Genomic DNA, 72,089 nt, shown 5'->3' on the forward strand with positions numbered 1-72,089 from the left:
TCTGGCAACTGGAGCTAGAATATGTTTATGGTCTCTGTTAACGTCTACAGCTCACTGGAAGGACTGATGCTGAAGCTCCAATACTTCGGCCACCTGATCTGAAGGGCTGACTCATTGGAAAAGACCCTGATGCTGGGATTGAGGGCAAGAGGAGAAGGGGGCGACAGAGGATGAGATGTTTGGATGGCATCACCGACTCGGAGGACATAAATTTGAGGAAACTCTGGGAGATGGTGGAGGATAGAGGAGGCTGGGGTGCTGTAGTCCATGGGGTCATAACGAGTCAGACATGACTTAAAAAGACTTAACAACAGCTCTAATAACAATAGCTAATATTTTCAACGTTCCTTTTTGAGGTAAATTTACTTACAGTGAAACGTAAGTACATAAAGGTAGCATTTCATGGGTTTTGACAAATGCATACACCCTCCTAAAGTGAAAGTTGCTCAGTCATGTCGGATTCTTAGGGACTCCATGGACTGTAGCCCACCAGGCTTCTCTGTCCATGGGGATTCTCCAGGCCAGAATACTGGAGTAGGTGGCCCTTCTTTTCTCCAGGGTATCTTCCTGACCCAGGAATCTAACCGGGGTTGCCTGCATTGCAGTTGGATTCTTTACCAGCTGAGCTACCAGAGAAGCCTCCTAACCCAAATCCTAAGTAAGATACAGAACTTTTCCATCACAGAAAAATTCTCTCTTCAAGCAAACTACACCCTCTCCTCCAGGCTCCCACCCTTCTGGCTCTGCTCACCATGGATCAAAATGCTAATACTTAAAAATTATGTTTAAATCCCAGCATTTTAGGATGGTTCATTAGTATCAAAGTTTTTATTTCTCACAAGTCCTGTGAAGCAGCTGTTACCTCCATTTTGCAGACGAAAACGTTGAGCATCAAGGCGATTCACCTGCCCCTGTGAATTGGGTTTTAGAAGTTGTTGCTCTTAACTTTACTGCATCTGAGGCGGGTTACGACCAGTCCACACCGATTGCTGCTGGTGCTAAGTCGCTCAGTTGTGTCCGACTCTGTGCGACCCCATAGATAGCAGCCCACCAGGCTCCTCTGTCCCTGTAATTCTTCAGGCAAGAATACTGGAGTGGGTTGCCATTTCCTTCTCCAAAGCATGCATGCATGCTAAGTCGCTTCAGTCGTGTCCAACTTTGTGCGACCCCGTGGACAGCAGCCCACCAGGCTCCCCTGTCCACGGGACTCCCCAGGCAAGAATACTGGAGTGGGTTGCCATTTCCTTCTCCCCCACACCGATTATTCAAGGGTTATTAGAGATCAGCTGTCAATTGAAATCAAAGCCACTTAAAATTCTCAAGCCTTCTGAATAATTGTAAAGGCCGTGTGCATTATATTTTACTAAATGATTCGTTTTATTCCACTCAGAAAATGGCAGAAAGGAGGTGTGAAAGGTTGCAGATTTGGTTTTTACTTGTGAAGAAGCCCCAAAGAGGTGGCTTTTAGGTTTCAAACACGCCAGACGGCCGGGCCAGAGGAGGCTGCCTGGATGGGCGGCGGGGGAGGGGCTGGACCGGCGACCTTTCCAGAGCCGGCGCCGCTCCTTCCTCTGACGCCACCCGCATCTCTCTCAGGAGAGAGCGGACTCCCGTCCTGGCACGGGGGTTGGACGCTGCAGCGCAGGACTCGTCGGCGGCCCCGGAGCTCAGCTTGTCAGCCGTCCTTCTCAGTGTCACCGTCTCCCTCCGCTCTACGGCGCACCCTCGTGCCTCCCTGTCCCCGCAGCCCCTGCCGCTGCCCAGGTTCCTCCCCGAGCCGACTCCGAACCCTCGCGCTCCCCCTCAGCCCCACCGCGCGGCCCACGGCTGTCATGGCAACCGGCCGCCGCCGCCGCCTCTTCACGCTCGTCGCGAACTAACGGACTCCGTGGCGGCGGCGGCGGCTTGTGCCCCACCCCCACCCCTCCTGGACCGCGGCAAAAACGGTCGGCCGACCTGCGGCACCTAGGTAATGAATCCGAGAGGGACGGGGGCCAGCGAGAGAGCCGGTGGTGGGGTGCTTGGGTGGACAGCCACACCCCAGCTCCCGCTGCCGGAGACGCTGGCGCCAGGCGCGGCGGGGGACACTGCGTGCTGCGCGAGAAGGGGTGAGAGAGAGAGCGCGAGCGGTGGGCGCGCGGGGCATTATGGGGATTGTAGTTCAGCGGCTCTTCGGGCCTGCGGCCTTGGTGGCTCGGCTCGGACGGGCGAACTACAAAGCCCGGCGGCCCCGACAGCTGGGAAAGACCGATAAACTTTGAGCCGGCCGGGGGAGACAGGGAGAGTCTGTCTGTGGTGAGGGGATTCTGGGGTGGTCGCTGAATGGGGTTCTGAGAGCTAAAGGGGAAGTGGAGGTGAGACTCGGGCGTTCCGCCCTGTCATTTGTCCCGCCCCGGCTGCAGCGCTGTCTCCACCCCGGCCCGGCCACCGCCCCGCGTAGAGTCGGGGAGGAGTCGCCTCCGGGGCTGCGGGGCCTCGGGCCTTCGGCGCCTCTCACCCTCCCTAGTTGCTGCCTCTTGGTGCAGAACCGTATGTATGGCACACTTTTGATGGGCGACCCAAAAAATTATATTTTAACCGATTTTTCTCCTTTCCCTGATTCGCTCCTTTATTGCTAGGTACTTGATCAGATTTATTCTGAAGTAGTTCAGAGGTGTTTACATTAATTAAACCCATTGGTTAATAATTCCTCAAAGGGCATTAATGTTTAAAGGTTAAGTGTGGAAGTAGATAAAAGGTACCATGCTGTTGTATAGTAGTATCTGATATTTTTTCCGTTTTGCATTTTATTTATTGAGGGTCAAGATTACAAAGTGAGCGCTCCTTCACCTCAGCCTACTAGCCTGAACATTACCTACACATATTTTGATGCCATTTTAAAGATTATTTCTACTTTAAATTACTAATTTTTTTAAAGTATAGGATTGTCTTTTTAAACAAAATTTTTAGCAGTGGTGGTAATAATTATTTTCTTCTATTATTACAACTTTTTTTCAAAATTTCTTAGGACCATTTTTCAGAATGAAAAGCGCCCTGTTCTTTCTTTTTTTTAATGCAAGTTTGCCCAGGCCCTGGAGGTAAGGAAGCTGATACAGATTTAGAAAACCTGCCTAGTCCACCATTTGAAAATTTTTCAATAGATAGATAACCATCCTAGAAATCTGGTATTTTACAATGATGTGTTGAAAAATTATTGGTGCAGTATGGGCTTATTTTGTGTGTGTATGTTTCTAAACAAGAAGACAACTTAAGGTCACTGTAAAATTAATTTTCTCACTATAAGATTCATATTCTCTTTGGTCACTGTAAACTTTATTTAAAGAAGCAGTTTTGTAGGAGAAGATAAAAAGTAAGTTTAATAAGGTCGCTGGGGGAAAAAATCAAGGCCTTATGTTATACATAAGGAATTTGAAATATTTATTCATTTAGGATTTATTTATTCATTCATTCAGGATTTGTTAAGGATCTGTTATGCACAAGGCAATATGCCAGGTGGTGAGAATTAAGAGCTGATAGAAGAAAATCTGTGTCCTGCATGGGCACACAGTCATGTCATCACAATAGTGTGGAGAGACAGGTGCAAGTTGCTGTGAGCCCAGAGTGGGAATACGTTATAGTGATATTATATCACAATTTCATAATAACATGTATTGAATACTTACTCTATGGGAGGCATATTTTGCATGCAGCTGCTTATTTTATCCTCACAACAATCCTATGAAGTAGCTCCTATTAGAGATGAGGAAACAGCCTCAGAGACCTTGCCTATAGCTGAATAAGGTCATAGCTGAGTAAGGTGTGAACCTGGAATTTCAACCCAAGTGGGTCTAACTCATCTAAATGGTGATCTCAACCACTGATGGCATCCTTTGTACCCTTGGGGAGGATTGTGACTCTGTCTAAGGAAATTAAGAGAAATCTCCAGAATGATGTGACATTGGACTTGGGCTAGGAAAGTTTATTATGCTTTTATTGGAGTGAGGCTGAGGAAGACTGTTCTAGGCAAATGGCATAGCAAAAGCGAAGGAGAGATTTTGAATTTGGGGAATCCTTGACTATTCTGATGACTGAAACCCAGAATACTTGCAGTTTAGTGGAGAGACCAGATCTCAAAAGTACTTGGTACCATGATAAAGAATTTAGAATTTTTCTTCAACATGGGGTCACTATTGAAGAATTTCCAGTGGAGTAGTGGCCCCATTGGACTTCCCAGGTAGCTCAGTGGTTAAGAACCCGCCTGCAGTGCAGGAGACTCAAGTTAAATCCCTGGGTCAGGAAGATCCCCTGGAGGAGGAAAATGGCAACCCACTGCTACATTCTGGCCTGGGAAATCCCATGGACAGAGGAGCCTGGCAGGCTACAGTCCATGGGGTTGCAAAAGAGTCTAACATGACTTAGCTACTGAGCACACATGTAGTGGCCTTAACAGGTTTGTATTTTAGAAAGATAAAAATAGTTTAAAGCAGAACTTTTTTCTTAAACTTCACATGTAAATATTATAACTGAATTAGATAAGAGTCCCTAGTAGCTCAGATGGTAAAGAATCAGTTCACAACGTAGGAGACCCTGGTTTGACTCCTAGGTGGGGAAGATCCACTGGAAAAGGGATAGGCTACCCACTCCAGTATTCTTGGGCTTCCCTGGTGTCTCAGCTGGTAAAGAATCCACCTACAGTGCAGGAGACCTGGTTTGGAAGATCTCCTGGAGAAGGGAATGGCTACCCAGTCCAGTATTCTGGCCTTGAGAATTCTATCGACTGTATAGCCTGTGGGGTTGCAAAGAGTTGGACATGACTGAACAGCTTTCACTCACATTAAAAATTAGTTTGAAAATATTTGCTTTCATACTTAAAAACTATTACTGTGGAGACAAAAGAATTAACTTAAAAATTAATGTAAAAATTATAGTGACATCCGAAGCAATTTTGGGTTCTGAGAATAAGCTGGTTATTCAGTTCAGTTCAGTCGCTCAGTCTTGTCCAACTCTTTGTAACCCCATGGACTGCAGCACACCAGGCCTCCCTGTCCATCACCAACTCCCGGGGTTCACTCAGACTCATGTCCATTGAGTTGGTGATGCCATCCAACCATCTCATCCTCTGTTGTCCCCTTCTCCTCCTGCCTTCAATCTTGCCCAGCATCAGGATCTTTTCAATTTAGTCAGCTGTTCTCATAAGGTGTCCAAAGTGTTGGAGTTTCAGCTTCAGCATCAGTCCTTCCAGTGAACACCCAGGACTGATCTCCTTTAGGATGGACTGGTTGGATCTCCTTGCAGTCCAAGGGACTCTCAAGAGTCTTCTCCAACACCACGGTTAAAAAGCATCAATTCTTCGGTGCTTAGCCTTCTTCATAGTCCAACTCTCACATCTATACATGACCACAGGAAAAACCATAGCAGTAATTAAAATTGTGGTACAGCTTCTAGAAATTATAATGAAAACTGGGTTAGTTGAAAGTAGCAGCTTCAAACTTATGCATTAATGTTGAGTGTGGAGTGAAAATAATAGCTTACATTGATTCAGTGTTATGTGCTTGGAATGATGCTCATGTATTTCACATTTAATTTTTGCAATAACCTTGTGATGATAAATATTATTTTCCATATTTTATAGATGTAGAACTGAGGCTGAGAGAAGTTACATGATTTGCTTGAGATCACAACTAAAAGTTTGTGGTGCCTGGATTCATACCCAGGTTTTTCTGCCTGAAATTTTAATATTGCCTTCACACTTGAATAGTTTAGCTTGGTATACCAGTCTAGATTGGCAGCCTCCAACTAGTAGCACATGAGAGATATTATTCTGCTGCCTCCAATATTCCTTTTGAAAAGTTAGCTGTCAATATATTATTTTTCCTTTGTTGACAATATATCATTTCTCTCTATTGCTTTTAGGTTTTGCAGTTTTACTAAGTTGTCCTAGATGTGGACTTGTTTTTATTTATTTTGAAACAGAGTTACTGTCTTGTATAGATTTTGAAAAAGTTTTAGCCATTATGTATTGAATATTGCTCTCCCCTTTTTTCCTCTTAGAATTCGTAGTAGACATATATTGGGCCATGTCTTTGTACTCTCTGCATTTCTTTTCTTTGCTTACTTACTCTGTGTTTCTGTGCTGCGTTCTGGGCAAGTTCTGTAGCCCTATATTCTCGGTTCTTGATCCTCCTTTCATCTGTGCCTGATCTGCTGTTTCCTTAGTGCAGTGAGTTTTTCATTTCAGTGAACATTTCATTTTAATGCTAGAAGTTGTTCTTGATTCTTTTTCAAACCTGTCTATTCATTTTTAAATGGCTTGCTCCTGTGTTTTTAGGTATACTTATTTAGTAGTGACTATTAGATAATCAAATGCTTTTGATAATAGCAATAATTCTGCTATATGTTGTAGCATTTGTCTCACTCTTATAATGGATTGTATTTTTTGTACTTTGAAATTTTAGATATAACCTCAGTGCCAATCCTGTGAAGTCTTGGTCAAGTATTGTGTACTTTTCGTTGTTTCTGTGAAGTGCATTATGGAGAACTGGTGAATGAATAAATGCATTTTAGTATATTCATATAATGAGGTGCTACTCAGCAATCAAATTACCGATACCTACAACAATATGGTTGAGTCTCAAAAGCGTTATTTTAAATGAAAGAAGTCAAACACCAGAATATATGCAATAAGATTGTATTTATGTCACAGTCCAGAAAAGACAAATCTGTGGTGATTAAGGAATGGAAGAATGCATGCAGTTGTACACATTTTTCAAAAGAAATAAAATTTTTCTCTTAAAATGAGTGAATTTCATGGTATAATAGTAGTTGCCCTGGAGGGCAAGTACTAATTGTGAGGAGACATGGCTTCAGTGGGGTGTGAAAATGTTCCATATCTTGATGTGGGTGTTACCTGGGTGTAATCTGTTTTAAAATTCACTGAAGATGTGTTTACTCTGTGTTATATACTTCAATAATAAAGAGCAAAAGGAGAAACATACTTTATAGAGAGGAGCTAGAATACAAAGTTGAGAAAATCTAGAAGAAAGTTAAGCAAAAGAGCAAAGAGAGAAGATAAGAAAATTAGAGGGCTAACCTATAAAGTCCAATAGCTAAATAAAAGGTGTTCAGAAGAGAGAAAAATGGAAAGAAATCATCAATGAACTAATTCAGAAGTTTTCCTAAAATTGAAAGACACTAGTTTCTAGTTTGAAGGAATCCCATGTAGATTCCCATGTCAAAGCATATCAACAACACTTTTAGGAAACTTGTGTCAAAGAGAAGATCCTATAAGTTTGCAGAAAGGGAAAAAGACATGATATATAAGCAATTAGGAATTTGAATGACTTTAGTTGCCTTAACTTAATCTTGAAACTTAGAAGGTGATAGAGCAATGCTTTTACATTTTTAAAAGAAATTATTTGCAAATGAAAATTCAGTAATCAGCCAGACTATCACTGAAGTATGAAGATAGTTTAATAAAGGTGTTTTAAGACATGCGTAGTCTCAAAATTTTATTTTTCTCCCCATTTACAGAAAATGTATTCTGTAAAGGAGACACTTGCTCTTTGGAAGGAAAGCTATGATAAACCTAGACAGCCTATGAAAAAGTAGAGACATCACTTTGTTGACAAAGGTTCATATAGTCAAATCTATGATTTTTCCAGTGGTCATGTACAGATGTGAGAGCTGGACCATAAAGAAGCCCGAGTGCTGAAGAATTGATGCTTTTGAATTGTGTTGCTGGAGAAGACTCTTGAGAGTACCTTGGACAGTGAGGAGATCAAACCAGTCAATCCTCAAGGAAACTGACCGTGATTATTCATTGGAATAACTAATGCTAAAGCTCCAATACTTTAGCCACCTGATGCAAAGAGCCGACTCACATTGGAAAAGACTGTGATGCTGAGGAAGATTGAAGGCAAAAGAAGGAGGGAGCAGAGGATGAGTTGGTTAGGTAGCATCACTGACTCAGTGGACATGAGTTTGAGCAAACTCCGTGAGATGGTGAAGGACAAGGGAGGCTGGTGTGCTGCAGTCTATGGGGGTTGCAAAAAGTCAGATACAACAACTGAACCAGAGAGTAAACCAAGAAAGGAAGAAAGACATGTGAAAGACAAAAAAAAAAAAAAAAAATTCAATATAGAAAAGACAAAGACTACCCCGGATAATTGAAATACCAAATTGAACAGACTTAGCAGGTAGATATAGTGTCCAGAGGAAAGGTTAGGCTTGCTTACAGCCTTGAAAGAAAGATAGTATCTTCATCTGGAACAAAGGGTAGGCATGCATGGTGTTCAGTATGATAGATTTGGGTTCCCTGAATTTAGGATTCTTTGGTAATGCAGTCTGCTGCATTTGCTGTTACCGAGTGGCCCATTACACGTTGCTTTGTAGAAAATGGGGTTTGGGGACCAATACAAAACACCCCCACAATCTTAGGTTGCAAGTTTTGTAGTTTTAACTCTTATACTTGAGTCATTCATTTTGAGTTAAATTTTGTATATGTTGTGGGGTAAGACTTGAGATTCAGAATTTTTATTATTCCTAATATGGATATCTAGCTGTTTCAACAGCTTTTTTGGAGAAAAAATATATTTTTTTGTTGATTTGCCTTGACAACTTTGTCAAAAATTAATTGGCCATATATATATCGATCTTTCTGGACTCTTTGATTTGTTCCATTGGTCTGTGTCTATGCCAATTCTGTGCTGTCTTGATTCCTATTAATTTTATAATAAATCTTGGAATCAGTATAAGTTGTCCTACTTTACTATATGAAACTGTTTTGGCCGTTCTGTGTCCTTTGTATTTCCATGTTGAATCAGCTTGTCAGTTTTTATAAGAAAGGCTGCTGGGATCTTGATTGGAATTTCATTGAGTCTGTGGATCACTTTCAAGAGAATTGACATTGAGGGTTTCAATTCATAAATGGATGTGCACATACACACATGTATGTATATCTATTAACTTAGGTCATCCTTAATTTCTCAGTGCCCAGATCTTACATATATTTTGTTCTGTTTATCCCTGGGGTATTTAGTATTTTTGAATGATTTTACTGTTTTGACTTTAGTTTTCAATTTTTTATTGTTAATATGTAGAAATACGATTGATTTTTGAATATTAATCTTGTATCCTGCAACTTTATAAAACTCACTTATTAATTCTAGAAATTATTATAGATTCCCTAGGATTTTCTCCATTAACAGTTAACGTTGTATGTGGATAAGAGCAATTTTCCTTCCACTTTTCTAATATGTGTCCCTTTTATTTTTTTCTTGGCTAGTTGCACTGGTTAGAACCTATAGTTCTCATGTTGAATAGAACCGTTGAGAGGAGATTCACTGGCCTTGCTTGTTCTTTCTTGATTTTGGGAGAGAGTATTCAGTTTTTTCTGGAGAAGGCAATGGCAACCCACTCCAGTACTCTTGCTGGGAAAATCCCATGGACGGAGTAGCCTGGTAGGCTGCAGTCCATGGGTGGACACGACTGAGCCGCTTCACTTTCACTTTTCACTTTCATGCATTAGAGAAGGAAATGGCAACCCACTCCAGTGTTCTTGCCTGGAGAATCCCAGAGATAGGGGAGCCTGGTGGGCTGCTGCACAGATTCTGACATGGCCGAGGTGGCTTAGCAGCAGCAGCATCAGCAGCATTCAGTTTTTTCACAGTCAATCTGATGATAGCTGCTCTTTACTAGATTGAGGAATTTCTATTCTCAGTTTGCTAAGAGTTCTTATCATGAATGGTATTGAGTTTTGTCCACTATTTTTTTCTGCATCTGTTCAGATGATCATGTTTTATTTCTAGTCTCTTAAAATTGGTTGGTTTTTAAAGTAGATACCACCTTGAATTTTTTATATAAACTCCACTTGGTCATAATGCATTATCCTCTTTATATACTGGACTTGATTAGCTAAAACTTAAATATTTTTGTATCTATGTTCCTGAGGGATACTGGTAGGTAAGTTTCTTTTCTTACAATGTGTGGTTTTGGTATCAGGCTAACACTGGTCTTAAAATATGAGTTGGAAGTTTTTCCACCTGTTTCTTTTTCTGAGAGTTTGTTTGGAAATTGTTTTATTTTTTTCCCTTAAATATTTGGAAGAATTCACTTATGAAGTCTTTTGGATTTGGAGTGTTGGTTTTGTTTTTTGTTTTTTGTTTGTTTTTCTTTGGTGGAAAGATTTTAAACTACAAATTGAATTTCATTGATTGACACAGGACTATTCAGATTAATTATTTCTTCTTCAGAAATAGCTTTGGTATGTTGTGACTTTTATCTCCACAGTTTGTAGTGATGGCCCCTCCTTCATTCCTGATTTTGGTAATTTGTGTTTTCTTTCTCCCTTTCTTGATTAGTATAACTAGAGGTTTAATCATTTTTAGTGATCTCTTCAAAGAACCAACTTTTTACTACATAGAAAATTTTTTTCTTGTTTCTATTTTATTGATTTTTGCTTTCAGCTGTGTTATATTCTTCCTTCTACCTCTTTTGGATTTAATGTGCCTTTATTTTCCTAGATTCTTAAGACAGAAGCTGAAAGCAGGAGTTTGCAAACTACAGTCTGGGGACCAAATCTAGTCTGCAACATGTTTTTGAACAGCTGATGGCTCAGATGGTAAAGAATCTGCCTGCAGTCAGGAGATGTGGGTTTGATCCCTGGGTCAGGAAGATCCACTGGAGAAGGGAATGGCTACTCACTTCAGTATTCTTGCCTGGAGAATTCCATGGACAGAGGAGCCTGGTGGGCTATGGTCCATGGGGTCCCAAAGAGTTGGACCATACTGAGAGACTAACACACATACACACAAACTAAGAATGTTTTTTCATCTTTTTTTTTTTTTAACAGTTAAAGAAGTCAAAAGAGGAATAATGTTTCGTGACATGTGAAAATAAATGGAATTCAGTTAACAGTGTCTGTAAATAAAGTTTTATTGGGACATAACCACACTCATTTGTTTTCATATTGTCTGTGGATGCTTTTGTTCAAAGTTGAGTAGTGCCAGTAGCGCCTTGATGGTGTCTCAGCACTTTCAGCTGCCGCTTGCTGTGCACTGCTGTCACAGTGTCTGAGGTGCCCTCCATGTCCCTGTACTCTGACGTTTTACGTTATTATCAGCGGATTCCTGTCACGTTAAAAACAGAAAAGATGAGAAAAATGGACTTGATGTATTTATACTTTTAAAGCACAGTGAAGTGAGGAATACTGAACAGGATGACAAAGCATTGTGATTATTGTGCGATGACTACAGCTGTGCTGAAGAAATACAGTTTACAGTGATATTACCAGACGAATCACTCATCGTGGTATTCCCAATTCATAGGAAAGCAGTGGCTAGAAAACTGAAAAAGGAGTATCTTTTCAAGCAGAATTTCTTCACAAAATTAAAAAAAAAAAAATCAGGCTGCACCCGGAGTAAGTTTCTTGGGTGTCTCATTAGTTGGCCAAACAAGAAAGTCATTTGCCGATGGTGACTTAAGTAAATCTTATTGACTGTAGCAGCCAAAGAAACGTGTCTGGAGAAAATAAACTTGTTTAATACTTAGCCTTTTGGTGAGAACAATTGCTAGAATAGTTGAGGACATCAGTCAATTAAAAAAACAAGGCAAATGATTTTGAGTGGTTTTCCTCGGTTCTTGATGAATTGACAGATGTTACCAAAACAGCTCAAGTGTTTATTTGCAAAGTCAGTGGTGACTCTGAAGTTACTGAAGAAATACATTTAATGAATAGTGTTCATGGAATAGCTACAGACAGGAATATTTATTAAAAAGTTGAGAATACACTTCTGTACAACCTGAAGTGGAATCTGTTGTGTTGGAGCTAGTGGTGGTAAAAAAAAAAAAATGTGTAGAAGAGAAAAAGGCTTACGTGAACAAATTTACAAAGCTGGGAAAACAGGGTGGTGAAAGTTGATGGTTCTTTACTTTTTTATAATCAGCAGGTATTTTGCAGAGAATATTTGAATCTATCATGTGGTAAGAAACCGTTAGTGTCTTAAGACGCAGGAGTGTTGCTCTTGAGGACTTAACCATTGTCAGTTCCTTGAATTTTTGTCAGCAGCAGTATATCCTGACATTTCCCTACCACACAGCAGTTCTGTGGCTTATAGTGGCGAAGTTCTATTGCAGTCTTGGGTTACGGGCTAATTTGAAATTTTTCTGAATGAGAGGAACTGTTCTCATCCACTGTTATTGAACACTGAATAGCTTTGGAAAGCAGTTTTGCTGCAGACTTGATAATGTTTCTTAATAAATTCAATGGAAAATTTCAGGATCAGACTGCTTACATGCAAAACTAAAGTTATGTTGATGCCAGCTAATGTTTGAATCACAAGTAGTACTGAGCTATTTTATAATATATAGCTAGCTACACTGTCAAAGAAGTGAGATCTCTGTTCCCACCCAGATTTTCAGTGTATCTGAGCTCAAACTACTTTGATGCAAGTGCAAAGGAAATTTCCATATTACAAAATCCATTTAACTGTGTAATGGAGATACTTCCACTTAACCTTCATTTGGAATTGATTAATATGCAGTGTAATGACTTATCAAGAGAAGAATAAAACCTTCAAATACTTTTCAAACAGCGAATATGCTGGATTGAAATTATATGCTTGTGATTTGATACCAGCATGTGACAATACCTCTCTTAGTAAACAGACACTTTTAAACATGAAATGCGTAAATCTTATTAAAAAGCAGTGTTGACACATGAACATTTGCAGTTGATCTTGATGATAGGAAACACTAACTCTGAATCCCAACTACATGAAATCATATCCTCTGTTCTGCAAAAAGTTGTACTCAATGATTACTACTATAATAGTTTGAATTTTGTTGATGAAAATTGTGAACATTTTTTGCCTCTCATATAACTACTTACATAATACCCTCAATTTTTCCTGTTGCCCCTCAAAGCTAAAAATATTTACACAGGAAAAGTTTGCTGACCCTGCTTTACATGGACATATTTCCATTGTGCATCTTTGCGTGCCTACATATAGTAGCAGAATTAGTGCTTTTGTCTAAGGACTCATTTGAAGAATTGTAATTTGAAGAGAGGCTTTCCTTGGTTGTCCTACATTCTGTGGGTAGATCTACTGAATGTTGAAATTTCTTACTATGTAAGAGTAGTGTACTATTTGCTGCAGTGTGACTCTCAAGTAACGTAAATGCTGCCTTCAAGGAACCTATGCTGGGAGAAGGGGTAACTAAAATGGAAGAACACATAAAAAGAAACTACTTTAATCTTTTCAAGAATGTACTGGAGTCAGCTAAAACGACTAGAAGTCGTTGTAGTTAGTTTTGAGGAAGAGGTTCTGAGCCCCTTAAGAACAGATAAGAGGTAGAGAGGAAGAGCCAGGCTACTCCCATCAAAATTTAATCCCCTCAGGAAAGCATGGGACAAAATGATTTTTCTCTGCTAAGTGTATTTCTTGGTTTACTGTTCCAGGAAGTAAGAGTAGGTCACTTTGGACTCCTTCCCAAGATGTCATTCTCCTGGATCTCTGGACAGTTTTCAGTGGAAAGTATGTTTGCTTAGACGCCTTGGATGATCTTGGGAGACTGTTGAGAAGCCTGGAAAAAAAGCCAGAATTACTGAGCTGGAGGGCTTTGATAGAAATCAGAGGTTCAGATGGTATTTTTCCTAGTTTCTTGTAGAAGGGGAAGATTAATGATAGTGATTTGCACAGGCACAAAGCTCTAGAGAATGGCAGGATCATAGAAGATTACCAGATCGGGAGCATCAGACAGTTAAATTCACAGGTTTTTGCTTAGATTTAAGTTGTATGAAGCGCTTAAATGTATGTAAATGATGCATGGACAACTATAGGCTGTAGTTTTAAAATGTGTTCCTTAAGTCAAAAAGTTCCTTCCCTTTTTGTTCTTGGGGCCAGATAGTTTTAGTGAAAAATAATTTTTGCAGTTTTAATTGATGTCAGTGGAAAATATGAGCTATTTATATGTTTTGCTTTACATTGTCAAGAATAAACCGACTAAAATGAAGCAAGTTGATCTTTACTGTTATTGCATCTTGTGGTGATTATAAATGAGCAAGGAGAACTGGTGTCCACTTTATGTAGCTATAACATAAATTGATAGTGCAGAGCTGTGTCATTTCTCTAGTTATCTTCTTAGGTGTTCTTTTGTAATCTGTGCATTTCCAAAATTGGGAACTTTGTTCAGTATCATCATAAGATGCATTCAGATAACCTCAAAGAATGAGAGAAACATTTTGACTTTCAAAGTAGTATTAAGCAGATCTTTTAAAGTGTAATAAGAAATGCTTTAAAGTCAGTACTGAAAACTTAATAAAAAGCCATTGTATTTTATGTTTAGATCTCTGAAGGATGAATTTGGCTGAGATTTGTGACAATGCAAAGAAAGGAAGAGAATATGCACTACTTGGAAATTATGACTCATCCATGGTATATTACCAGGGGGTGATACAGCAGATTCAGAGACATTGCCAGTCAATCAGAGACCCAGCGGTCAAAGGCAGATGGCAGCAGGTAAGAGCCCATGGAAGTGTTCAGGGGGTGGGGACAGCGGTCTGCTAAACTGGAGAGAGGTGAGCTGGAAAATCACTTTGAGATTTTGCGAATAGTTCTCTTTTGTCTGACTGCTGAAATATATTTAAAATATACTCTGGATAGTTTTCTGTCTTTCCTAGTTAACATGTATATGTTTTTCATAATATATTGATTTGGCCAAAAAGTTTGCTCAGTTAGTGAACACATTGTTCAATAAAGGCCTTGGTGAAAATGAAAAATATGTCTTTTAGGTTTACTTAAAACAGAACAAACTTTTTAGTCAACTCAATATTTTTGAGACGTATTTCAAAGCCATTTAATTCAAATTGATTCTAATTGTTTTTTCCTCTTCAGTTGACTAATTGTGTATGATTACGAGTTGTAGAAATGAGGTATTTCTACTTGCCCTTTCCCCTTTCATTTTTACATGTAATTTTGACCCATTTCACAAAACTTTTCCTTTAAGAAAGTTTCCTCTTTTGAAAGACTCTTTACAAATACAAAGGAGTCAGTAATCTAATAAAAAACACTAATATATTTACTGTCTTGACTATACAATTTGATTTTATAATATTAGTTAATAAAAACTTGAATTACAATTTCCCCATTTAGTCTTAAAACTTAAAATCCTTTTAAAATTAAAAGTACAAAGTCAAGCATTTCTTTGAAGTTTCATTTATGTGCTAATGCCTTTCAAGTGTTTCCTTTAAGTTTTCCATTGGTCAGAAATTGATTGATGTTTTACTAAGTTTTCAGGGTGAATTTGGCTTATTTTCCAACTTAAGTGTTACCAAATTATGTTGAGTGAGAACAATATATTGGTTTTAACTCAAATTGAAATTTTTGAGTTCTTCTGTCTGGTGTCCTAGCCACAGACAAGAGTTGTTTACTAATCCAGCATGGAAAGATTTTTGACATGTTCTTAATTGTGTTAAATAGTGACCATTTCTATTCTAGTACTTTTATTATGTTTACTTCCATTAGGTTCTGAAATTTCATTTCTCTCAGTATAGCATATAATTGCATATATTAGGTGAATTTAAATTTTTCTTTGGTTCTGTGACTTGTTCATATGTTTTTATGTGTTACTTGAGATAAAGTTAAAGGAAAGCTTCTTATGCTCTGCTTTGAAGTGTGCTTTCTGGTTAAAAAATAAGAATTATTGAAATTAGCTTATAAATGTAATTTTCAATCTGTTATCTGTTTGCCTTTGAAAATTAGTTTGGGCTCAAAATTTGAAAACATAAGAATTTCCACATAGCGCTCAATAAAAATTTTTAAATATGGGAAAAATCTTGCCTTTGAGCTTAAAATAAACTTTAGCCAGGACTTGAAAGATTTTAAACAAGGCCAAAAGAATTCAGACTTTGATGAAGCAGAACTTAAACTGGAAATGGGTAATTCTTAGTATTATATCACTCAGGGCTTTTAGATGCCCGTGAGAGGCATGTCATATCTTGTGATAATGGGGTTAGGAAATGCTGATGAAAATTTTGGCTGACAAGTTTTGAGGGTGTTATTTACAAATATATTAAAAGAATTTAGCATAACATTCGGAGAAGACAATGGCACCCCACTCCAGTACTCTTGCCTGGAAAATCCCGTGGACGGAGGAGCCTGGTGAGCTGCAGTCCATGGGGTTGTGAAGAGTTGGACACGACTGAGCGACTTCACTTTCACTTTTCACTTTCATGCACTGGAGAAGGAAATGGCAATCCACTCCAGTGTTCTTGCCTAGAGAATCCCAGGGACGGGGGAGCCTGGTGGGCTGCCGTCCATGGGGTCGCAAGAGTCGGACATGACTGAAGCGACTTAGCAGCAGCAGCATAACATTATAGATTTCTGGGAATGGTTACTGGTTAATAACTTAGTTGCTTGTTTGAATTGTCTTAATGGTCATCACATTCTTGTGGTAGAAAGAATTTCTTTATGAAAGATAAATAACTACTTGCTTTAAGAAAAGGTATATGTCTTTTTCCAAACCAATTCCTGCCCTCCTATCTATATTACTTTAAATAGTTCTTTGGTGTTTTGACTGTGTTTTAATGACTCATTTTGCCTACTTTGAACGGCATTAAGAAAACTAACATTCTAAAGCAGTTTGTTGTTTGCAATTTACATAAAAAGTTTGTAGCATAAGGGCTATTTTTTTTTTAAAGGTTCGGCAGGAATTATTGGAAGAATATGAACAAGTTAAAAGTATTGTCAGTACTTTGGAAAGTTTTAAAATCGACAGGCCCCCAGATTTCCCTGTGTCCTGTCAAGATGAACCGTTTAGAGATCCTGCCGTGTGGCCGCCCCCCGTACCTGCAGAACACAGGTAAGTGGAACTTCATGTTTGTTCTCCTTAGGTACTTCTTGAGTTAATTGATGTTCAGAGTGAAGAGAGTAAAGCTTTATTTGAACCAAGTATGAAAAACTCTTTGGGGCGGCATGTAAATTTAGTAGCTGTTTATAATTTTCACACATGTGTGTCTACAGGGTTTGTAGTTGATAAAGAACAGAACTATGTCATTTGTCATGTATCTTGCTTTTGAAATATTTTACTACTGTAATCATAACAGTAGAAATCCACTGCTGGTCCTAAAGTTTAGTTTAACTGATAAATTTATCAATTAAGCAAGTTCTTTTTAGATTTCATAATGTCAACATCAAAGCTTTTTTGCTTTAAAAGACTAACAACTTCAGATGAAATGGTGGACAAATTGGATCCATCTGGTTGGACCTACAGCTGGTTTCCAGAATCTTAGTGTAGAAGGAACCTTACCTTTCCTTTAAGGTGGAAGGGTGAATCAGTAGTGTGGCAGTAAGGCTTGAAGTTTAGCTCCTTGATGCTCAGCCTGTGCACCATCTATATTAAACCTCTCTCTTCTTGTTCTTTGCTACTTTCCTGTCTTTGCAGTCTGTTCTTCCTTAAGGAACAGGCATAATCTCCATCTAAGCAATTCATATTCATTCTTCAAGTCTCAGTTAAACTGTTTTTCCTCTTTGCAGCCTTTTCTGGTTTTCCCAGGCATGACAGTGTGTTCATCCCAGTTATGCTGTATTTCTTTGTCTCTTGACAAGGGTAGGAGTTTTGCAAGGGCAAGGACCATGGCTTTATTTACTCAACACAAATAACAAATAGCAAACTCCCCTGCTCACGCAGCATTTGGCACATATTAGGCATTCTGCCAACACTGAGTAACTTCATTAATTCTACAAGTAAGGACACTGAGGCCTGGGAGACCTTGACCTGTAAGTTAGGCTAGACCAGGAGCTGAGTTTAGTTCTTTGTGGCTTTCAGTCCCTTTTTTTTTGTGAAGTCATATTGTGGTCCGAGTGTTGCATCACAGAAAATAAAATTTCCTTTTGATTAGTAGCTGTGATCATGTGTTTAGCTTGTTGATCTCTTAAAATTTTCGAAAAGCATTTAAAGAACTGTGAAAAGTAGTTAATTCATTTCTTCAGGATTTTTTCCACTGAGTTAGATAATTTTATGATTCCCATTATAAAAACACAAGATGATTCTTTTCAAGTATTTTATTGTTTTTGATGCCAGTGTGAATGGGATAATTTTATTTTTTTCAGATGTTTTGTTGTTAATATATTGAGGCACAACTGATTTTTTTATGTTGATCATATATCCTACTGAATTCATTGATTAGTTTTCAATAGTTTTCTGGTGAGCCTTTAAGGTTTCCTGTATTTAAGATCTTACCAGTTACAAATAATGATGATTTTTGCTTATTCTGTTCCAGTTTGGATGCCTATTTCTTTGTCTTGCCTAATTACTCTAGCTACAACTTTCAGTATTATGTTGAATAAGAGTGATGAGAGTGAGGGCATCCTTGTCTTGTTCCTGATCTAAGAGGAGAAACTTGCAGTTTTTCACTGTTGAGTATAATTTAGCTGTTGTCGTACATGGCCTTTATCATGTTGAGGTATGTTCCTTCAGCTTGTTGAGGGTTTTTCTTATGAAAGGATCTTGTATTTTGTCAAGTGCTTTTCTTCATCTGTTGAGATGATCATATGATTTTTATCTTTTATTCTGTTGATGTGAGAGATCATGCTTATTGATTTGTATGTGTTGAACCTCGCATCCCAAGGATAAATCCTACTTGGTCATGGTCTATAATCATTTTAATGTGTTGTTGAATTTGCTTTGCTAATATTCTGTTGAGAAATTTTGCCTCTGTATTCATTGAGGATATTGATTTATAGTTTTCTTGTCATGTCCTAATCTAGCTTTGGTTTCAGGGTAATGCTGGCTTCATAAAATAAGTTTGAAGTGTTCCCTCTTCTTCAGTTTTCTGGAAGAGTTTTAGATGGATTGGCATTAATTATGTTTAAATGTTTGGTAGAATTTTCCAGTGAAGCCATCTTGTTCTAGGAGTAACTTTCAGTGTAGGAAGTACCTGTTCTTAATTGCTAGAGCACCATGATATACTGCAGAAAGCAGTGGCCACAGATAGCAACTCTAATATCTGTGGCTCAAACTGAATAAAAAGTGTGGCTGGCTTTTTCCCATTGATGAACACTTTTCTGAAAACTTCTCATTAGAGAAACACCAACCCAGTTATTTCTTTTCTTTGACCTTCCTTAACTGCCTTGTAGCACAGATCTGATTTATTTTTATACTTATGTTTTAAGGCTTATTCTTAATGAAAGTGAATGGACCAGAATATGTTTCTCCAAACCTCCTTCCTCCATACTAAATTTAAAAACCTTTCCCTTGTGTGTAGCCATTGTGTATATACATATTTTCTCTGTGGTCAGAAATCCTTAATAAAAGCAAATCTAAGACTGTATATTGCCTGGCAAAAAAAAAATTTCCATTTCCATATGTATCATCAACAGTGATGGAAAATCACCCAACAACACAGCAAGCTTCTATCAGTGAAGGAATGCTATTTAATACCATGAGTAATATCATGGAATTAGGAGTTTTAAACTTTAAAATCTTTATATCAGCAAATCCACAGATCCTTTACCAAGTAATTATCAGTATAGTGATATCTAAGTATGGCAGAATGAAGTAAACTTCATTGTAGCACAGAATGTGTGCATGTGCTGATAGAATTAGGGTTAAAAGTTATGGGAGATTGAATTTGTATAATTTTTTTCCTTTTACAATTTCATTTCTTCTACAGATCATATAAAACAAACGTAGTAAAATACCACCTAGAGCTAGTGAAAGTGAATATAGCCCTTAGATATTCTTGGTGTGGTGGGAAGACACTTGAGTCCATGAGATCTGAGTTTGAATTCTACTTCTGACACCTCCTTGATTTGTGACCTTGTACAAGTTATTTAACCTCTAAACATTAAGCTTCACTCTCTGTAAAATGGGGTGTTTACCTCATGAAATTAAGAAATTCTAATGTTTAAGACAGTAACTGGCATGTAATAATTAAAATGAATCATCAACTCTGAAATAAAGTGCTACAGTGTTCTTTCATGTAAATAGTAAGAGCTAACAGAATTTTAAAAATGATACTGCCTCATTCATAAAATCCCTCAAGGAATTTTATTTCTTTCTAGTACATTCTACATAAATCCTTAGTTTTCTGAAACATTTTGAATAACTCTGGCAGAGAGGATGTGGTTTTTTTAGATGTCCAAGCCTCATGAAGTGGGTAATCGTCTTCAGGAAAAGGATGAGATAACTAGCTATCGGTCTCTTTGTGCTTTGCAGGCATTCTCTTATTTAAACCTCCAGTGATCCTATGAAATAGCTACTTGTATTGTGTACCCATATTACTGTCGCTCATTTATTGTTATGAACTCCATCTAGAGCTAAGTAAATTGAAGCTTATAGAGTTCATTTTCCCAAAGTCATCTGAACAAGAAAGTGGCAGAGCCAGGATTTGAACCCAGATCTCTTCAACTTTAGGAGTCTTGTTTATATCCACTCTGCCATGTTACTTTCCTACACATACTTGGTGATATTTGTGGGTATATTTTGACAAGTGTCTATATATCCTAATACATAATATATAATTCTGTGAAGCACTTGATTAAATTCTTACTAGAGGGGGTGGGAGAAAAGGAAAATGAAGAATACTTAATGAAGTACTTAAAGATGCTTAAAGAAACTGAAAATGCTTAGTGAAATAAATAACGTAATTAGAAAAATTTCTCTCTGGTAATACCACACTGAAATTGCAGTGTGGGCCAGTCAGAAAATATAATTTACCTTGTTCTGTACAAAGTGTTTCCAGGATGCATCTGATGTTTGCCGTTAGCCACTAATTCGGAAGCCTTGCTTGTGGGTCTTTTTCACACAGAGCTGCTTCTGTTACCACTGGTGGTCCCTGGTGGTAGTTTGCCGTATTGTTCCAGGTAATACCTTATATGTTGTGTGTCCTCTGAGTTTAATCATGATCCTATTGTAGATCACTAGCAGCTGCTTGGATAAATCAAAGCAGCCTTTTAAAATGAATTAGATTTATTGCCTTTGAATGTGGGGGAAACTGAGCTACAAAAGTAGAATTATAATGGGAAGTACTGGCAATATTAGAATTAAACTCCAAAGAGATGGAGCTTCCAGATTATTCTTAGTGTCCCAAGTTAAAAGATATCTTTAATTACATTATTTTATAATATTTGCCATGTAAGTTTATCAAGCATAGTTTCTTTAATGAGGCTATTTAGAAATGATCTTTCCCAGTGAGACCTAAGGCCATGAAATTAAGATTTTTCTGTATAGGAGCAGTATGTGACATAGATTATATTCAACGAAGTATTTTTTTATTCAACTTCAAAAATAATTGTGTTAGGTCTTTTAAAGTGACATGTTTTGGGAGAGATGGCGGTAGCAATAGGATACCCCAGCCTGAAAAGCGTCATCTGACTTCTTCCATTCAGGTTTAAAAAGATAACTCTAACAGGCCCTCTAATGCTGTTTCACCTGGAACCAAGGGAAATGGCATAATGTGTTTCTGCATACAGATAGGTGGGAAGACTGATTTTTATCAACTTTGTGCTCTTCTGTAGAGTTTCAGCCAAGAGGAAATTCTTGTTGACTTGGTATTAAAATCGTTGCTTTATGTTTCTGTGGATACCCTAATAGGTGAAGTAACTGCTCGCATATTAAAATCCCAATTTGCACTGGAAAAAGCTCAGTCATGGCCAAGGTCGGGTACTGATACAGAGTACCCTACCTTCTCATCCTTACAGTGTCTCACCAAGGCTCTGGGAAACTTTCCCGGGGTTGGGAGGTGGGAGAGCAAGTTTCTGTATCAGTGCCACCACTAATGGAGTGGTCCTCCAAGTTAATTTCACTTCTACTGGCCTCAGTTTTCACCTCTTTAAAAATGTATATCATGATGGGATTGTTTTGTAAAATTGCTTTGAAGTCTTAGGAAGAAAAAAACACTACTATTGATGTATCCAACATCTATGTTAGGGGCTTCCCAGGTGGCTCAGGTGGCAAAGAATCTGCCTGCAGTGTAGGCCAGGTCCAAATCCCTGAAGTGGAGCTAGTATGAGAAATAATCCAGACGCTGTGAAAGCCTTGCCTAGGGTGCTGGCCCCTGTCGTATGCCAGGTGCTCTGCTGGGTGTCATTCCTTCTGTAGGGGTGTGGCGGGGTGCAGCCTTCCTGAGGTTGCAGTCTTGTAAAGTGGCGTGAGAGCCGTTAGTGAGCTAGGATTGGCTGGATATGGTGATTAATGAGCTTTAGAGAATGAGAGAAAAATTAGATAATTAAACATCTAGACAAAGCTGTTGAATAGGAATTGAAAGTGAGAGCCAGAGTTTAAGAGTGATTGGGATTAGTAGTTAGTTACTTGGGAATCATCAGCAAGTAAGGCATTTTAAGAAAGAAATTTTAAGGTCATTCTTCATATGGTAGAATAGGTTATTGCCTAATATGATGGGCAGGTTGAGATTATACTCATTTCTAAACATTCTGGAGTGTTAGTCTCTTCCAGAATTCTGTTTCTGGAGTATGGAGTATACAGACTGTGGTAGAATGTAGCTAGCAGTGCTGATTAATTGTGATAACTGACATTTATTGAGTTTTTAACTGTGAACCAGATACTGTGCTGATAAACTCTCTACATGGTTTATTTCTTAATCTTCAACATCCACCCTCTAAAATAGATACTATTAATATCATCCCCCCCCTTTTTTTTTTAGAAGAAATTGAAGTTTGAAGATTCTAAGCAACTTTCATCAAATGCTGCATGTAGGTTAAGTAAGATAAGGATTGAGAATTGGATTGGATTTAGCAGCGTGGAGCTCATTGGTGACCCTGATGAGTGATTTTGGTGGAATGGAGGGTGGGTTCAGAGAATGGAAGAGAGGAGTAGGAATCAATGAGTACTTGAAGTTCTTTCAACAAGTGTTGAGCACAGAAATTGAGTAGTAGTTGGGGAAGACATGGAATCAGAATTTGTTGTTTAGAGATGTTTGTGTGCTGATGCGAGTGCCGCAACAGGAAGGGGCAGAGTGATGGTGCAGGGGAGAAAGGGTACCGTGCTGGAGCAGTGCCCCCACGTAGGCCAGAGGAGACGGGGTCCCGTGTGCGGGATCAGCTGATCAGAGTAGCTGCAGGGAAGACAGACAGTTACGAAGAGAAGCAGCAAGATTGTCCGAGAGCGAGTGCAGGGGTGCAGGTGTTTTCCAGGGTCTAAATTCTCAGCTGAAGGGTCCCAAGAGTGGGACTTCCATTCCAACTGGCTACTCTATTTCTTTTATGTGAGCTTTCTAGGGAGCATATGTCTAATTTTGTAGGACTCAGTGGTCACTCATTTGAAATTTTATTTTGGTATTCGAGGTGTTTATTACAATTAGTGCCTAAAAACATGGTATTTCTATCTTTTTTTTTATGTTACAGAAAGGACAACTGAAAGATAGAAATTTTAATTCATTAGCGATATTCTAAGGAGTGGGAACAAGATAGTGGTGAGTCAGACTGAAATCATAACGTGTTCATTTTGTTTCTTCTTTCTTGAAACAAGTCTTCGCCCTGCTGCATCTAATTACCTGTCTTCTTCCCTCTTGGTTCCTTTGGCAACTGCTGTGATGCATACACTGCCTCTGTTGCCTTTCACTGCTTGTTCTTACGAAGTAGGGATCCTGGGTCTCTGTTCATTGCAGGATTGGGACTGAATTCTTAAAAGACAGCTTCCAAATTTAAAATGGAATGCCGAGTTCTCAAGAGTTACGGTGTTTAACAGGTGATTGTGTTCACCAGCTCTCTTCTCGGGAGTGCTCCTCTGCTGTGGGCTTCTCTGACACTGCTCTCTTCCCTTTCCCTTCTTGTCCCCCTCTCCCCAGCCCCCGGGACTGTGGCCTTTTCTCCTCTTACGTCCTGCTCTTGTCGTTCCCTGCTGCTGTCCTGTGCTCTTCCTGTGTTCACTTCAGCTCCAGGCTGTTCTCACCCTGCTTTGCAGATGAGATTTTAGTGGTGGCGGGATTTTTGTCTGCTGGCTTGCATGAGCAGTCTAACTGTTGTTTGTACTGATAAAGATACCTTCTGTTTTCTCTCTCATTGTTTTTATGATTTTATTTTTTGTCTTGGTGTTAAGTAGTCTCACTACAGATTATCTAAGTGTGGATTTATTTTTATTTAACACGACTTAAGACTTAAATGCTTCTTTTGTTTCAGATTCTTTTTTATGCTTTTAGCCATTTTATAGTTCATAACTAATAGTTCTGTTGTTAGAAGTTATTTGGCGCCTTATCTTTTTTGTTATTTCTGATGGCCCTTGTTGGTGGTCAAGTTGAGAGTGTCCCTTCGAAATTTGAGCCCTTCTGAGGAGTGGCTTATTTAGAGGAATGTCGCTTCTTGGAGGGTCTGTATTGGCCCCAGCCAGCTGCCTTGGGGATGTCACCTGCCTGGACCACTTTTAGGTAAATTTCTTGGCTTACGTGAGTGTGGAGCTAAATCACAAATCACATGTGTGCAGACCCCTGGTCACTGTTTCTAGGGGAGACTTGCGCTTACTCCGCACATAGAGAGCATAAGCTGGGACGGACAGACGTACTTCTTTCTTCCACGTGCATGTCTAACTGTGCCCTGTGAGAGTCCTGGCTTCACGCGCTGGTCTCCGGTCATCTTCGACAGTGTGGCCTCAGGCCTCACTATGTGCTCGTTAAAACCTCAAGCCCTGAGCTGGCAGAGACCTGGGACCTTCAAGAACCACAATGCCATTAGCTATATTTTATTTATCTTTTGGCTGTTTTCTATTTCTCTTTATCTTCTGGTAAGATCACCTATGCATAAAGAGGGTATTTGTTACATTTTATTCAGAATTGCTATCTTTTTTTTTAATGTTACAGGAAAAAACAACTAAAAGAAAATTCAAGTCATTAGAAATAAACTATATCTATATACTTATCTTAAGTTCTTGAGGGCCTTACCCTCCAGTTTATTGTTTTTGAGGACTCTTATTTATAGTTTAGTTGGGAACTCTTCTTCAGCAAGGCTTTAGTTGTAGGATTTTTATGTGGCTAGAAAAGGGATGTCCAATACAATACATAAAATATGTATATATTTTTAGCTAAACTATAAGCTTCTTGAGTGCAGTGATTATTCATATTTTTTTGTATTCCCATATTTTGCAAATCAGTAGAATAATTTTAGAACTTGACTATAAGGTAGACAAAGAACTGTGAGACATTTAAAATTCAACTGATAATATTTTAATATAATCTGTAAAAGTTGTGTAGATTCCTGTGGTCTGTTTCTATACACTGGTTTATATTCTGAAACAGTGCTGTTGTCATCCAGTTTTAAGGTCTTTAGAGTTAGGCAGAAGAAAGGTATTTTAAGTATTTTAAGTTCAAAGTTCTTTAGAGTTAAATAGAAAAGGCAAGGGCTAATCTTTAGACCCAAAGAAAAGCAAAGTAAAATTAATAAATTATCACCCTGCCTGGGAGTGGTGGCATCCTACCATTAGACTAAATAATCAGTGATGTTATCATCCCCTTTCCCACGCTATCTTAGAAGTGATAGAATGACTGGCTTAGCAACTTTTTGAATGAGGCTTAGTGCGTCCCATCAGAGTCTTTGACAAGAATTTAGTCACTGTCCTTGCTGAAATTCCTAGTTGTGGGTGACATCAAAATGCTAAGAAGACAGCCCCTATGATAGTTAAATGGGATTGTATAATATTTGGTGTGAGAAATGTGTCTGCAGCCCCAGATTGCATACATTTTAAGTTTCTGGCTAAATGTCATCTGAGTTAACTCGGACGGTAATTATCTTCTGTATCGGGTAAGTATCTTTAAATTCCAGTGCCATTAGAATGAAGAAAAAAAATGTCTTAAGAGAATCAAAATTGTAATAGTAGTATTTTTTTGGTTAAGAGATATGTACATATTTATTATTTTTATGTACTTGTAATATAAGAAAATACGGCTATTGAGAGTGATAAGCATGCAAATCCAATCAGGTGTATTATGGAATAATTTAGATCTGTAATTTTTACATAAAAATTTGTGTTAAGTACTTTGGGGGAATGTTTAGGAGAATTTGAGGCTTACCTCATTTCATTTGTAAGTTTAAGTTACTAAGTTTATGAAACTGTATATATAAGCTACGCTTTGTTGAGAAACATAATTGAAGAACTAAGAAGATTGTGAAATATATTTATAATCGTAGGTTAAAATATTTAGTGGCATTTAATTAGCTAGGTTTTAAATGGCATCAAGTATTATTCAGAAGCCTCTTAAAAGTGACTTCTAAAATCTGCTGCTTTTATGCATAGAAAAAAATTTGTAAACAAATCCACAAACTTTAAGGACTAACTGAATTTTTTATATTTTTAACTTTAATAAGGTGAATATTAAAAAAAATCAAAGTAGACCTCTGAAGAGATTTTCCTCCTTGAGGACACAGAACTGCTCATATCAGCATGGCTGGCAGTTCTCCTTGAGTTCTGAATGGGATTGATTTGCTCATTAGATAATGAGGAAAAACTTAACCCAATATACAAAAGCCTTTTATATTATGTAGTGTAGTGTCTTGCATTCATCAAAAGTTCAGGTATTTGTTTTTATCTCCAAACAGTATCTGGCTTTTCTTGGAATCCTACTGTCTGTGTTCTTGTGCTTACTTTTTCACCCAGCATTATGGTCCTGAGATTGATCTATTGTTACTGCACATGGCTGTGATTTATGTTCACGTATATATAGTATCCCATTATTGTGTATAATGATTCATGCATCTGTTCTGATTCTGGACCTTTGGGTTATTTCATGGTGTTTACCAATCAGCAGTGCCACCACTCCCAGACAGGCACATTTACATACAACATTGATGATTAATTTTGCTTAGAAAGGAAGAATTGACTTTTGAAGGAAATCAGGGTTGTTTGCACATGATAGAATAAGGCACTCTTCTGCCCATTCCTACAAGGGGATATCCTCCCACGGGAGAGCTGAGCTCCGCGTAGACGAGCTGCTTGTTTCTCTGCAGATTGCCAATGCTTCTCTGATTTGAAATGCTGTAAGCTAGGAGGGTGTCAGCTTAGGTTAGACTGTTGGGGCAGAGGTTGATGACGCTCTGGCAGGTGGGGGTTGAGTCGCTCAGTCGTGCCTGTCTGACTGTGACCTCACGGACTGTAGCCTACCAGGCTTCTCTGTCCTTTGGATTCTCCAGGCAAGAATACTGGAATGGGTTGTCATTTCCTTCTCCAGGGGATCTTCCCAACCCAGGGATCAAACCCGTGTCTCCTGTATCTTCTGCACTGGCAAGTGTTCATTACCACTGAGCCACCAGGGAAGCTCTGATGATGCAGTGCAGCCCTACTAGGAATAAAGTCTTTTTTAAAAAAGAGACTGGTGAAACCAGCCTTGAGACTTACTGTTTAAGCCTGGAAGCTGTCGCTGAGTCCTTAAATTGAAGCATGACATTGTGCAGTGATGCACTAGTGGAGGAATAAGTACAGACAGAGTCAAGGATGTCCTTTGGGAAGCTGACAGAGTCTGTTTCAGATGTAACACCAAACTGCAGTGAGACGGACCTGAAGACCTGCAGAGCACAGGCAGGCTTTCTGTGCCACTCTGGACTGGCCACCAGTGGCGGGTCTAGCCTCTGAGCAGTTTCATGCAGGCCGGAGATGGGCTCGTCAGAGTATTGAGCGGCGGGACAGGGTCGGCAGTAGCACTCTTGGAGTGCCGCCTGTGTATGAGCTTGGAAATAATTCCTCTCGCAGCACAGCTTTACTGACCTGGATGTGTGTGCAAAATGGACTACAGCAGGACTCCTCCAAGACTGCTAAATAGCCGGCCGAGGTGGGAAGGCACAAGCTGAGGAGGCAGAAGAGCTGTTTGAGGATTCACTGCAGTTCTCCTCTCCTCACGGAGGCCTAGCAGGGCCAGCCCAGCAGCCGCGCAGCAGCCCGTTGCGCAGCTGTAAAGGACGGGCTTGCTGTTTGCCAGCGAAAGCCTCAGGCCGGCTGTGCCTCGGAAGAGCAGGACCACAAACAATGACAGACGACTTAAATAGCAGGCGCAGCTGCTGACAGAAGGCAAACACACGTCAAGTGTGTTCTGCATAAGGAGGTTGTTGGTTGCATTTGATTGTCTTTGGCCACGAATCTGATGCAGGAGAGATATTTATATACATGCAGATATGCATTTACTGTTATGTATATATGTATTTACCATTATATATATATTTACTGTTTTTTATATATATGTAGAGTAATAATGTTTTGCTCCCCTACTTGATACCTCTTCATCAAAAAGGAAGTTCAGTCAAAAAACAATGGTTGCCATGAAATACTAGGAACAGAGCAGTGTAGCATTTTTCTTTTTTTTATTCTTTGCCAGTCTCATCACATTTTCTTTTATCTTACTGGCAGTCAGAATACTTAAAAGACTAATAATGTGCTAGAACCAAAAACATAATAATGCCTTTAAATTTGAAAATGTTGTATAACCATTTCACTATACATGTTTTTGAGTTCCTTTCCTGTGGATTTTTTTCCCCACAAGATTGCTCTTTCATCTTTGTCTCCTCTGAGGGCCTAGCACAGTAGAGGCTATCTGCCTCCTAATGGGTGTCTGGGTGTTCAGTACATAATTGTTTAATTGGATTGAATTCCAAGGACTCCAGTGTCAGTGTGTGGTAACCCAGTAGGTAGACACACATTTTCCACCAGGCTCTCTCATCCGTAACAGTTCTCATGCAGTGATCTGATTCCAGTGGTTTGAAGATGCTACAGTATGTTACCCATTTTTCACCTTGAGTTTGCAGCCTTCCTGGCTTGTCATCCATTTTCCTGGGTTTATTGAGTTGTACACATGTGAGCCTTCCCTGATATCAGAGAGAAACTTCCATGATGAGTTAGATGAATTAAAAGCAAGAAGCTGGAAAAGAGATACTGATAGATTTGGCATGTGGGTGGAAAAAGGGATATACATACGGAATGTGAAGGGCTACAAATACAGGTGGAACTGTAGAGAGAGTAAAGGTAGAAAACAGAGGCAGAGACAGCTCAGGAAATTAGACACAAAGTGACGGCGTCTGGGCCAGCACCCAAAGAGAGGCAAGTAGGTACTGTGCTGAGGAGCCCTCCGACTTTACTATTTGAAGAAGACACATTTCACATGACGTGAGACAAAGTGTGCTACTTTGTCAGCATAGTTATATGTTTATAAAAATTCTTTTTTAAAATTGCCGTGTAATTGACATACTATGTTAGTTTCAAGTGTACAGCGTCATGATTCAATATCTGTGTGTATTGTGAAATGGTCTCCACTATAAATAGAATTAACATCTTTTGCCGCATGTAGTTATCAGAATTCTTGGTTCACGTTTGGGGGCCTGTATAATTTGAATGATTCTTGATTTTTGACACCTTCAAAGCATGAATTTTAGATACACCTAAATTAAGATTTCATTAAGCCTTGCTATTTGTAATTTGATGAATAAAATGCTGGTTTTTCCAATACAGAAGCAGAGAAAATAATTTCGGTTGTAAAGGATAAACTGGTAAGCTATGCAGATAGACATATTTTCAATTCTTGTCTTTTCAGCTCTTAATACTTTTTTTTAGAAGTTACTTGTTTGGCTTAGGACAGGAATGAATAAGGAACTGATACTCTGTTACACTATTAAGATTATAAGATGGGAGTAGTCTGTATTGCCCTCTGTTGGTGATTAATTGTTACTCTGACAAAGTAATTGCTGTTATATGTATCATTTATATCTATTTGATATTTGTATCAACCAGGATTTTTTACAGAAAAGTACTTTCAAAAAGTGACCTAATAGTTGTGACCATGAATTGGCAAAAGGGGAAAAACTGACTTTGTGGGCTAATTGATTTAATAGTTTTATTAACTGAGGTAGTATTGAAGTACTTTGCCTTTTTTTTTGGTTAGAGCTCCACCTCAGATAAGGCGTCCCAATCGAGAAGTAAGACCTCTGAGGAAAGAGATGCCAGGAGGCGGCGCCCGGGGACCCGTAGGCCGAGCACATCCCATATCTAAGAGCGAGAAGCCCTCCACCAGCAGGGACAAGGACTGCAGAGCCAGAGGGAGAGATGACAAGGCAAGCCTCCCTCTTCCTGACTCATTCACTTTAAGCCCATGACCTTTGGTGCATATTGTAATTTTTGTAGGCTTGGTTTTAACATGGAAGAGATATAAAAAAGAACTCTGAATCAAAAACTTATGCAGTCTTTGCATTTTGAAGGCCATTCTGCAATGCCAGTAAACTCAGAGATGTATTAAATAAACACACACACAAATTTATCTGTACAAATCTTAAGTAAAATGGAGCTTTTGTAGAAATATTCGAAATAAAGTTTTAAAACTTAAAAAAATATTTTAGCTAGTATTCTGAAGTAAAATGAACAATAAATGAAATAACTGTAGGGGAAAGATTTATAAGGAAATAGATGTATATGTAGTCTTCACAGAATAAGACAGTGTTTACAGTTTATTACTGATACAGATTTTTAAAACTTATATTTATCTCTGTAAATTTTTGAGTAGATTTTTTTTCTTTCATGAGAAAATTTCCTTCAGTATATATGTTTATCTGGGAAATTGGTTGGTGAATAAACATAATACTGGGTAGAGATTCTGTGCTGTGCTTCAGTTTAGTCGCTCAGTCGTGTCCAACTCTGTGACCTCATGGACTGCAGCACACCAGGCTTCCCTGTCCATCACCAACTCCTGGAGCTTGTTCAAACTCATGTCCATTGAGTCAGTGATGCCATCCAGCCATCTCATCCGCTGTCATCCTGTTCACCTCCTGCCTTCAGTCTTTCTCAGCATCAGGGTCTTTTCCAGTGAGTCAGTTCTTCACATCAGGTAGCCAAAGTATTGGAGCTTCAGTTTCAGCATCAGTCCTTCCAATGAATATTCAGGACTCATTTCCTTTAGGATGGACTGGTTTTATATCCTTGCAGTCTAAGGGACTTTCAAGAGTCTTTTCCAATACCAAAGTTCAAAAACATCAATTCTTTGGTGCTCAGCTTTCTTTATGATCCAACTATCACATCCATACATGACTGTTGGAAAAACCATAGCTTTGACTAGACCGACCCTTTTTGGTAAAGTAATGTCTTTGATTTTTAATATGCTGCCTATGTTTGTCATAGCTTTTCTTCCAAGGAGCAAACGTCTTTTAATTTCATGGCTGCAGTCATCATCTGCAGTGATTTTGGAGCCCAAGAAAATAAAGTCCGTCACTGTTTCCATTGTTTGCCCCATCTATTTGCCATGAAGTGATGGGACTGAATGCCATGATCTTAGTTTTTTGAATGTTGAGTTTTAAGCCACCTTTGCACTCCCCTCTTTCACTTTCATCAAGAGGCTCTTGAATTGCTCTTTGCTCTCTGCTATAAGGGTGATGTCAACTGCGTAGCTGAGGTTACTGGTATTTCTGCTGGCAATCTTGATTCCAGCTTGTGCTTCATCCAGCCTGGCATTTTGCATGATGTACTCTGCATATTAGTTAAATAAGCAGGATGACAGTATATAGCCTTGACATATTCCTTTCCCAATTTGGAACCGATCTGTTGTTCCATGTCTGGTTCTAGTGGTTGCTTCTTGACCTGCATACAGATTTCTCATGAGGCAGATAATGTGGTCTGATATTCCTGTCTCTTCAAGAATTTTCCACAATTTGTCATGGTCCACACAGACAAAGGTTTTACCATAGTCAATAAAGCAGAAGTAGATGTTTTTCTGGAACTCTCTTGCTTTTTCTGTGATCCAGTGGATGTTGGCAATTTGATCTCTGGTTCCTCTGCCTTTTCTAAATCCAACTTGAACATCTGGAAGTTCTCAGTTCATGTACTGTTGAAGCCTAGCTTGGAGAATTTTCATTACTTTGCTAGTGTGTGATGAGTAGAATTGTGTGGTAGTTTGAACATTCTTTAGCATTGCCTTTCTTTGGGATTGGAATGAAAACTGACCTTTTCCAGTCCTGTGGCCACTTCTGAGTTTTCCAAATTTGCTGGCATGTTGAGTGCAGCACTTTCACAGCATCATCTTTTAGGATTTGAAATAGCTCCATTGGAATTCCATCACCTCCACTAGCTTTGTTCATAGTGATGCTTCCTAAGGCCCCCTTGACTTGACACTCCAGGATGTCTGACTCTAGGTGAGTGATCACACCATCGTGGTTATATGGTAATTGATTTAAGTAATTGATTGAATTACTTAGTAGTAAATGGCCATTTTTTGAATATTTTCATTCTCATGCTTAAGTCTAGGAATGTCTGATATAGAGAGATATAAACTGGATTGAAGTATTCTTTTGAGAAATGTGGATCAGTAGTTATACAAATAAACAATGACCTAAAAAAAATCTCTTTATTGAAGAAAAGTATATTATACTATAATATACTATATTATACTAAACTATACCATACTATACTATTATACTATATTATACTATATTATAGTATATTATAAGGGTAATATTTGATGAATGATGATCATCTAACTAGTAATGTACTGGTAAATGTCTAATAACTAGATTTTTTGAAAAAAAAGTTGTATGTATTCAAGTATGCATACATATTCACACAAATTATAAGTCTCATAATGAAGGATGTACAACATATAATTTACAAATAATAAAATATGTAAGACTTTATTGTAAACTTTTATAGGGCCCATGGAACCCCATGAAATGCCTTTGCTGCTTTTTGCTTAACTCTTGCACCTGTAGGTACCTATGGTTGTAGTTGACAGATGATTAGGAATGGAATTCTGACAGGATTTGGTTGATACTTTGTTTTTATTACTGAGTCAGTTGACAATGAAACGACAGAAACATATGTCAGAACTTCTCTCCTCTATCAATCATGTGAACAACTTTGATGAATCATATCATGGTTTTCAAATACTGAAAACTTATTGCCTTAATTGTTTGTGCTATTTACATTGTAAGAACTATAGAAATGACACACGCTTTAGTTTAATATTTCCCCCATTAGTTTAAGACTAGACAGTTAACAGAACAAGAAATCAGGTCCCCATTTTATAATAATTGCTGGTTTCTCTGGTATAAACACTTCCACTATGACTGGATCCAGGCTGCCAACACGAGATCACTGAACTCAGAGTTGACATGAGTAGCAGCCTACCATTCTGCAGTGTAGACGCAGTACAGTACATAGGTGATAGTTCAGTAGTTGGCGGTGAGGAATTTGGAGTAATTACTTCTTCTGTTTTTAATATAATTTATTTTAAGTTTGTATGATTTTTACCAATGGCTATTTTTCACAGTTGGCTTGAAAAATTCCTGAAAATTTAATAACTGGCTCTTACAAACCAGTAAGAGTCAGCTTAGACTGATTGCATGCAACCTCTGTAACTACCGTGTAATCCATTTAACTATTGCTCAGAGGTCAAAAATAGAGCATTGAGCTCCTCAGAAGCCATACTCATGATCCCTTCTGATCTCTGCCACTTACTGCTTTCCCAAAGAGAACCACTCTTCTGGTTGCAGTTAATCTAGCAGGTTAACCGAAACCACAGCTATTCACTCATATTTGATATTTCCTATTTTAATTGATCTGTTTGTTAAGAAGGATAGTTGTCACCCATTTTGTTGGTCTCCCAGTATCACCCAAATAAATTATTAGTTTTAGTTTCCTAGTTTTGCTTTTTAGTCACCTCACCATTTGGAGTTGAAAAAGATCTAGAATCTTCTTTGGAGTACTTACTTTGTATTCAGGTCTCATGTGTACTGTTGAGAAACTTTGGGTGGGAGGGCAAGTGGTTTGACTGACTTTCTACCCACGTATCTTCTTCTGTGAATTGAGAGCCTTGACTTTGCTGCTACAGGCTTTTATTTCCCTGTTTCTCCTTCTTTCTCCAGCCCACCATTTTTCCCACATAGCAACTACAAGGGTCATTTTAACATGAAATCAGATTCTGTCATTGCCCTTCTTCAGTCAGTCAGTCAGTCAGTTCAGTCGCTCAGTCGTGTCCGACTCTTTGCGACCCCATGAATCGCAGCACGCCAGGCCTCCCTGTCCATCACCAACTCCCGGAGTTCACTCAAACTCACGTCCATCGAGTCGGGGATGCCATCCAGCAATCTCATCCTCTGTCCTCCCTTTCTCCTCCTGCCCCCAATCCCTCCCAGCCCTTGTTAGCAAGTTTCAAAAATTTCCCCATTTACTTAGAATAATAAAACCTAAACACCTCCCCATGGTCTAGAGGGCCCAGTGTGCTGACTTCTGACCATCTTTCCAACCTATTCTTATTTTTTAAAAATACTTTATTTTTATTTTTTTGGCGACACTGCACAGCATTCAGGATCTTAGTTCCCCAACCAAGGATCAAACCTGTGCCCCCTTCAGTGGAATCTAGGAGTCTTAACTAGTGGACTGCCAGGGGAGTCCCCCTCCAGCCTGTTCTTTTTGCTCAGTACCTTTTAACTATACTGACCACTCATTTTTTTCATAGCACTTCACAGTTTATGTGTGTTTGGCATTTACTTGTTAACTTTCTGCCAGTAATCTATCAGATAATCTTATTTTCATGCACTGAACTTACACTGAAGGCACAGTAGAATGTCTTGGACATAGATAGTCATATATTTATTTTTCTTAAAATCCTGTGCTTCCTGTTGCTTCCAGACAAGTGTACACCTTTTACTTTCCCTTGATAGTGTTTATTAAATCCTCCCCACCACTTGGATATTCATATTAAAATGACTCTCTGCCTATATTTTTTAATATTTTTTTGGTAAGTCTTAAATTACAATGTCATATCAAAGCTTGTTAAATCCCAGATATATCAGTTTCTGTTTTTCACTCTCTGGTTGATTTATTTTTAGAAGAGTTTTAAAAACGATTACAGAGTGTTCGCAGTGATATGTTTGAGTGTGACTAGCCTTGGCCCATCTTTATTATAAAATATGTTCTAGGCTGAGCTAATTTTAAATTTGTTGACATTATCTTTGTTGTGTAAGCATGCCAGAAATTTACTCCTTTTAAGTGTCAATATTGGGATCCATCATCTGAAGTATAAGAATCTTCCTAAAAATTCAGTTTCATATCATGCTAACCAGAGACAGTAAATTATTCATTTTGGAGTCCAGTTACCAGAGTACTGTTTGGTCATTTACCCAGCGACTTAAAGAACTGGAGAGTCTGCCCACAGGGAGCCATTTATTTCTCTCTGCACTTAGAATTTCTAGTTTATGGTCTATCTCAGATGGAGTGTGGTAGGCGAGGTTCATCCTGTTCTCTCTCTTCAGATTGAAGCTCAGGAAATTGATTAGTGTTTGGACCATTTTTCCTTCATTTTTGCCTTAACAGTAACTGTGGGGCTGAAGCTCCAGGGAGGTGCTTGGCTCTGTCTGCTAAAGTAGTTCTAGTGGTTGAACTGTCTCTGGGAGCTGAGCACATCTCATTTAAAGCTCTTCAGAGCTGAGTAAATGTTGGCAGAACCCCATAGAAACCATAGCATGTAATTCTTTTTTTTTTTTTCAAGCTAATGTGTTATTAAATAAAGAATTTGGGGTAAAATATATTGCTTTAATGACCCTAATGATACTATTTTAAAAGGTCCTTTTATCTTTGTCATTATAGTGACTTTATGATGTGGTCCAAGGACCTTACTAGGAAGAAACCCTGAACCCTGAGTGGGTACTTACACTGAGTGGGAAAAAGTTTTGTAAGCTGCAGTTCAGCATCTCGTCTCTCCTCATCTGCAGCCTCTTAGATGCTTAGGAGAATGTAATAGTTCTACCATATGTAACCTATTCTCTTTTTTTTTTAAATGACATATATTTGATATATAATGTTGTGTTTCCGGTGTATGGAGCAGTGATTCAGGTATAGATATTTATTTATATATATATATTTTTCAGATTCTTTTTCCTTATAGGTTACTATAAAATACTGAGTATTGTTCTCTGTGCTAGTAGGTCCTTGTTGGTTACCTATTTTATATATAGTAGTGTGTATATGTTAACCACATCTTCCTAATTTATCCCTTCCTGCCCCTTTAACCTGCTTTTAAGCTTTAAAATGACCCTGGCAGGCATGAGGTGGTCTGATGTTGTGAAAAAGCATGAGTTTGGGGAGTCAGGAAAATCTGAGTTAAAATCTATACTCAGACGTTTAGTAATTGTGAACTTAATTAACTTTCTGAGCCCCAGTTCCTTATCTGTAAAAACAGGGTAATAATACAACCTTACCTTTAGGGTTGTTGTATTAAACAAGATAATATATTTGAGATTTCTTGCTGTGCTGTAGGTTTTCAGTAAGTTGGTTTTTTCTTCCTCTGTATTAATGCTTGAAATATTTTCTAGTAGTGGCAGAAATCCCTAGCAACCCCAAGTTTAGAGATATCAAGCTTGTTTAGTCTTAATGTGAACCTGTCCCCTCAAGGATGTAAATTTGAAGTATCTTCTAAGGTTGGCCAGTTCATCTATTGCTGATGAATTAAAACGGGGAGGATGGCCTTGGGGGTAATTGGAAAACACTATTTTAAAAAAAGCCATTTAAAATAGTTCCACTGGAGTATTTTGAAAGTTTAATCATGTTAATTAAAACTATCTTGTTATTGATGTTTTTTTTATATCTGTCCCCAGGGAAGGAAAAATATGCAAGATGGTACAAGTGATGGTGAAATTCCAAAATTTGATGGTGTCGCGTATGATAAGGACCTGGTAGAAGCCCTTGAGAGAGACATCGTCTCCAGGAACCCAAGTGTTCACTGGTGAGTCTGTTATGTTCTTGAATCACAGCTGCGGAGAAGGCTGTAGGTTGGCTTGGTGTGTCTTGTCTTGCTATCCATTCACCTCCTGATTATGACTTCACCCATAATGTGAGTGTGCAGACTTGGCAGAACAATTGTTCTTTCAGAATACAGCCAAGACATTTTCATGTTAATTCGATGTTGACGTAACCAACAAAGGTTGTTAATTGAATAATGTCCTGATTTATAACTGTAGTATGTTTTCACTGATGATTTTATACAGTAAAAATTAGAATACTGTTCTTCCTATAAGAATAATTTCCTAAGTGAAAAACGATTCAAAGAGCTGCTTTTGACCATAAATCAAAGGTGACCCCGAATAAGCATTAAACGTGGCTGTTCTTCCAAAGGGATGACATAGCAGATCTGGAAGAAGCTAAGAAGTTGCTGAGGGAAGCTGTCGTCCTTCCCATGTGGATGCCTGACTTTTTCAAAGGGATTAGAAGGCCGTGGAAGGTGAGAATTTATTAAAATAATATAGGCATAAAACTGCAGCTTGCATGATAAAGAAAGCCAGCGTTGTAGTTTCCTTATGGATTTATTAACATGGTCTGTAAAGGTTGAGGGAGGCTGGTGTGTACCTCAGGCACCTGGATAAGGATTTGTGGTTGAGATGCTGCCTCTGCCTGGCAGAAGAGGGGTCGGGAGTGTTGATGCTGTCATCTTTAAAGTCACTTTCCTCAGGGCCGCTGAGCTGGAGACGAGTTTTGAGAATTTTCCAGGTGTCTCTTTCTGTAATGGAAAGTTAGCAAGCAAATTAAATAGTAATAGTACCTAGTCATAGAATAAGTGTTTCATCAAATAAATATCTTTTTAAAAGCTGATCTGTTTCTCAGTAATTAATTATTTTGATCACTTCTTCTAGGCCAGGTATAAATTCGGAGAGGTAATGAGGATGTTTAGATCTTTCTAGCTTGCCCTGTGCTTTATAGTCTAAAGCCTGCCCAGGACTCGTGCCTCCTAAGTTCAGTGCTTTCATTCCAGTGTTTTAAAAAAGCCCTTACAACAGCTGCTGCCGGAACTGTTTTTGGTCTTAGCCATAGGCAGAGTCTTGCTTTGCTCTGACTGGCAGAATGAAATAAAAGCGTGATCTTACTTTGCCCCTTCTAGATTAGCTGGAAGGTCTTTTATGTTCTCAATACCTCCTCCTTGTTTGTGCCCAAAAGGAGAAAGGAGGAGAAATTGTGTGTTTATATCATGGTATTTTGATTGCCTCTCACAACTTAAAAGCTTCTATAGACTGTTTGTTTTCAGTTTAGTTCAGTTGCTCAGTCGTGTCCGACTCTTTGCAACTCCATGGATTGCAGCACACCAGGGCTCCCTCTCCATTGCCAGCTCCCAGAGTTTACTCAAACTCATGTCTATTGAGTCGGTGATGCCATCCAACCATCTTATCCTCTGTCGTCCCCTTCTCCTCCTGCCTTTAGTCTTTCCCAGCATCAGGGTCTTTTCCAGTGAGTCAGCTTTTTGCATCAGGTGGCCAAAGTATTGGAGTTTCAGCTTCAACATCAGTCCTTCCAATGAATATTCAGGACTGATCTCCTTTAGGATGGACTGGTTGGATCTCCTTGCAGTCCAAGGGACTTTCAAGAGTCTTCTCCAACACCACAGTTCAAAAGCATCAATTCTTCGGCGCTCAGCTTTCTTTATAGTTCAACTCTCACATCCATACTACTGGAAATCCCAGAGCTTTGACTAGACAGACCTTTGTTGGCGAAGTAATGTCTCTGTTTTTAATATGCTGTCTAGCTTGGTCATAACTCCTTCTAAGGAGTAAAGCGTCTTTTAATTTCATGGCTGCAATCACCATCTGCAGTGATTTTGGAGCTCAAAAAAATAAAGTCAGCCACTGTTTCCCCATCTGTTTGCCATGAAGTGATGGAACCAGATGCCATGATCTTAGTTTTCTGAATGTTGAGCTTTAAGCCAACTTTTTCACTCTCCTCTTTCACTCTCCTCAAGAGGCTGTTTAGTTCTTTTTCACTTTCTGCCATAGGGTGGTGTCATCTGCATATCCAAGGTTATTGATATTTCCCCTGGCAATCTTGATTCCAGCTTGTGCTTGTAATATCTATTTGTTATAGATACCTATCTATTTGTTTTAGATATAGATATCTATTTGTTACAGATATTACTAATTTAGGGAACATAGTACCATAAATTTCCCCCTTTATAATAACTTTAAAAATAATGTTTAAAAGAAATAAGGCCTTCATAAAATAGGTATTTAAAGGGGTTTTAAAACACCTGGAATGGTAGGTGTATCCTCCCTAGCATGACAAGTCCTGTGTCCTAGAACCAGCCTGGGGAGGAATAGTTTCAGGGAGAAGGGAGTGAATGGGTATTGGCATCAAAGGTCAGAGGGAGAAGAGAAGCTGTGAGTTAAAAAGTGGCCATTGGGTTAGTCAGATAGGTATCTTTAGTGAAGCAGTGGAGGCAGAAGTCAGATTGTAGCTCATGAAGAAACAGTAAGCGTAAAACATTACTTTAAGAAGCTTGGCCAGGAAGGGAAAGGGAGAGGCAGATGGTCATTAGAGGATCTGTAGGGTCAAGTGAAGGCTTTCATTTTTCAAATAAATAGGAGAGGAGATACAGGAAAGAGAGGAGGCAGTTGACCGAGTAGCGTCACGAGGAGGTGACGTGTTTGAATGCTGTCCTGTATCTGTGAGCTGTGTTTGTGCACAGATGCTGCCACTGGAGATCATCTGGTTGTGGCCGTGTTAGTGACATTATGAGAACTGAGAGGGCATTAAGAGGACAGCGGAAAGAGAAACGGCCTTTTTTGTAGCTGTGCCTGTACCATTAGTTGTCTTTACAGGTTTTGAAATATTAGTCTCACATATAGTTAAAGGTTTCTTGCAAAGCAAAAAAAAATTTTTATAAAACTAGTGTTTTCAATCCTACTGATCCCTTGTTGTCCTGGGTATCAAAATTCCATAGCTAGAAGCAGGTTTGGACAGTTTCTGAATTTAGAGTTTATGAAACTTTGCTATGCACATAGTTTTCAAAGTTTAACTCCTCCAAAGCTTATTGACAAATGGCTCAGAATTCATCTTAAGATCACCAACTATTATGCCAAAAAAATGTAGTGTTAAGTATATATCTGAACTCTCATTGAAAGTGTTAGAAGAAAATGGTAAGTATTTAAAAATCTTCCAGTCTTCAGGACTGGAAGATTAGTGTTCTTGGATAACTTGTATTCCTTGATTTATTTTTATAGAATATTTCTGTTTAATTGCCCTCAAAGGTGAGAAATAACTAATATTTAGATTTTAGTCTATGTTATATTGGCTTTTTCATTACTAACAGTGTTTTATGTAAACTATTAACTGTCCAGCACAGTTAAAATGCTGGCTAATTTGATTGTTTAAATCACCACTAGATTTTAGGTACCTTATAAGCTGATAAATGGATCTTTATTTCTGACTGAAAGTATATATTGTGTGTTGTGGAAGATCGGTTTTGTGCGTAAGGAGGGCAGAGGATATATACTTCTGCTCCATGTGGTAGAAAATGTCATCTGTTTTCATTGCTTAAACAGAGCAGTTAGTCCTAAGCTGTGCCCAAGACCATCCATGTTTGTCTTCTGCCAGGGCCTCTCCAGATGTCCCAGGCAATTCCTTGTTGTCTGAGCCCATTGTTAGCCCAGCTCTGAGTACCTCTGATACCTTTGAGACATTCTGTAAAGTGATTCATCATTTCAGTTTTTTCTGTCTATAAAATGAAACATGTCAAATGCACCATGATTTTACAGTGACAGTTGAACTTCTCTTTTGATGGGAAGAGTTTCATGTACATTATTAGCTGATGATATTTTATAAGAAAGTATTTCAATCTGATAACTCACAGTACATCCTTTGGAATTCCAGGGAGTGCTGATGGTTGGGCCCCCGGGCACTGGTAAGACCATGCTGGCTAAAGCCGTGGCCACTGAGTGTGGCACGACCTTCTTCAACGTCTCCTCCTCCACGCTGACGTCGAAATATAGAGGCGAGTCTGAGAAGCTGGTTCGTCTGTTGTTTGAAATGGTGAGTGATGATGTGTTTGGATTTCAGGGTCCTATTTGTATAGGCACATGGTATCCCTGTTACCTAGATCCATTCACCTAGGTGTCTTTTTAAAAAAGGTCAGGTGTCGTTGTTTCAGAGTTCTCGACACGGGTAAGACATGGGGTGGTGAGTTTTGTGGAGTGGCTCATGTGTCTTCAGCTTGCATTCCTCCCTGAGGTTGAAGCTCTGCGGCATCCCATCCAGGCAGGGTAGAAGAGACTTGGGAAATGTATGTAGTTTGCAGGATATTTCTGGCTCTCTAATGAGCTGATTAAGCAGAAGTATATTTTAATATATATTTTGAAAACCAATTAGGAATTGATCTGTCATTAAAGTTTGTTCCTTTTTCATAAACATTTGCAATAGTTACTTAGAAATGTATATTTGAGGATACATTGATGATTTATCTTTAGGAGCGTTTTGTATTATGGAAATTTTCAAACACAGAAGTAGAGAGATAGGACCATGAATCCTCGTGTATCTGTCACCTGACTTTACCAACCGTATAACTTATCTTTTATTTTTAGGATTTTCCTTTTTTTGATATGATTAACATATCAGTAACCAAAGAGTGGCATTAAAGCAGTGAGAAATTTCTGCTCTTTTTTACTGTTGTTTTAGGTGGAGGAAAATGGCATTTTAGAAATTCAGTTTATTTTATGAGATCATTAAATGATCTTTCAAATATTTTCACAAAGGCTAGGTTTTATGCCCCAACCACGATCTTCATCGATGAGATAGATTCTATCTGCAGTCGAAGAGGAACCTCTGATGAACATGAGGCAAGTCGCAGAGTCAAGTCTGAGCTGCTCATTCAGATGGATGGTAATTGATACTTAATTAATGCCTCAAAACTATTCTAGTTCCTTTTTGAATTTTGTATAGGTTGATTTTTTGGAAATTCTCAGTGAATGGACCAGAAGACCACTGGAGTTTATTTGTTCATCCACCCAATTGTTTGTTTCTTCATGCACTCAGGAGGCATCTGCTGCATACTTGTACTGTTTCAGGTTCTGAGGTTACAAAGAAAAGGAATGTCCTGGCCTTCAAGGGGCTTACTGTTCAGAGATGTGGTCCAGGGTCCCAGAGGTCTTTAAAACTCCTAAAAGGTGTGCAAATGCTGAACTATTTTCATAGTAATATCAAGATGTTACTTACTTTTTTCACTCTCATTCTTTTGTAAGTTAAACAGTGGAGACTTTCAGAGGGTATAAGACATGTAGAATATCACAGTAGGTGAAAGGCTGAAGCAGATATGAGAATCCACCTCTTCTCTGTTGAGTCATACATTAGAGATTTGCAGAAATGCAAAAAAAAAAAAAACCAGCCTTCTTACTAATTTTTTTTGGTTTTAAAAAAGTTATTTTTCATAAAATGTGTTAATTATGTTAATAAATAATGTATTTTTATTGTTAAAATGAACTAATATTTTTTAAGTCTCAGTATTAGTTTTTAATAATAAGTGTTGAATATTGATATACTCCACGCACACAAAAACTCTTTGAAGCTCAGTAATCTTCAAAGGTGTAAAAAGGATTCTGGGGCCAAAAAGTTTGAGAACCACTGTTATAGCTGAGAAGCAGGCACTTCATAGACAATTATAATATATCGCTAGTTCTGTAGTAGAACTAAACTCTGAGTGTAGTGAAAACACAGTAGGAGGGGTACCACCCGGACGAAGGGAGTCACAGAAGGGAATGGCCAAGGGGCTTTGAAGTATTGGCAGAAGTTATTCAGATTAAGAAGGAAAGGCTTTGGGGAGCAATTGGAGGAAGAGAGTAATGGGCCCAGAGCTACTCTTTAGAGATGTGACTCTCATTGCCAGGCACTGTAAGAGGTATAAAATAATTCAGTACTAGGAGGCCCTTCCCTCAGTGAGTTTACCATTTTTGTGTCTGTTCAAGTATAAAAGAAAGGAATGTCTGTGTTGTATTTTTTTGCAAGGAGGGATATGGAGCAAAACACACAAAACATTTAAAAACATCACCAAATACAAATTTAGTAGCTGAATTTTATTGCTGAGTATTTGTGACCATTAGTTGGACAGCTTAACTCTTTATAATAATGATTGAAATAAGAGTTTAGTAATTTATTAAGGAAATACCATTAAATTAAGTTGTTTTAATCTACTACTTTGTTATATCAGACTCAAAATTCATATCAATAAAGTTTGTGAGTTTTTGATAATTTTTTTTGTTTATTGTTTATTTTCCAGAGTTTCCATTCTGTAAACCTGGTTTTTTGTTCTAAAATTTTAATTCTGAGAAGATAGACCCTGTGTACATATATTTGGTTTTGTGTAAAAAGAAATGGTTATTTTCAGTAACAATTGATTATTACATTCATTCTTAAATTTCTTATTTTTTCTCAGTCACTTATATATTAGAAGGCCAAAATTATTGCAGTATAATGTCTCTCAAAATTATGATTGTATGCTAGTATTAAATAAATGTGAACCCTATTCTGTTCTCCTTTTTGAGAAAAACAGTAATAACTAAAAAATTCATGATTTAAAAAAAAATAAAGTGGTAAAACAGCATAATCTCCCTTGCCTCCTCTTTGCAGAGGAAAAACACACAAAAAAGATTACAGAAAAAAATTAGGTTTTCTTATCAGATTAGACTTCTGCAATAGACTATGGGAATTCTTCTACCTCTTTGTCTTCTCTGTGGATCTGTCTGGTTTTCTGATACCACACAGGTGAGAAGGACCACATCATGTTTGTCACTGAGCCTCCCACCAAGCCTATAGCTGATGCTTAGAAGTACTGGTTGAATGAAAGAATAAGGGACTGTAAGAAAAATGCTCTTCTTTACCCTTGTTGTCCATAGGAGTTGGAGGGGCTTTGGAGAATGATGATCCTTCCAAAATGGTCATGGTATTGGCTGCCACTAATTTCCCATGGGACATTGATGAAGCATTGCGGAGGAGATTAGAAAAAAGGATATATATACCTCTGCCAACAGGTATGATGCCTTCCTTTTCTTCTATTTTGATCTTTCTTTTACTCCATGTTACCTTTCTCTGTTTCTCTAAGTCCTCATTCTTTTGGCATTCTGCTTATAGAAGTTTATAAATAACCAATTTGCTATTTTGGAGACAGAGGCTACAGTGAAGTTTCTTACATTCAGGGTGGTGGTGTTTTTTTCCCCCATGGAACATGCTTTATTTTATGGAACACTAATACAACCCTGTTAGGTAGGGAGTGTTGATCCCGCTTCACAGCTGACCAGTGTTCGCGAGGTCCCAGACCCAGATGTAATAGCTGATATTTGTGAGCTTATACTGTGCTCTCTGCTGTCTTAGCTCCTCGATGTACTTACCCAGTACTCCTGTGTGAGAGAAAATATATAGTTAGAAAGATAATTGATGACAGAAATTTTATAAACTGCTGAGGAAAGCTTAGCTTGTGGGGAAAGATACGAGTTGATGGTACAAAGGCATAGATTCAGCTTTCTTTGAAATATTGGAGAACATAGAGCTGGTTGACTATTGAGATATTTTTTTCCTAAACTTATTTTCCTGTATGAAAAGGTTATGTCCATCGTGGGTAATGGCTTGTAGGTGCTTCTCTTTGCTCACTACTAGTCTGAACATGTGTACCTCGTGACTATAGGACTGGAGAAATTGCTTTCTCCTCAAGGGCTCCCAAACGAAGACTCGTAATCAGAACTCCACTATTTCTGACTTCTTCCATCCGTGTTAATTAATTTCACAGGTGTTTGTTTAGCTCTTTGCTATTTGAAGGACATTTATTATTAGGGATTACTAGGTATCGTGTCGGTATAAAGATGTGTGACCCTTGTCCTCAGAGTGTTCCTGTATGGTTGGAAGGGAGCCATACACCTACCCAGTTTAACTGCAGTGAAACCAGGGAGTGCGCGATACTGGGGTTGCGCAGTCTTTTGGGGTGGAAATGAAGAATAGTAAATTCTGACCGAGGTGCTGAGGGGAGAGGAAGTTGCATTTTTCACTGAATTTCCATAGAGAAGGATGGAAACAGAGGCATGGCTGCTTGAAAATGAGTAGACAGCTATTGTGGGATAATCTGGTGGGATAGAAGGGTGTGGAATCTGCTGGGCAAAGGGCATGGAAGAGACAGAACCACAAAGAAATGTGGGAAGACAACAGGCCTGAAAGATTGGTTTAGAAATCTAGAGTAAAAGGAATGGAAAGAAAAGTAGATTTAGAAAGTTAAAAAAATTGAAGGACATTTTATGAACAAAATCTATGACATGAAAAGACGTTTTTAGTTGGAAAAGGCAAGAAGTACAGGAATGAAAATAGATAAAACAAGAAAAGCCACCCAAAAAGGCATATTGTAAGTTATGTAATTTACATAAAGAAATATGTAGATTTCTTTAAGATTGAGAGGCAATTAGAACTTGATGGCAAGGAAAGGCAGTGGATGGGTTACTCTTGCCATTGCAAACAGTCTTGTTTTGCTCACAGTGTGTGGCTCAGGAATTTGGATAGGGCACCGCAGGGATGCTGTGTGTGTGTCCCCTCATGTCTGGGGTCACAGCTGGAAGGTCAGCAGAGGAGGTGACTCCATGCTGGAGCCTGACTTATCTGGAATGTCTCCACCTGGGGCGGAGGCCTGGGGCCTCAGGTGGAGCACCTCTGTGTGTTACTCGGGGTTATTCCACGTGGCCCGGGCTTGTTCAGGCATGGCGGCCTCAGCTGATCACGTTTCATACAGGGTAGCTCAGGGCCCCAGGTGTGATTGTTCCACTGGAAAAGGTCGACAGTGCAGTTTTTTTGAGCTGGCCGTGAAGGTCAGGTAGTGTCACCTCTTGGTACCCTGGGTAGAAGCGTTTACAAGCCCACCCATTTTCAAGTGGAGGGGAATGAGACCACCAGTGGGTGGGGATGGACACCACGTTGTAGAAGTGCATGTGGGTGAGAGGCTGTCACACCATCTTGGTGACTACAGTCTGGCGTGGCCAACAGAAGGAGGAAGTCAGGTCACAGGCTTGGGTGGAGCTTGGCCACTCACTGAATACTTGATGCATTTGAATGACGGCAGCAACTCCTGTCGGCCTGACAACCGCCTTTCTCCAGCACCTTCATTTAGTTATGCTTTGCTTTTAGACTCAACACCCTAAACCACCAGGGCATCACAGAGTCTCTTAGACTCCAAATGATTCTTATTTCCTATCACATCAGGGTTAGAGCACTTCTTTTAAGCTCTCTTTTCAATACCTATCTTTCTTTTTTTGTGTCTGTTTGCATTTCTTAGTATTCTGTTGCACTTTTCTACTTATATTTTTTTCCACGCGTGCTTCTTCCTACCTTCATGTCATGGTTTACAGTGCTCTCATTTCCCATGGTGTTTTCTCTCTTCCTTTCTATTTAAACTTTTTTGGTTTTTCTGAGTCAGTGCAAACACACCAGTTCTTTAAGGTCTTCTTTGCCCTGGCCCCTCTCCCTGGTGGGCTCCACTCCCTTGGCCATTTCCTCTGTGTTGTCCGTCTCCCAGTTGGTCCTTTATAGAAGGGCTCTGGCTTTCTCTGTCTCCCTCTAGTCCTGTTTGTTGATTGACTGGGGGTGGTGGGACAATGACCACTTACTGCGTGCTGCCTGTGGGCTGCGCCTTTCAGGTATTAGCTCATGGCGCGAGGCTCGTGAGGTCGCTTCTCTTCTCACCTTTCCTCGTCAGAGCCTGAAGCCCTGAGGGTTAGGTGTCCTCCCAGGGCAGCAGAGCTGGATGTGTGCCCGGCCCTGGAGCACATGCTGGTTACCCGCCCTGCTGGACGGCCTCGGATACTCGAGAAGAATTGTTACTACAAGTGTGTGATCCATCTGACAGTGTTTATTTAAATTTCAAATGTGTACTAACTTGGTCATGTAGCGTTGACAGTTTTTTATACTATTGTTACTACATTAACCCCTCATTAAATCCTTTTACAATGTTATTAAGTATCATTAATTGGGTTTTATAGAGATGATAAATCCTACTTAGACTCTTCTAACAAATCACGGATAGAACCAGTGTCAGAAGTTACTTTCCCCACGTCATGGTCACTGGGGGAGAGGAGCATGCTTCCTACTGAGCTTCAGGCCCTCACGTAGGAGCAGGCTTAGGCCCCAGAGTTCCTTGAAGTTGGCTGTTGGGAGTTTTATTTCTGTGGAAGAACACGTTAGGTTAAACTCAGTGTTTTAAGTTCTTAGCTCAGGCCACAGTAAAACATTCTGGTTTACAAACACAGTGATGTTCTAGTACTGGGACTAAAAGAGCAAAATGATGTTCATCCACTAACATCCACCTGCTGTGTGTGGAGTGCTACCAACTGCATTGGAGCCTAGAGTTTCAACTTAAGAGTTTAGCGGGGACACAGTTCAGCCCATAATATCCATTATGTGGTCATACCACAATTCCCCATCATGTTATTTGATGGATGTTAATGCTTATTTCCAGGTTTAGGCTGCTGTGCTGCTCTGAACGTTCTTCTATATGCTGTAGTGGTGCCAGTGCCTAAGTTTCCTTAGGCCATGATGGAGCATTCCATCCTAGGAGCGAATTGCTGGGTTGTGTAACATAGCTGAAACATCAGCAGATAAATCCAGTCTGTCTTCCAAAGTGGTTGGTCTATGTACACTCCTCCCAGCAGCATATGAGAGCTCCCATAGTGTACATTTCTCCATTGCCTAGTCTTGTCAGACCTCTAAATGTGTACCAGTGCTTATTGTGGTTTACTTTGTCTTTCCTTTACTATTAAGGAACTTGAACATCTTTTCCTTTATTGATTGGCCATTTGGATTTTGTGATACATGTGTTCAAGTTTTTTGCCCATTTTTCTATTAGGTGGTCTGACTTTTTCATACTGATTTGTAGGAATTCTTTAACTATTTTAAATATAAGTTTTTTGTTTAGTCTGTTGTAAGTATTTCTCAAACTCTGTAGATTGTGTGTTTTCACCGAGTTTATAAGCCATGTCTTTTGATAAACAGGAGTTCCTGATTTTAATATGGTCAGTTTATTAGTCTTTTTGTTTGTAATCGATTTCTTTTATGTCTTATGAATACTTACTCTGAGGTCATTAGGATAGATTCCTGCTTTATCTTCTGAAATGCTTATGAATTTGCATCTTATATTTAGATCAGTAATACATCTGGCACTGATTTTTATGTATGGTGAGGTATGACCCAATTTCATTTTTTCCTTCTGTGAATAGTCACTTCTGGTGTCATTTATTGAGAAGACACCTTTTTCTCCCACTGCCTGAATCAGGTGTCCACACCGTATGCCCTGCTCTGCTTCTGGACTTCCTGGTCTCTATCCTGGATCTGCTCGTCTGCCTCTGCAGGAGCGTTACAGAGATTTGAATCTTATTGCTCTGTAGTAGAGCAGTTCCTCCCACCTTGCCTTTTTTCTTCCAGAGTGTCTTGGTTATTCTTGGTTCTTTCCATTAACATTTTCATATCTATCTGCCTGTCAGGTTCAAATGTACCTGATGGAATGTTTTATTTGAATGCCTTAACTCTGTAAGATCATCTGCGGGAGAATTGTCAGTGTCGTGAAAGACAGCACAAACAGAACAACACTGGGGAACTGTTTTAGACTGAAGAAAACTAAGGAGACAGTAACTTAATGCCATCTGTAATTTAGGTCTTTAAGAAAGGAATGGAAGCCTGGGACAAATGTGGACATTTCAGTCTGGATTGTGTATTAGATAATCCTCGCGTACCAGTGTTAAACTTCCTGCTTAGTGAGATGATTGTATGGATACCTTTGTTCCTAGGAGACACTGCTGAGTAATTTAAGGCACAGTGTTGTGATGCCTCTAGCTCCTCACAGCTGATAAGGTAGGGGATTCAAGGAGAAGGCAAGGGGGTGATGACTGGGTGACAACTGGGGGATCTAAAGAAAGGTAGATGGCATTCACTGATTCTGTTTTTACTTGAAAATTTTAAATTTTCAAAATAAAAATTGAGAGAACTAAATTTCATTTTGCCTATTAGAAAATAATAGAGAGCCACATCTGAACTAATTTTGCATCATTTTAGTGGACTGTATTAAGCAGATTTGCCACAAAAACTGGTGGTAATACAGCAAGATTGGTTATATTAAAAAGTCTGTAGTTTGTTTCAACTTACTTCATACACATTTTCAGTCACATTGGAACAACGAATGTCTGTGAGCTGGCTCTTCATTAAAAAAATATATATATTAATAAGCATTTTGTGCCAATTGCTGATTTCTAGGAAAAGAAAACTAGATTTAAAAAAAAATACCGATTAGAGTTCTAGAAAGCTTTTCCTGTGTCATACTAGAAGATGAGCAGAGTAACTCAGGAATTATACTCCATGCACTCTAATTTCATAAAACTAGGCTAAATAAATTTTTGTTTTTACAAAAGCATTTCTGGTGCTAGAATGCTAATGTTTTTTATTTTTCATAAAGGATCTCAGACCCTTTGTTCTCATGGCAAGTGTCTTCACAATCTTCTAGGAAAACTCCAAGGTTTGTTTCAGTTATTAGTCATTGCAGCTAAGGCCCACAGGAAGTTACATGATTCCACGAGTCATGGGGTAATTCAGTAATTATCTGTGGGCTCAGTTATTTCCTCTTCTTTACATTAGACTCTGCTTCTTTTCCTGAATGTTAGTAGATGATTTCTGAACAAAATGGTTTGTAAAGTAAAATATCTAACAATAGCAAAAAAATCTTTTAACAGCAAAAGGGAGAACTGAGCTTCTGAAAATCAGTCTTCGTGAAGTTGAGCTGGATCCAGATATTCAACTGGAAGATATAGCAGAGAAAATTGAGGGGTACTCTGGTGCTGATATAACTAACGTTTGCAGGTATTTTTTTTCTTTCATGATCTGTGACCTTTTTGTATTGGTTGTTTTCTGTGAAACTTCACTGGTCATTGTTAGATGAATAGTTACATAACAATATGTTCAACTTGTATAGCCTTTGATTTTTAAGAAATTGTTTTGCCTAACTTGGTAATAATAACTTTGACAACCTGAGATTATTTAGCCCTAAACTGGAGCCTCGCTACATCAACATAAAATAATAACATTTAGTTTGAGTTGGCATTATTTTACTACACACAGATGAAGAAAAGTGATCAATTTAATATATATATATGTAAATATCCCTTTCAGTTTAGTAACATAACTTTTAGACAGTTCACATCACTCAAGAGGATTTTTTTTAGTACTTTCCTGACAGCACTTAAATTGACATCAGTAAAAACTGTGATACCTATGTTATTCATTTTTTCTACGGTTACTTTTCTGTGTGCATCTAAGTTTAGTGGCACTCAGTAAGCTCATAATAGCTTCTACTATTACTATAGTAAAATGTATAAAAATGTGAACTTTTGATTGGCTTGGCTGCCTGTTAGCTATCTTGTGAGCAGTCATTGTCTGCTTAACCTGCATAATTATTTACAAGTGATCAAATAGAGTTGAAAATAGGATCTGGAGAAGCCAGATTTTACTTCTTCACTTGCCCACAAATACTCCCTGTGGGAACTCCATATCTACTGTGTGTACATATATTCATGCTCGAGGGAGAAAGGTTCTTGACTTTTCTTCCTCTGCTTAGATTATAGACAAACTGGCATAAGATTTAAGTTATCCTAACATTAGCCTTATATTTATTTCCAAGTCCGCAATTCAGTATTTCATAATTCCCCTTCAGTTTCCTAGACTTTTGGGCTGTCTGTCAAGAGCAAGTGAGGGAAAAGAAAATTCAGCACCATCTGAGCCCAACCTAGACTTTTAGGATTCACCAGCAGTCCCTTTTATGGTTAAGTCCTTAGCATCCTGTCTTCACCTTTCCTGAACCCTCAGAATGTCTCTGAAGTGGAAAATTCTGAGCAGCATTGTAAAAACATGTAAAAATGATCTTTTGAATGTGTTCCGTTAACTTTATCATAATTGATGTGTCTGAAACATTCACAGCAGTAAATTCTCATGATCCTGGTCTGTTTTTAGGGATGCATCCTTAATGGCCATGAGACGGAGAATCAATGGTCTCAGCCCAGAAGAGATCCGTGCCCTCTCTAAAGAGGAGCTTCAGATGCCCGTGACCAGAGGAGACTTTGAGCTGGCTCTTAGGAAAATCGCAAAGTCTGTCTCTGCAGCAGACTTAGAGAAATACGAAAAGTGGATGGCAGAATTTGGATCTGCTTGAATTTCTGTCAGCTCTTTCATTTCTGGTATTTTTGTCTATAAAATGTGAAGAAATTCCAGCAATTTTTTTTTTTTAAACAGGTTTAGAACTTTTCAAAGGAAAACAATTAAAACCACAAAGAGTACACATGTAGTTGAGAAATAAGAAAAGCCTACATAGAAAGCCTGACATTCACATATCCATGCGTTACTATTGCACACCCACACCAGAGTATGGAGGGCTGAAGAAAGTGACCCATGTGCTGTTATAGAAACTTGTTTGCAGAACTCTAGAAGAAACTCTGTTTCTGACTTTGCATTTTTTTTTTTCCTCTTCTTTGCTCTGAACATGAAGGACCTGTTTCTGTTGACTTTTAGCATCAAAACTGGGTTTGTGTCAGATCTGTTCCTTGTTGTGAAGAGTGATAGTTTTGGAATAAATAATGAATCTGCTAGTTAAACCTTCAGCATTCAGCCAGTACTGTTAGAGGCTGTTACACCGTTTGAATGTTTACCTTCCCTTCCCTCACCATTTCCTCTACTAGCTATTTAATCACTTATTGAGCTTTGTGGGGGTGTATAGCTTCATGCTTTGTGGTTTTTGAATCATCTTGCCAGGTGGCTCCTCTGGTCTGGAGTATTTTTGCTGGCAGTACTTCATATTGGAAGGGCGGGAAAAATATGTTTGCATAAGACCTTCCTCTTCGTTCTAGACTTCTGAGTTTGTTTTCACTCTTCTTTCAATAAGTTCAACAGATCAACCCTTGCTCTAACATTGTGTTTTGCTGAATTTGCCTTTCGTATTCTAAATAAATGCTTTGGTATTCTAAACAAGTCCACTCTCTTGTGGCTAATGCAAAACAAAGCAAACTCTTTATGGTTTTCTGGACAGCTTGTTTATTAACAAAACAGCATCATGCGTAATGAATGATGTTCAGTTGAATATTTAGAAACCATTCCTTGTCTAGGTTGAGTGCCTGTATGCACACTAAGGTTAGGTTAGAAATCAGCCTTGCTCATTCACTTCAGCAGGAATTAGACAAGAAGGAGGCCAGAAAAAGAGAGGCTGTGTATCTAGTTTTGAGTAGCCAAATGTTAGTTTTAAAAAATTGCATTATTTTGACTGGGCAACCTATGCTTTGATAGTCAAGCTTTAAAAAAATTTGTATTGGATGGTATCCTGAATTTTCAATTTTAGACCGTAGCTAATAGTTTAACTAAAAATAATATAGCTTTTTTGACAGTTGAAGATAACTTAGCAACTTTCTTAGGAGCTTTTCCCCTACTAAGAACTATGTAATTTTTAGATAAGTCTGACTCTGACCTGCAGTATTCATCTGATGCTCTAAATCACCCTCCCCCTTTCCTCTGAGGCATAGATTAGAAGAGTTAAAATCATGAGATATCATGATTTTATTTTAATTGAATTAGTTCATCTTAATTCTTTTTATTCATGAACTTTTAAAATGAAGAAATAATCCCATTAACATAATCTTGCAGACTGTTGCCAGCCAGTAGCTTATTTTTTTTCATGAAGTCCTAGGGGTCATCATTAAAACCATAGTGTTTTGATTGCCAAAAGTTTTGTATATGTTAGTTGACTAGTTAGACCATATTTCTAGATTTTATGTTATTTGTCTTGGCTTCTGTTTCAATTTTTCCTGACTTCTTCATGCATAATAACATGGTAATTGTGGTTTTTTAAAAGACTGTCAGTTGATTAGTTCCTGGGAGCTTGTCTTCACTGTGTTCTGTCACTCGTGTGTGCTTTTTTACTTCCCTGGTTTCTCTGTCAGAGGATGGTGAATGCTTTGTATGTCTTAACCCCTTAAAGGATCCTGGCTCTAGCTAAGGAAAATGAAAGGCACCGTAACCTGTGTGTGCTTTGGAGAGATAATATATAAAAGTTTTTCTCTCTTCAAATTTGCTTTAAAATTAGAACTGGAATCCATTTGCTTGAACAATACAGCTATTATAGACCTGGCTGTTTACAAGAACCATTTTTGCCATTTCCCAAGCTACATGTTTATTGTGAACATGTACACATGTAATTATGGAGAACCTGTAAACCTGTTACATGTTTACTGCAAACATTTTGCTTGCATAATTCCTTCATTTTTAAAAGGAAATTAATATTCATGAAATGTGCCAGACAAATGGCTGAAACCTTCTATAAATCCAAGTAGAAAGTAGACGTTGGCGTCCCAGGTTTTGTCTTCTAGTGAGCAGCATCGTGAGCATTCCAGAATGACCAGATACATGCTGGGCTTGGACCTCTGTCTCCAGAAATGCCAGGACAGCTTGGAAGAAGTAGCATGCTATGTTCCAGCTGCCTGTGGGGGCTTTGTTTGGGCTCTGGAGATTGCACTTTTTATGATGTGATATTTGACTGTCAAAAAGTAGGCTGAAATCACTAATTATTCAAAAAAATGAGCAAGTGTCTGGTGAATCTACTGTAAACAAACATATAGCTGCTACACCAGGAAAAATACACCATCCAGATTTTCAATATAATTGTCACTTTTCCACTTTGCTATGTGTAGGCTGACTCTTTGAAACATGACATTATTGATGCTGTAGGTTTTGAACAGCTTGAGTTTGTTTGAATTCCTTTCTGGGAGGTTTCTGTATACGCCGCTGAATCCATGATGAGAATCATAAATCAGCTGACCCTGTTCTGTTTTTACTCTCCTGACCCCGAAGGACTTTGAGGTCCAGTGAAGGACGAGGCAGGCATTGCTTGTCCTGTGGGATTTGGCTCCTTCCGGGTTGTTTTGATCATTGAGTCTTGGCATAATAGATTCCCACACTTCGTTTCTCTTGCGAATTAGTAAGTCACCTTAGGGTATTTCCTGTGTGATAGGCATAGAATGCTAAGGGTAATTGCTGGCCTTTTCCAAGAAAGGGCCACTTAAACCACATAAGGAAGCAATGGTAATCATTCTTTTAACATTCGTTTTGTATCTTCTGTTCCATAACTGTTTTGATTGTATAGATTTGTTTATATGCTATATATACTACTTACTTTGTGATGTACATAATATTTATGTGAATTTAAAAATCTGTCACAATAGAAAAGGGTAGGAATTACAGTTGGAAGGCATATTGGAGGAATTCAGATATTTAAACCCCAAATGTTTTAGTCTCATTGCTGCTAACTTTTTTTTCAGAAAAAGCTAAAACCATATTATAATTACTGTGTTTACTTATTTATACTTTTAAATTAGGCTTTTTATACTTATTTATTTAATTTTTTAGGACATTTGCTTTTAATGTTGTTTTCTCTTGTGGAAACGATATGAATATTTAAAAAATAAAGCCCCTAAGTAACACTTATGTTTTTAAACATTCACAAATTGACAATAATTCTTTGCATTTTTATTAGTTTTTTTTGACTTTGAACAACTCTTTAACTTTAAGGATATTTCTAAATTTCCAGTTGACTTGTTAATAAAAACAGGAAAAATATGAAGGTAATGTCATCAGATTTAGTTTTTTTATTTTACCTTTCTCATTTCTTGATTGATTTTATTTTATATATATAAAAGTAACCTAGATTCTGCTTTGTCACCAGCAGTGTGTACGTTTCTGTACGTTTATGGAAATTTGGCACAACAAATAGGGAATTAATATGGAGGTTTTCCTCCTATGAAAGGACTCTGATTTTATGTTCAAAATTATAAAACACACTTTTGTTCTGCAAGCTCTAAAATGACTAAATATTGCCCTTTGGAAAACCTGAGTCTTTGCACATGTCATTTCCGGAGTCTACCTCAGTTCAGCAAGCTTAGTTTCACGTGGGAATGAACTGAACCATGTTGAAATTCAGTTCATCATCTAGGCAGATTTGTTTCTTGAATTGCTTCCTTCTCTCTCCTCTCTCACTACCTTTTTTTTTTTAACACTGAAAGATGCTAGTGGTTCTTCCTCTGGCAAAGCCACACCCTCCAGGTGAAGCCTCTGCGAATGTCTACATTAGTCTTCCCACCTCTGTCACGGCGGCTTCACCACCTGTGCTTCCATTCAAGGAGAAGTTTCAGACACAATGCACCTTCTCAATAGCTTCATAAATACACACTGTTGTGGCAAGGACCTAACCCTTCCTGTACAAGGACCTGAGTGCTTTGTGACAACACACGGAGGTGGGCACGTGACACGTCCATTCACACGGCAGCAACTGATGCCCTTGGTTAACGCTGTGTGGACACAGCGTCCAGTAAGGTCGCTCTGTGCTGTGACCGTTGGTGTTCTGTTAAGATTTTCATTTCAGTGTCTGTGTCCCAGTGTTTTGAACCTAACTTAAAAAGATGTTTCCAAATTGTATTTATTAGATGTGCTTTTCCTTACATTTTGTGTGGCCACGTTGCTAGTTTCACGAGCTGAGCTGTGTCTGTACATAGAGTGTAATTTGGTAATAAATTTCTAGAGTGTGGCTTGTCTGTGTTTTCTTTGTGGTTCATGTTTGATCTACAGTCTCTAGTCCACTTTTTGCCACCAGTGGGAATAACAAATCCCTCGCAACAAGGGATGACTTTTTCCAGAGTTTTAGTTCTGATAAAATCACATATTGTAAACCCGTTATTTTGTGTTTGCCATGCATTATGCTAATAACTTCAGGGTTGATACAGGTAAGATAAGAATGGCTTTTCAGTTGATTCTGTTTTAACAACTACATTTGTCTTCCTTGTGTAGGACCATTTTGCAAAGTGGGTGTTCCATAAGGTGAATTTTCTGGGTGTCTTTGTCTTATTTTATGAATCCTCCAAAACTATTTTTTTTTAATTCACATGCTTTATTTTTTGAGCAGTTTTATGTTTACAGAAAAATTAAGCTTGTGTGTCAGTAGAGTTCTCATACACTTCTTCCATCCTCACCTCACCCTGCCATTTCCCCTTTTATCAGTATCTTCACTTCAGTGTGATTGACTTGTTTTAGTTGGGTCAATATTGATTATTACTAAAGTTCACAGTTTACATTTCACTTCACCAGGTTTGACAAAAGCATCATGTCGTAAACCCACCATTACAGTGTCACACGGATAGTGTCACTGACCCAAAATCCTCACCTTTACCCCTTCTCTTCACCCCTGCACCCAGTGATCTTTCTGCTGTGTCCACAGCTTGCCTTTTTCCAGGAGACCGCATAGCTGCAGTTGCACAGCACGTGCCCGTTTTAGACAGGCTTCTCTCACTTAGCCGTATGCATTTAAGATTTCTCCTTGTCTTTTTGTGGCTGATGGTTCATTTCTCTTCATCAGGGAATAATATTCCATTACATGGATGTGCCAGTCTGGTCACCCATCACCCACTGAAAGGACATCTTGGTTGCTCCCAGCCTTCAACATTCATGAACAAAACTGCTGTCAGCATTCCTGCTCAGCGTTTTGTGTGGATGTAAGTTTTCGGCTCATTTGAGTACATACTTGAGAGGACAGTTGCTGGAGTGTGTGGTTAAGTTATGTTCAGTTTTGTCAGAAACCGCCAGGCTGCCTTTCCAGGTGACTGCACCACTCGCATCCCCAGCAGCCGTGAGTGAGGGTCCCTGTGGCTTGGCATCCTCACGGGCATTTGGTGGTGTTGGGGTTCTCGTTGTGCCATGCTAACAGGGGTCTCCTGGGTTCTCAGTGCTGTTTCGATTTTGAATTCTCTAGTGACATGAGGTCAAACATCTTTTCATAATGCTTATCTACTTTTAATTGGCTTTCATTAAAAGCTTTCTAAAAGATGTCACACTTGTTCTCTGACTTTGTAAAACAGAGAATTTGAACATCACCTTCTCTTTGTGATTCAGTTTTCCTTGTGATGTGCCCCCCTCAGCAGCCAGTGGAGGGGCGAGCAAGCTTTTCTGCCTGTCACTCCGTGGTCTTTGAGTTGTGGCATTTGCTTTCATAGCATTTTTACTCTCTTGTTATCAGGCTGTCAACCTTTATTTCTCTTCCAGTTTCTGACCTGCAGTCTTTCAATGAACCTAATGGAAAGAAATACATTGTTAGACGTGTTAGAATTATGGGTAAATTAGGAGTACAGCCATTTAAGGGTGAGGAGTGATGGGGAGGTGTGTTGCTTGAGTGTTCAGTGTTTGTGTCGTTTCTCTAGGCTATCTGTGGCCTTTTGGCTTTATCTTTGGTTCCCAGAGTGTTCCAGGTAGACCCAAGTGTGAAGCAGTTATTTATGCATCATTATTTTGTCATGTTGTATGATATTTATAGCTGGAAGGCACCTAGCAACAACTTGATTCCACGGCTCCCCTTTCTTCCTTGCTGTGACTGTTGCGGATTTGATCTCTTAGAGGGTATAAAGGAAAAGAATGAGGTACAAAATTAATTAAGGACAAAAAGAGGACACACGCGTGGCTTGGGCCTTCTTCCCTTTAGTCCCTTCCACATTCTCCAGCGCTCGTGGCCAGTGCCGCCTCCCACCGTCCAGTGCTGTGCTGACTGCTACACAGCAGAGGACACGCGTGCTGGGGGTTTGCCTGGGCGGGGACTTCAGTTGCAAACAGTGAGGGAAGCCTTGCCTGGCCAGGGGCAGCTGCTGCTTGCAAACAGATGGGGAGAGAGGCAGGGTGGGCTCGAGTCTCCTCTGGCAGATCCCATCCACCCAGGTTCAGACTTGGGAGACTGGCACCCCGAGCTCTCCTCCCGGTCTGCCTGGGTGTCACCGTGGTCAGCTGCTCCCCGCCCAGCAGAGGCCGGGATTCACCAGCGACTCCTCCCCCTCCGATTCCCAGCCAGTCTTGCTCCTCCAGCCATGTGAGAGAGGGAGTTGAGAACACGTGTATTCGGTGCCCACGTCTCATCCTCTTTGTGATCCGAAAAGTCACAGCCAGCTCTTCCCCGATTTCTGATTTTCTAAGATCTTAGCACCTTTCCTGTGAGTTGTTGAGAGGCTCAGTAGTAGCCTCAGGCATTGAGACCTGAAATGGGGAGCAAATGATCTGGTCCAGGCCCTTCGTGTTATAGGTGAAGGAATGGAGCCCACGGAGAGTTTAAGATGTGTGTTCAGGATCACATTCTGAATTGGGAAACAGGACAGCTGTCTATTTCTCATTTTGATAAATGCTGCAGGTAAGGTATAAAGAAAGCATGCCAGACAGCAAGCACATTTATGAAGGGGCTTCAAACCTCTGCAGTGTGGTGCAGATAGAGATGGTTCATCCAAGTAGATGGTAGTTAAGAATAAGAAATACCAGATGAATTGACATCATACAGAACTGGCGCAGACATTTGTAATGTTTGCTGCACACTAGAACTTTTCCTTTATTGCTTTATTAAGTCCACACATTAGTTTTAAGATGTATTTACTATTATCCTTTTGTTTTGCAGAGGGCTTCCCTGATAGCTCAGTTGGTAAAGAATCCACCTTCAATGCAGGAGTCCCCAGTTTGATTCCTGGGTTGGAAAGATCTGCTGGAGAAGGGATAGGCTACCCACTCCAGTACTCTTAGGCTTTCCTTGTGGCTCAGCTGGTAAAGAATCCACCTGCAATTTGGGAGACCTGGGTTCAATCCCTGGGTTAGGAAGATCCCCTGGAGAAGGGAAAGGCTTCCCACTCCAGTATTCTGGCCTGGAGAATCCCGTGGACTGTATAGTCCACAGGGTCGCAAAGAGTCGGACACAACTGAGTGACTTTTCACGTTCTTGTTTTTTTTGCAGAAGCAGCAGATGAGGCTTATAGGGTGACTTGCTCTAGTCTTGTCTCCTAAGAAGCAGAAGAAGGAATGGAACCTAAGTTAGTTTACTTCCAAAGCCTAGGCCTTTGCCATATTCCAAACAGTGTTAAATGCAAAAGTTCTCAATTCTTGAAATAAATGTTAACATTCACCCATTTTTCTGAGGTTATTGATCACTGTTTAACTGTCCCTTTCCTGTAGTGCCTTTTTTTTTTTTAACCAAGAGACTTTTGGGCAGACTACAGTGATACATTCTTTTACAGTATTTATGTTTCCAATGATAGGAAGAAATAGTGGCTTGTGTTGTGGGATTAGCATGAATTTGGGGGACTTACATGGTCCAGTGGTTAAGAATCTGCCTTGTAATGTAAGAGACTCGGGTTTGATATCTGGTCATGGAACTGAGATCCACATTTTGTTCAGTTGCTGAGTCGTGCCTGACTCTCTGTGACCACATGGACCACAGCATGCCAGGCTTCTCTGTCCTCTACTCTCTCTCAGGATCCATTGAGTCAGTGATGCCAGTGAACCATCTCATCCTCTGTTGTCCCCTTCTCTTGCCCTTAATCTTTCCCAGCATCAGGGTCTTTTCCAGTGAGTCAGCTCTTCACATCAGGTGGTTAAAGTATTGGAGCTTCAGCTTCTGTATCAGTCCTTCCAATGAATATTCAGGGTTGATATCCTTTAGGATTGACTGGTTTGGTCTTCTTGCAGTCTAAGGGACTTGAGTCTTCTCCAGCACCACAGTTTGAAAGCATCAACTCTTCAGGTTTCAGCCTTCTTTATGGTTCAACTCACATCTTTACATGACTACTGGAAAAACCATAGCTTTGACTATACAGACCTTTGCCAGCAATGTCTCTGCTTTTTAATATGGTGTCTAGGTTTGTGATAGCTTTTCTTCCAAGGAGCAAGCATCTTTTAATTTCATGGCTGCAGGCATCATCTGCAGTGAATTTTGGAGCCCAGGAAAATAAAATCTGTTACTGCTTCCACTTTTTCCCCTTTTGTCATGAAGTAATGGGACTGGATGCCATGATCTTAGGCTTTTAATGGTGAGTTTCAAGCCAGTTTTTTCACTCTCCTCTTTCACTTTCAGTGAGAGGTTCTTTAGTTCCTCTTCACTTTCTGCCAGAAGCGTGATGTCATCTGTATATCTGAGGTTGTTGGTGTTTCTCCCAGCAATCTTGATTCCAGCTTGTGCTTCATCTAGCCCAGCGCTTCTCATGATGTACTCTGCATAGAAGCTAAATAAGCAGGGTGACAATATACAGCCTTGAATTACTCCCTTCCCAATTTTGAACCAGTTCATTGTTCCATGCCCGATTCCTAGCTGTTGCTTCTTGATCTGCATACAAGTTTCTCAGGAGGCAGGTAAGGTGGCCCGATACTCCCATACTCCCGTCTCTTTAAGAATTTTCCAGTTTATTTTGATCCACACAAAGGTCCCACATGCCCCGAAGCAACTAAGCCCACACACAAATTGCTGAGCCACCACCGCAACCAGAGAGTCCCTGTGCCTCAGCCAAGACCCCATCTAGCCAAATAAATAAAAGCCATGACTTTGGGAATATTGTTGCCCTTTGCTGTATCTGAGGGTAAAAGTACATCTACTTCTCTTTCAGGGAAGGCTTTATGAAATGAATTGATCATTCTGAAAGTTTCTCCATGACTTGCCCTGGCTTCAGTGTCCACATTTGAAAAACTACCCCAGAACTGAGTTTGTAAGTTTAGCTCTGAGTGTTCAAAATGCTTTCAATTAGCACATCTTAAATAACTTCTTTCAACAAATAACTAATCACGGTCTGACTACTGTATTCCATAACATAAATCCTAAACAATAGTGTTAGTAATTGTTGTAATTAAAGATGGTTGAGTCAGGCTTCATTTGGGATTTATAAAAATACCTCCAGCTATTTTTCAAACATTTTGAAATACATTTTATAACATTTCTAAAACATACTTCAACAAGAATATTTCCTCTAATTTTTAAACCCTTGTGTATTTTAAAGGGAATTTAATTCACATTTCTGATTCATTGGCACATAACTCATCACTGTTATTTTTTAAGAACAATTTAGAGGACTTCCCTGGCGGTCCAGTGGTTAAGAATCTGCCTCCCAACGGAGGGCATGTGAGTTCGATGTCTGGTCAGGAAACTAAGATTCCCACATGCTGCAATTAAGACCCAATGCAGCCAAAAATAATTTTTAAAAATTTAGTTTCCAAGTCCTTAGGAAACCCTTCTCAAATTCTGTGAGCCTTTAAAAGCCTTTTCCGTAGTCAGACTTTTTTCTCCAAGATAAACGTGTGTGCAATGCTTTAGTTTGGTTTATAATGCAGAGCCTGTATTTCAGCATCTAAGTTCACTCTGAATTTCACGTAATGAGTTGTTCTGCCTTTACTGTAAGAACTCGCTTCATTGGTGTCTCTTCAAAGCACGTTTCTGTGAAGAACTGGTGATCGAAGTGCTCCCTTGAAAACCCAGCGCGCTGACATTGCGAGCTGTCTCCCGGAGTCACAGCACAGGGAACAGGTGCGGGTTGATCAAACACAGCAAGCCCAATTAGCTATCGATCGGGGATCAGTCACGTCTGCTGAATATACACATTTGTACATATTCAAATAAACATACACATTCATAAGAATGTTCACATCCTCATAGGTTGTCTGTTTTGTTTTGTTTTGACCTCTGTAAATTCTAACAAAACAGTATTCTATTCTGGGTTAAATTGATAATTTATTGTGTGATGACTGTAATTGTTCTCATCTGTCTTCAGAAATGTTTTCCACCTGAGATTTGGTTCAACAGGTTTCTGTCGCCTAGCAGTGGGTCTCTCAGAACAGCTTTTTGTGTAGTTTTAATTGAACGGGTTGACTGTGTGAAATTGTCTTAGAAAAAGTAAGGTTATTGCTGGCAAGGTAAAAGGAAGTACACTGACAACTAATTGGACAAAATGTCATCCTGAACAGCGGCTCTAAGAGATTTGTAGAGACACAGCAACTTAAGAACAGAGTTTGCTCAAGGCAGCTAGAAACTGCATCTATAAATATTCACAGTAAAAGAAAAGCACCTTTTTCCTAGGTTCTCTCTCATTAGAGAATGGTATGAAATACATATCTGCAAATCATAAGAAGCAACCTCTTTAGTTACTATTCTTAATGAAACCTCATTTCACCCTGAAGTTTTCAGTGTGGGATTATTAAACAATGAGAACATCTTTTCAGTACTTTTCAAAGTATACCTATTTCTTACATAGTTAGTTAGTTTGTACTGTAAATTAATTTTTAATATTTTAGGACAGTCTTTTATGATCAGATAAGTTCCTTTTAAAATTTGATACCTGAATTTTTCTTTCTCCATACCAAAATGAAAAACCTCTTGAAAGGGATACTTTTACCTTTTGCTTTTATATGATAATTATTTTACTTTTCAAAGGAATTATGCCTATAATATTGATTGTTTTTACTTAAAAAATTAAAAAAAATTTTGGCCACACCATTTGGCATGTGGGATCCTAGTTCTCTGACCAGGGATGGAACCAGTGCCTCCTGCTTTGGAAGTGCTGAGTCTTAACTACAGGACTGCCAGGAAAGTCCCTAGAGTGGTTTTTAAAGAGCAGTATTTATAGAAATCCAGTCAGTCCCTGCCCTCACTTTTGCCTCTGAAAAGCCCTTGGCGTGCAAGTTAGTCTTGGCTCTTGACATCATGACCTTTGACTGATGGGATAGGATCGTGCTGGTCACATTGTGTGACCTGGGAAACAAACTCCTACGTGCTCACAGACTCCTGTGATGGTGGCTCTCTGCCAGTTAGATGCTTGTGAGTTTTACACTGTATTATATTTACTAAATTATAATTTACAGAATATTTGAAATTAAGTAATTTATAAAAATATGCACAAAATTAAAAAAATTAAGGACTATAAATATGAAAACATGGAAAATGATTTTACTGACACAAAATACCTTCCAAAAATTATGAATAATATTTGTATTAAGAGCCATGAGATTAAATATGCTTCATTAAAAAAAACCAAACCTTGGTCTAGGCTAACTAGGTACAGTGATTCCGTTAATTTTCATGTTTACTTTTAATGACTTGTAATGAAAAAGTTACACCACAAAAGTGTGTAGATCCAGGTGGAAGAAATAAATCATTGGCTGCAGTTATAAATCATGAGCTTCATTTTAAAATTATGGGCCATTGAATATGCAGAAGTTTCATTTAACTTTGGCTGTTAAATTTGCATCTTTCCTGGTATCAGTCAGTTCTTGCAAATTAATTGGAAGGTTGCATTTTGTATGAATAGTTTAAAAACCCACTGAAGCTCTTCACTGGGGAGATTTTTAAATAGGGAAAATCATTTCAAGTTAAATTGCACATATTAGAGTTTCTAATAAGAGACTCACTGTTTGGGGCAACAAAATCACAGAACAGTGGAAACAAATCCTCGGGTCAGGGCCTGGGAGTCTTGCCTCCACCTGGCTCCTTGACCCTCCTATGCCCATAAATTCTTGTTATTAGTCCCACTGATGGTTTTCCTGATTCTGCTCAGCCTAGAGGTGCTCGCTTCAAGGACTTAGGATAAGTTTAATTCCCATCCTGAGTGTTCATGTCTCCCCGGATTTGGAATAACTCCTGACTTTCGGACATAGGGATATATCCCGGTCCACCTCTTTGTTTTCACTGATCAGCCATCCCTGTGCCCTGTCCACCAGAGGCCCTCTACCTCCTGCGGACAGGGAGCCCTGGGGCCGTGCCCTCGCCAGCTCCTGCCCTGGGAATGCAGGGGGCTCTCCCAGTGTGAGGCTCCCAAGGAGGACACTGCTGGCCGACCCATCCTTGTTGATACAGGGGTACAGCAGGTCAGCTAAACGTGAGTGGGTTTGCGGGGGCACCCACAGCAGGATAGAGGCTGCTGTTCCTAGTAGGGAAGCGTGAAGAGGTGAGAGCCAGACTGGAGGCAAGGAAATGGGAGGAGGAGGCTGAGTTTGCAAAGGCAAGGAGTCCCCCTCATGTGTTCTGTCCCTGGGTGAGGGATGTCGGACCTCGTTGGGGCCCTGTGGACTCTGGTTGGAAGGCCCTGCCCTTTGGCTAGAGATCCGTTACTATGGAAATGAGGGCCTGTCTCGCAAGAGCACTGTGGGGCTGGGAGGACTTCAGCTGGGGAGTCAGACTGGGATTCCAGCCCCTGCTTCCCAGCTCCAGGGGGTAAGTGGCTTATCCTCTCTGTGCCCCTGTTTTCTCACCTTCAAATGGGGATGGTAACGATGGACCTTCCTTATAGGACTGCTGGGAAGATGAAATGAGATACTTGAAGTATAAAGTGCTTATCAGTCTCAGGCCCCACCATAAAGTGAAAGTCGCTCAGTCATGTCCAACTCTTTGTAACCCCATGGACTGGGGCCTGCCAGGCTCATCTGTCCATGGAATTCTCCAGGCCAGAATACTGGAGTGGGTAGCCATTCCCTCCCTTCTCCAGGGTATCTTCCAGACCCAGAAATCAAACCAGGATCTCCTGCATTGCAGGCAGATTCTTTACCACCTGAGCTACCAGGGAAGCCCATGGCCCCATCATAAACCCTCAATAAATGTAAGTTGCACAGTGTGCTAGAATTGACTCATGACAGGCTTTTTTGGAGCCAACTGTTGACTATTAAAAACAACATTGCCAGTCTTTCAACCTGCTGATGGCTTGAAATCAGCTATGGTGAGATTATTTACACCGTGGAAACTAGCAAATACCACAAGTGAGGCTTCCTCCTCCACAAGGCCTCCTTGCAGAGGTAGTTCCGGGCACATCACTGTAGCTCCCTTTATTTTGTTTGGGTTTTGTTTGGGTTTTTTCCTGCAAATAAAGCAGCTTTGGTTGCCCAGCCTTGCTCTCTGTCAGCGCCTCTGAGATCAGTAGATGGAGTGATGACCCTTGCATTCAGAGTGCATGGGGTCTGTTCGCTTGGCAGTGAGCTGCTTTGACTCAAGGGTGGGAAGGGATCTGCCGCAGTTAGGGACCACTCTCTTCTTTGAACTAGACTTGGCTCTGAGGCTTCTATTGTGATGGAGCAGAAATCTTAGGATACCAGAAATAGCCCAAAGTGTCCCACTACCCTTTCATTTGCTGACAAACACAGTCTGAACTGTATCGAGGTGGTCCCCACACTACTTTTACCAAAAGTGGGATCCTAAAGTCACCCTGAAGCTTCTGGACCCCCAAATTGGCCTACCCAGTGTACAGTAGACACGTGTACACTGAAGTGTTTTGCCAAATGCTTCATGAGCTCTTGGGCTATTTTTCCAGCAAAGGTAGAGGCTAGAGGAGAGAGGCTTCTGTCCGTCCTTCTCTTAGTCCCGTTTGTCAACCAAAGCATGGATGTTGGTGGTTGTGCTCTTGCCCTGTTTACCACACTAAGGCCCAGATTTCTCTCTCTTTATAATAGGAACAATACAAGCAAGTGTAATTTCCTCAAAAAGAAGCACTTTAAACAGGGAGCTGACAAACTACACACTGTCTCACTGTCTTTTCTTACTGCAGATACAGATGTGTGTCCTGGAGAAGGTCACATAGGGAAGAGCTTGGTGTTTCTTGCATAAGAATCACAGACCGGAGCTGCGGTTTGCTTTTCATAGAAAGAAAAAGCATTACATCATGTCAGAGGGTCTCAGGTTTCCTAAAGAGGGGGGTGGTTTCCCAAAGTTTTCTGTATAAGGAAGTCTTCTGTGTAATCCACAGGGGATTATGCACGGAGGGCATCTAGAAAGATGTAGCCTGGATTTATTTTTCCGTATTTTTCTCATTTGAATCTCATACAGATATTTATTGATTTATTTAGGTGTATTAGGGGGCTTCCCTGTTGGCTCAGATGGTAAAGAATCTGCCAGCAATGCAGGAGACCTGGGTTGGGGAAGATCCCCTGGAGAAGGGAATGGCTACCCACTCCAGTATTCTTACCTGCAGAATTCCATGGACAGAGGAGCCTGGTGGGCTACAGTCCATGGGGTCACAAAGAGTCAGACACAACTGAACGACTAACACTTACATCCTTAGTCTATTATGTAGACCTTTATAAAGTCAGTCTAGCTTACTGAACGCCCAGCAAATCTGAGGCACAGCCCCTGCCTTGTAGAACTCATCCCACAGAGAAAGCCCGGAAACAAACCATCGCCAAATCCATCCATCAGCCACGGTGAGCACGTGACCAAGCAGCAGCAGGGAGGAGGAGAAGCACAGAGAAGGCTTCACAGAGGAGGTGATACCAGCCAGGCTCTGAAGCACAAAGAGGAGTTCATCACGTGGCGAGAGAGGTGACAGTCCCCACTCGCTGCTGACTTGTGTTAGTCTGCCTTCTATCAGAGCACGTTCTTTTCCACAGTAGACAGTGGCGAGTTCTGGGAGGCAGGGGCCATTGGTCACTGCTGTCCCCCCTGCAGGGTTGCACATGTCGTGGCTCTGTGCCCGGTGGGCACTGAGACTCCTACTAGAAGGCTCTGTCTTCACTGTGACCCTGTAAGCAAAAGCCCTCATGAGAAACCCTGACACGAAGAAACTTATTTACCACATGGTGATGGCGAAGCTGGGATTGGACATTGGCTCCCCAGCCGAAAGCCCAGGTAAGGCTGGGTGTTAGTCTGTGGACATGACCTAAGTAAACGCAGAACTTCAGTTCCTTTCATCTTTACGTTGCTTAGATTTGTTGTGACAGCTGGTCGTGGAGTCGCTGACAGACTGCTTTGCCCATCTCAGGACGGGTGGCGGTGGCCTTGGGTGCTTTGGTTTTGACGAACGTGGAGGAAGGTCTGGCTCTGCAGTCAGTGTCTTCTCAGTCTACGAACTCCCCTCCACTTCGCCAGGTCCACAAGCAGCCTGGGGTTCATCTTGGAGTTGTCTACGGGACATAGTTTTTTCCACATATGAATCAAGCCTACTTTATAAATCAAAGAGCATTTCTTAATTTGCAGTTGTATATTAAATTCACACGTTTCAGATGGAAATTCACAAAATCTATTTTGCATTACACTTCATAGTAATTTCTTTTGGCTATTGCCCTCAGGCTGTAGAAGAGTGAAAAAATATATATTTGAATTCTTTGTTTTGACTTTGTTCACAGATTGTTAACCTAATTAGTCCTCTTTTTTCTCTAAAAGTAACATACACAATACTCTCTGAACAAAGACTGATAAGCAGAGACAGGTTTGCCTTATAACCGTGTTCGTCTCACCTAGATTATCATGTCACTTCACTCGGAAAATTCGTCTGTTTTTCTGCCCTAATTAACTGCATAAAGTTGATATGTGCCACTAATAAAGTTGATATCTGCCTGTCAAATGGTGAGGAAAATGATGTCCAAATTAGATAATGCTGTAAGACTGATCTGTTTCAGAGCCAAAAGGGACCTTGCAGGTCGTTGAATCCAGTGTTCTTCATATTGAGCAAGAGAACCCATTTGTTCTATGAGAGACCTTTAAATACTGTGCTTTCATTCAAATGAACAACTGCAAAAAAAAAAAAAAAGAAAAGAAACATGGCCTGGGGGGTGACCTCTCTGGACCGAGAATCCACTGTGAGATTTCAAAGGCCACGTGAGAGGAATTCAGGGATAGGTTCGAGGTTTCCTGCAGACCTGTGGGCAATCAGAGACCAGGGAGTGGCTTGGGACTCTGATGATAAGTCCAAGGTCTGCCTTGACCCCCACTGAACTCCAGTTCAAAACACAGCGAATGGAGGGCATCACCGTGATGGTGGTGGTGTGCCAGCCTCAGATTCCCATGGGCGGCAGCTGGGGCTGCGTGTTTGGAGAGCTGTGCTTTTCTGGCATCCGTGGGAATGAAGCTGCTGCAGCCAGGAGCTTTCAGTCTAAGAGCACACATTAGCCGTGTCATCTTTGTCCTTCTGTGAGTATTTCTCGTATGGAGGGTGGTGAATCAGTCAGCTTTCTCTCGGTAAGACTGAAGGATGAAATAAGCCCCAGGTTTCAGTGGCTTTCAGGAACAAAGGTATGGCTCTTATGCTCATGTCATCTGCAGCTCTGCTACAGCTGTGATTTTGCTCCATACAGTGGTCCCTCCTTGAGATCCCTAAAACCTTCAGTGAGTCTGTTCTCACAGCACTGGGAGGAGAGCAAGGGGGGTCGCAAGCTCTCAGAGGCTCTTAAAACTCCTCTTGAGATGTCACACACATCAAGTCTGTTACCATCCACTGGTCAAAACAAGTCACATGGCTAAACTTTTTGTCAGTGGAATCAGGAACTATTCTCTCCAAGAGGCATCAAGAAGTATAACCCTTCTCCCGGGGTGGTGGTGGTTGTTCAGTCACTAAGTCATGTCTGACTCTGCAACCCCCTGGACTGCAGCACACCAGGCTTCCCTGTCCTTCACTAACTCCCAGAGTTTGCTCAGACTCATGTCCATTGAATCGGTGATGCCATCCAACCATCTCATCCTCTGTCGTCCCCTTCTCTTTCCTTCAATCTTTCCCAGCATCAGGGGCTTGGTTCGAATAATTGGGACAGGACTGCACTCCACGCAGGTGGTACCCACCAGGTAACTGTGCTTCACAGCTACTTAGCCGGTTTGGCTGGTCCAGCTATTCAATTTGGTTTTCCCGGTTGCTTTTTTGTTTTTGTTTTTAATTTTTTTAAAATTAATTCTTATCGGAAGATAGTTGTTTACAATGTTACATTAGTTTCTATCATTTAGCAAAGTGAATCCACTATATGTGTACGTATCTCCCCTCTTTTTTTGGATTTCCTTCCCATTTAGGGTCACCTCAGGGCATTGAGTAGTTTCCTGTGCTGTACGATAGGCTCTCACTAGTTATCTACTTTATACACAGTGTGAGTAGTGTATATATGTCAATCCCCTTGGCTTTCTGTCTTTAACTTTCATTTTTTTCTTATTTGGAATTTTTAGGATTGGAAAGCCAGAAAGCTTTAGGGCTGGACTGATATCTAGAGGCCTTATCTCCTGCTCTTATCTTTCTGGTAGAGGGACTGAGGTCCAGGGAGGTGATCGGCAGCGAGATCTCTCAACAGCACTCTCTCCACATCATCACCTTGTGAAAAACCTTGAGGGAAGAAGTGCTTTGCTAATTGGATGAGAAAAGGCTTCTACTGTTTGTGAAATCATGCCCCTTCTGGAGACGGAAATAGCCTCAAACCTGGTGGTTGGTCTGGGGATGAAAACTGGTTCAATTTTCTATCAATTTCTTTTGCCCAGCCACATTCATATTAGAGGTAACTTACTTAAATTTATTACGTAGTGTCAACAGAGCCCTGGGAGGTGTTTAGTACACTAGGAAGGCACAGTTCTGCCAAGGCAAATTGCATCTCTATTTTACAAACAGACGTCACCCTGCACCGATCTGATTTAAACCCCGTATGGAGTAGGCAATGTGCTTCCTTTAGCCTTTGTGGGAAAACAGTGGGGGCGTGACTCAACGCTGGAGACATTAAACGGGGTGAGAGCTGCTCGGCAGGGCTTCCATGGGCCTCTAATGTTCCCCTATGGCTCAACTGAGGAAAAATAACAAGACGCAGCACTGCCTGTGGGAAACGCGGATAACCCTTACGTAGCCACTGACTTTCCCAGCACCCCACTCCTGCTCTCCAGAGATTTCAAGTTCTGAAGTCAATGGCCAATGAAAAAGTGATAAAATAGATGGAAGTTCCTGGAAGAGCTCCCGTGTAGAGGCCTAGGATTGTGACACAATGGAAAGAGGCAAAACAGGCACCGCCACTGCTCTGGGGAGGGGCTGGTCACAGGGGCGACACAGTGCCTGTTGTTCATGGAGAAGCTCAGCCGCTCAGTCAGCGTCCCTCTCTTTCCAGCCCCAAGGACTGTAGCCCACCAGGCTCCTCTGTCCATGGGATTCTCCAGGCAAGAATACCGGAGTGGGTTACAATTTCCTCCTCCAGTCCGTTGCATGAAAGGGAAAGTCGCTCAGTCGTGTCCGACTCTTTGTGACCCCATGGACTATACAGTCCATGGAATTCTCCACATCAGAATACTGGAGTGGGTAGCCTTTCCCTTACTCCAGGGGATCTTCCCAACCCAGGGATCAAACCCAGGTCTCCCGCATTGCAGGTGGATTCTTTACCAGCTGAGCCACAAGGGAAGCCCTGCCTATTGCATGAGAGTGCTCACAAATAAGATCCATGAGGAAAGTGAATGGGGTGACCTCCCATATACCCAGGAAGGTTTCAGGGTACAGTGTAGCCTCTCTCTTTGAGGGGCAGCTTACAGGCAAGCACCTACTGATGCACAACACTTGGCGACAACCGTATTTCACATTCTAAAAGCTCTTAGGTGTGTGACCCGCATAATTTATATCCTTTTTTGGCCATGCTATGTGACTTGTGGGATCTTAGTTTCCGGACCAGGGATTGAACCCGTGCCCCCTGTGTTGAGTCATCACCGCTGGACCTCCAGGGGAGTCGGTGACCAGCGTAATTTAAATATTTGCTTGCATTTGAGCATCTTAGACAAAATAGATTGCAGAAGTATGGAATTTCTGGCAGAACTGCCAGCATAGCTGAGCTTGAGTGGCTGATCTGAGCTGTGCTCTGGGGCAGACAGAGCATCCTTCCCAGGATGGAGTCTCCACCTTTAGCCCATGGCAGTGAAAGGGGAGAGGAGGAAGGGACACACCAAAGAAGAGTTCTTTGAAAACTGCTTGGGCATCTGCAGACTAGAGACAAGATTAGCCTGGCTCAATTTTGAAGAGGCCTCTTTCTGTTTTATCACTTCCTCTCACTTCCTAAAGCATCTTCTCCCTGTGAATCAAGTGCTAGTTCCCTTACGCAGGTTTTCTCAAACCTGTGTTTTAACATCCCACCCACCCTGCTCTGTATCGCCTTAAAATGACCTCCTCCACCGCCCACCCTGACGTCTCAGTAGCACTAGTGGCAAATAACCCACCTGCCAATGCAGGAGACGTCTTCCTGGGTCAGGAAGATCCCCTGGAGAAGGGCATAGCAACCCAATGCAGTACTCTTGCCTGGGGAATCTCATGGACAGAGAAGCCTGGCGGGCTACCGTCTACCGGGTCACAAGATGTCAGAGAGGACTGAAGCGCCTGAGCACACATACGCACCTGACTGTCTCAGGCAGAGTACCTTTTCCCTGAGTGGTGGCGGGTGTTAGGAATGCAACCTGATGAGATTTTCTTACACACAGTGGTGTAGCACGTGGCGTTTTCTACTTCAGCTGTCTCTTCCCACTCTTTCCTCTCTCTGGCTGTGCTTTCTAGTCTCCCCTAAGTATAAACATTCTGTACCTAAAGGTTCTAGATAATCAACTCGGGTGACTGTCAGGACCACTTAGGAAGCTCTGAAAAATATGCAGGTCTAAACCTGCTTCCTTGAGACCTTGATCGGTGGGCTTCAGAGTGATCTAGGTGTCTGACTTTTTAAAGAGTTCCTAGATAATCTGAATCCAACCTCCAAGTTCTTGCACACGAAGGCCCAATTTCTTCTTGTTGCCATAATAGAGGGAGGCATTGCCTTTCGCCTTAGAATCTTTTGTTTTTTTAAGATTTTTTTTTTTTTGATGTGGACCTGTTTTGAAGTCTTTATTGAATCTGTTACAATACTGCTCCTGGTTTTATGTTTCGGTGTCTTAGCCACGAAGCATGTGGGGTCTTAAGTTTTTCAACCAGGGACTGAACTCTCACCTCCTGTGCTGGAAGGCAAAGCCACAGAACCACCAGGGAAGTCCCTTACCTCAGTATCTTAACAATACTCCTAGAATCAGCTTTCACTGATTTTAATTGATTCTTAGCTTTCATTTATTTTCTCTTAGAAGAACTGAATATGTCTTCTTAGACTCTATACTTTCTGCCCAAGTTCCTAGCTTGTAAATTTAGCCAAGGGCAGGGACTGGAAATTCTATAGTCTTTGGAACTGCTTGGCTTAAAACAGGGCAAAAACCCACCCATAGCCGTGATCTTATTAGATGACCCTAATTCCCTCCCCACTAACCCTTCTCATTTCCTTTTTTCCAAGGACCTTTCTTTACCCAGTTCTCACCCCCAGAATTTTGTACTGTGTAAGAAATAATTTCAGTTGCTATGAATTCGTATAATTCTATTTAATTACCATAAAACACAATCATAGTCATGCATTTCATTAAAATGTATTAGATTTACTTTATTGTAAGTTTTATTGAATGCAGTTGTTCCGATACTGCTTGTCTATGCAAACATTAATGAAACAAAGTGGGACAATTGTCTAGTAACATTTCCTTTGTGTTTGACTGACAGACTGGCACTGGGTCATCAGAAGTCAAGTGTGAACAACAGGTCTGAGTTGACTCTCACGGCTCCAGACAAACAGTTTGGTTTTCTCATCTTACATTTTGGATTTCAAAGCAATTGCGATCCCCCCACCTCAGTCTCCTCCCAATATAGAAGCGCGCTTGTCTTTGGGGCTGGGAGAAGGAATTTTGCCAAGGCTTTTGGCAGCATCCTTCATCATGTCCTCAGGGCAAGGTAGAGAGGTGTAACTTCAATAATAGGTCCATGGATTCTTGGCAGGGCAAA

General features: G+C 40.0%; 1 protein-coding gene across 1 annotated transcript; it reads left to right on the plus strand.

Moving 5' to 3' along the window:
- Positions 1–14,333: 14,333 nt before the first annotated feature.
- KATNAL1 (katanin catalytic subunit A1 like 1) lies at positions 14,334–50,902 on the plus strand. The gene is made up of 10 exons (XM_068984555.1): positions 14,334–14,495; positions 16,676–16,836; positions 29,843–30,011; positions 36,534–36,661; positions 37,051–37,156; positions 40,570–40,728; positions 41,448–41,574; positions 43,581–43,715; positions 49,431–49,557; positions 50,704–50,902. Exons 1-10 carry the CDS (start codon positions 14,334–14,336, stop codon positions 50,900–50,902), a joined length of 1,473 nt encoding a protein of 490 aa, XP_068840656.1.
- The last annotated feature ends 21,187 nt before the right edge of the window (positions 50,903–72,089 follow it).

The sequence above is a fragment of the Capricornis sumatraensis genome, chromosome 12 (assembly GCF_032405125.1).
Source record: "Capricornis sumatraensis isolate serow.1 chromosome 12, serow.2, whole genome shotgun sequence".
Taxonomy (NCBI): Eukaryota; Metazoa; Chordata; class Mammalia; order Artiodactyla; family Bovidae; genus Capricornis; species Capricornis sumatraensis.

What these genes read in the sequence shown, in the direction of transcription:
- KATNAL1 (XM_068984555.1), top strand. Translation starts at nt 14,334, where the DNA reads ATGAATTTGGCTGAGATTTGTGACAATGCAAAGAAAGGAAGAGAATAT. An exon ending in AGGAACCCAAGTGTTCACTG is followed by an intron (nt 36,662 to 37,050) that starts GTGAGTCTGTTA and finishes GTTCTTCCAAAG; the next exon opens with GGATGACATAGCAGATCTGG. An exon ending in ATATATACCTCTGCCAACAG is followed by an intron (nt 43,716 to 49,430) that starts GTATGATGCCTT and finishes ATCTTTTAACAG; the next exon opens with CAAAAGGGAGAACTGAGCTT.